General features: G+C 41.3%; 1 long non-coding RNA gene and 2 pseudogenes across 1 annotated transcript, besides 2 other annotated features; 2 read left to right on the top strand and 1 right to left on the bottom strand.

The window, feature by feature from the left end:
* Positions 28,698 to 28,850: a silencer, noted in NCBI's record as "fragment chr19:34521753-34521905 (GRCh37/hg19 assembly coordinates)". NCBI's record gives its function as "represses an EF-1alpha promoter that drives an FKBP-Casp9 reporter gene in an ReSE screen in HepG2 liver carcinoma cells {active_cell/tissue: HepG2}" and the evidence as "EXISTENCE:reporter gene assay evidence [ECO:0000049][PMID:32094911]".
* Positions 36,248 to 37,133, top strand: RPS4XP20 (ribosomal protein S4X pseudogene 20; annotated as a pseudogene).
* On the bottom strand, positions 37,736 to 38,039 carry RPS4XP23 (ribosomal protein S4X pseudogene 23; annotated as a pseudogene).
* LOC105372371 (uncharacterized) lies at positions 54,277 to 59,460 on the top strand. The gene is made up of 3 exons (XR_935921.3): positions 54,277 to 54,359; positions 55,991 to 56,103; positions 59,300 to 59,460. It is a non-coding gene; the product is annotated as an uncharacterized LOC105372371 (long non-coding RNA).
* Positions 55,689 to 56,190: an enhancer, noted in NCBI's record as "H3K4me1 hESC enhancer chr19:34494413-34494914 (GRCh37/hg19 assembly coordinates)". NCBI's record gives its function as "activates a minimal SCP1, AML or CMV promoter by ChIP-STARR-seq in primed H9 embryonic stem cells {active_cell/tissue: H9 hESC(primed)}" and the evidence as "EXISTENCE:reporter gene assay evidence [ECO:0000049][PMID:30033119]".
* Positions 59,461 to 72,089: the final 12,629 nt, after the last annotated feature.

The raw sequence follows: 72,089 nt of genomic DNA, 5'->3' as shown, positions 1-72,089 counted from the left end.
GAGTTCGAGACCAGCCTGGCCAACATGGTGAAACCCCATCTCTACTAAAAATACAAAAATTAGCCGGGCGTGGTGGTGGGCGCCTGTAGTCCTAGCTATTCAGGAGGCTGAGGCAGGAGAATCACTTGAACCTGGGAGGCGGAGGTTGCAGTGAGCCAAGATTGTGCCATTGCACTCCAGCCTGGGTGATAGAGCAGGACTCTGTCCCGACCACCCCCGCAAAAAAAAAAAAAAAAAAAAAAGGAAAAGAAAAGAAATAGGAAAGAAATTTTTTCTCTCCAACTCATTTGAGGATAAGTTGCCGGATGCTTTGTCACCCCAAATACTTTAGTGTGTATTTCCTACGAAAACAATCACCAACATAACCTCATTATTATTAGAAAAACTTAGGAAGATTACAGGGATCCATTACTAACATGTGTCTTAGTCAGATTAGGCTGCCGTAATGAAATACCATTGACTGGATGGCTTAAACAGCAGATATTTATTTCTCACCGTTCTGAAGGCAGAAAGTACAAGATCAAAGTGCCAAGTGATCCAGTTCCTGGTGAGGGCTGTCTTCCTGGCTTGCAGATAGTTGTCTTGCTGTATCCTCACACGGCTCTGGTGGGAAGGGTTGGGTGTGAAGAGGGCACAAAAACTCCTGCTGTCTTCTATACTCTTCTATAAGGGTACTGGTCCCATCATAAGGACCCCATCCTGATGACCTCATCTAAACCTAATCACCTCCCAAGACTCCAACTCCTAATAATACCATTACATTAGGGGTTGGGGCTTCAATATATGCATTTTGGGAGCACATCAGCATTCAGTCCATAGCAACATTTAATCCTCAGCCTCAACTCAAGGTTCACCTATTGTTTTCATAATGTCTGTTATAGCAAAAGGATTCAGCCAGGATCATGCATTGCTAAGAGACATTAGTGGTCATGTCCCTTTAGCTCTTCCAGTTTGGAAGATACCTCCCCCAGACTGACTCCTCCTCCTCCAGACCGGAGGAGCCAAAGGGACAGGATGATTCCTTCACTTTGATGACTTCGACACTTTTGAAGATTAGGGACCAGTTAATTTGTAGAATGTCCTTCAAGTTGGGTTCATCTGATGACATCTTATGATTAGACTCAGGTTGTGCATTTTGGGGAGGGATATTGCAAAGGTGGATGTTGCATTCTCCATGTATCTGTCACACAATTTTAATTTGTCCTGTTCGCTGTGATCACTTAATAAAGTGGCATTTGCCAGACTTTTCTGCTGTAAAGTTACTCTTTGCCTCTTAATTAGCATCCCCTATCTATCCATCCATCCACCCATCCATCCATCCGTGCATCCTTCCATCATCCATCCAACCATGTGGAGGTACTTTAAACAGTGTAAAGGGCTGGGCGCGGTGGCTCACACCCAGCACTTTGGGAGGGCAAGGCGGGTGGATCACCTGAGGTCAGACTTCGAGACCAGACCAACATGGAGAAACCCCATCTCTATTAAAAATACAAAATTAGTTGGGCATGGTGGCGCATGCCTGTAATCCCAGCTACATGGGAGGCTGAGGCAGGAGAATCACTTGAACCTGGGAGGCAGAGGTTGCGGTGAGCTGAGATCATGGCACTGTGCTCCAGCCTGGGTGACAGAGTGAGAATTCGTCTCAAAAACAAACACACAAACAAACAAACATACAAAAACTTTGTAAATACCCTGTTGCTGATCAAACTCAATTTATTCATTCATGTATTTATATCGGACTTAAGGATTTTATTTTATTGGATCAATTATACTCCATTATTATTATTTATTTATTTTGATATTCGAACTGTCTCAGATTTAGGCCAGTGGGATCCTCTTTGAGCTCATTCTTGTGTCATTTTGACATGTTCCCATCATTCATTGAGAATTTCCTTACTTTCTGAACAACAAGATATTCTAGGCATATCTTGCACCTGTCCTAGGCCTGGACTGAATCATTTTCCTGGACTCAGTCAAGGAGCCCTGATTTCTTCTCATGTGAAATGATACTTAGAAACTAAGATCTAAGGATTCTAGGTGTGCTCATCAATACTGTCAGGTAGTTGTTCCCAGGCACACTCTGTAAACAGGCTAAGGGATATATATGTATGTCATATACCACACATTTACACATTTGCGTTTTTTATCATCTATCCATCCTTCCATCCATCCATCCTTCCATCCATCATCCATTTATCCATATACCTACCCATCCATCCATCCATCCTTTCATCCATCATCCATCCATCTACCCATCCATCCACCCATCCATCCTTCTATCCATCCATCCATCCTTCTATCCATCCATCCATCATTCATCCATCCATCCATCTACCCACCCATCCACTCATCCATCCATCATCCATCCATCCATCAATTCATCCATCCATCATTCCATCTCCCATCTATCCATCCATCTACCCATCCATCCATCCATGCAACCTTTCATCATCCGTCCATCCACCCATCCTTTCATTCATCATCCATCCATCTATTCATCTACCCATTTACCCATGCATCCATGCATCCATCCATCCATTTTTTCATTCATCATCCACCCATTCATCCACCACCCATCCATCCATCCATCCATCCATCTATCACCCATCCATCTACCCTTTCTTCTTTCCTTTCTTCCTTCCTTCTTCTTATCCATCCACCCATCCATTTATCCATCCATCACTCGATTGATTGATTCATTGATTCCATTGATTGCTTGATCCATCCATCCATCCATTATCTCCCCTCCATCTATCCATCTATCAATCTAGTCAATCCAATTCAATCTAATCCAATCCAATCTACTCTACTCTTTTTTCTCTCTATGAGTCACACTATACCTCCAATTCCAGTTCAATACCACAGAGTTCACTGTAGTTTTCTCCTTTTCCATGTTTGTATCCCTTTTCTCTGACAGTGAGAAACCCAGTCCCTATTATCTTTAATGTATTTACTTACTTGCACAACCTCCCTGTATGTAACAAATCTCCCATCTTTACTGCCACCTTCATGCCTTGCATAGATGCCCCTCTCACTCTGCGTGGAATATCACTCTCGGTGCCAGGATGCACCCTTCGTGGCTGCCCTTCTCACCCCAGTTGGGCGTCTACTCCCTGGGCCAGGTTGTCTGCTGCACACTCTCAGCCTACTTGGCCTCTGATGCCCTACTCTTCCCTTCACACACACTGATGCCTCCTTCTTTTGTGTGGGTTTTCACATCCCAACCAGACTGTCTTTCTATTTCTATTCAAGCTCTGACTTCCTGGGTCAGGCTGCCCTGGGTGTGGACACTTTTTTCACTCCTTTTTGCTCGCACCCATGCCAGGTTGCCACCTTTTGTAGATGCCTTTCTCTTCCTGCTAAGCCTCTGCTAGGCTGCCCTCCTCTGCAAACGTCTTCCTCACCCTACTTGAGCTATCCCACCTCATTTTTGGCCCTCACCGCTGCTCCTGCCCTCCCCCTGTGCAGGCAACTACCTTGCTCTCCCATACCTGATGGCTGAGTTAGGACTGAATTCTCTCAGGAAGGCATGGGGAAAGAGGAAGAAGGAAGAGCTTATCTGGTGTCTTGTGTGCTCATAGAGTTAGTCCATGAATTTATATGAGAGTTATTCAGGATAAGATCTTCAGTGGACATTTTCTTTCCTTGAGGATCTTAAATAGGCTACTCCCGTGTCTTCTGGCTTTGAGGGTTGCTGTTGAAAAGTTTGATGCCAAGCGGATTTCCTTCTTCTTAAAAAGTCACTTTGTCTTTTTGCCCGAATGTCCAAAGGATTTTTTCTTTAAAGTTCCATCATTTTACTAAAATATGTCTCAAAGTTGGCCATGCTGAACTGATTTTCCCAGGAATGTAGTGTGCCCTGTAAGTATGAAGATTCAAGTCTTTTTTTTCTTATTTTTAATTTCAGGGGAGATTTTTGAATTACGGTTTTTTTTTTAAAGTATTTTCAGGCCAGGAGTGGTGGCTTACGCCTGTAATCCCAGCAATTTGGGAAGCTACGGTGGACAGATTACTTGAGCCCAGGAATTCGAGACCAGACTGGGTAACATGGTGAAATCCCATTTCTATGAAAAACACAAAAATTAGCTGGGCCTGATGGCATGTGCCTATGGTCCCAGCTACCTGGGAGGCTGAGATGAGATGATTGTTTGAGCCCAGGAGTTTGAGGCTACAATGAGCCTTGATTGCACTGCACTCCAGTTTGAGCAACAGAGCAAAATCCTGTCTCAAAAAAACAAAAAGATTTTTTCTGTTCCTTTTCTTGCCTTTTTTTTCTTTTTAAAACCGCACTTGATTATATTTCAATACATAATTTCTGTACAACCAAAAAATTAACCACCACGGTAAAATAAACAGGAAAAAACAAGGTATCTCATTTGCAATGTTTGACAAAATGTTAACATCATTAAACATGAATGAACTCTTAGAAATCAGTAACAAAGAGACTAATATTACAAGGAAAGTGAAAATAAAAGGAACAGAGGAAAATGAAATAACGCAAATGACTAATAAATCTACACCAGGATGATGTAGCTTAACATTAATAGAAGAAAAATAAATTTCTTTGTAATATTACATTATCAGTGATTACAAATACTGATATCTGATGTTTGTACAGTTTTAGGAAATGGAGAATTCTCACTCGAGTTATGTTATAGGAAATTTTTTTTTTTTTTTGAGACAGAGTCTCCCTCTGTCACCCAGGCTGGAGTGCAGTGGTGTGATATCGGCTCACTGCAACCTCCGCCTCCAGGGTTCCATTGATTTTCCTGCCTCAGCCTCCCGAGTAGCTGGGACCACAGGCACCTGCCACTATGCCTGGATAATTTTTGTATTTTTAGTAGAGACGGGGGTTTCATCATGTTGGCCAGGCTGGTCTTGAACTCCTGACCTCAGGTGATCTGCCCGCCTCACCTCAGGTGATCTGCCCGCCTCAGACTCCCAAAGTGCTGGGATTGCAGGCATGAGCCACTGCGCCCAGCCTCAAAATGCAGATTTTGCATTTACTTTGCCCTAGCAGGTTCAATCCACAGAAATTATTCCAACACAGTAGTTGGATGAATTGACATTTATATGTAGGCAGGTTCACTACATAGAAAGTCTGTAGATAATATATCATCCTCCCTGAAACTATTTATGTATCAATGACCTTATAAAAAAATAGACTTGGGGGGTAGAATTAGAAAGAAAAAAAGACAAGTAATTAAAAAATATTGCATGTTACAAAATTCTATGTCCTTTGAATTCTTGAAAAAGATCATCTTTTAATGAATCAATTTTAAATTTACCCTGTGATAAGTGAAAATTATAAATATATGTACTTCCTACTTATGAAGAACTGAGATGAACCCCTTTTAATGCCACCATCCTGGCCTCTCTGTTCAATCACGTCTCACTCATTCCAGCTCCTAAAATTTAGTCCAAGGGTAACCATGAAAACAATCATCGTGCCTAGTTAAAATTCACTTCGATGACTTTTTTTTTTTGAGGCGGAGTCTCACTCTGTTACCCAGGCTGGAGTGCACAGTCTCAGCTCACTGCAGCCTCTGCCTCCTGGGTCCAAGCAATTCTCCTGCCTCAGCCTCCTGAGTAGCTGGGACTGTAGGTATGCGCCACTACGCCCTGCTAAATTTTGTATTTTTAGTAGAGATGGGGTTTCACATGTTGGCCAGGCTGGTCTCAAACTCCTGACCTCAGGTGATCCACCCTCCTTGGCCTCCCAAAGTGCTGGAATTACAGGTGTGAGCCACCACTCCTGGCCTCGATGACATTCTCAAGGGCAGTTTCCAAAAATGAGCTATGTCAGTCTAGTTTTTCTGATCTGCAAGGAGTGTTCCCTGCAACATACGCAAGTGAGGAGTCTCTGTAGATTATGAAGACCATGACTTACTTTTTTTTCATTTTTGAGACAGAGTCTGACTCTGTCACCCAGACTGGAGTGCACTGGCACAATCTCGGCTCACTGCAAGCTCCACCCCCTGGATTCAGGCGATTCTTGTGCCTCAGCCTCCTGAGTAGCTGGGATTACAGGTGTGAGCCACTGCCCCTGGTCCATGTCTTGGTTTTGATAAAGCTGGTGGTAGAAACAATAGCAGAGGCTTCCTTTCGGTCATCACAATCGCACTGCTGAGGGAGTGATTACTGGAATGAGGATACCGCAGCAGGTCATCACTGATGGTAGGCACCATCTTGGGATTAAAAACACAGATGACAAACCTTTGCCTTCTTGAAATGATCATCTCCTACAATTTGCAGTTAAGACATAGACTAAGGCACTCCATAGGAAAGGGATGATTTCAGCTGTACTCAGGTTAGTTGCAGATATGTCTTTCTCTCATGCTGATTACCTCAAATTCCATCTTCTGCCTTCTTTCCTTTGGTAACCCTATACTCTGTTTCATTGTAAGACTCTACTGCACTAGTGTCCAAATCATATACTCTGTGTGAGATCATTCAAAAACCATTCAGGGCCGGTGCGGTGGCTCACACCTATAATCCCAGCACTTTGGGAGGCCGAGGTGGGTGGATCACCTGAGGTCAGGAGTTGGAGAGCAGCCTGGCCAGCATGGCAAAACCCTGTCTCTACCAAAAATATAAAAATTAGCCAGGCATGGTGGCACACACCTGTAATCCCAGGTACTCGGGAGGCTGAGGCAGGAGAATCACTTGAACCCAGGAGGCGGAGGTTGCAGTGAGCTGAGATCATGCCATTGCACTCCAGCCTGGGTGACAGAGCAAGACTCTGTCTCCAACAAACAAAAACCAAAAACCAAAAACCAAAAAACCATTCAGAATGGCTGTTGGGAATAAAAAGTTGGAAACAACAAACCAATGTGCCAGGATGTTGATTGGCAAAGATGAAGGCTCTAATTTTTTCTGTACATACATTGGCTGTCTTTTGTTTACATTTTTTTATTTTTCTCTTGAGACAGGATCTTTCTCTGGGACCCAGGCTGGAATGCAGTGGTGTGAACACGGCTCACTGCAGCCTTGAATTCCCTGGCTCAAGTGATTCTCCTGCCTCAGCCTCCCCGAGTAGCTGAGACCGCAGGCATGAGCCACCACACCTGGCTAATTTTGTTTAAGTTTTGTAGAGACGGGGTATTGCTACGTGTCTCAGGCTGTTCTGGAACTCCTGGGCTCAAGCAATCCTCCTGCCTCGGCCTCCCGAAGTGCTGGGACTATGGGTGGGAGCCCCTATGCCTGGCCTCTTATTTTTTACTTTTATCATTTTTATTTTAATGCTTTCTATCCTTTTCTTCATTTCTGTTTTATTTTCTTCCTTTTTTTCTTGTTTCTGCCAATTGTTTCTGAGCTCTGTAAACTGTTCTCACATCTGCCTATTGTCTGGCCATCTCATTTCTGAGTTTTCTAGTTTGTGTTTATGCCTTTCTTTCATAGCTTCTCCTATTTTCTTAATTTTCTGTAATTCATTTTGAAATATTAGCTTAATGTTTTCATATACCCCGTAGTTTTATTTTTTTCTGGTGAATATTATCCTCTAAATATATGTTATTTGGATTATTTTTCTTTCTTTATTCTATTTTTGAGTGAGGATTGACCATAATCTTTTTCTGTTGTTGAAGTTGTATTTTTAGAAGGAAATTTCTATATTGAGGATGGGCCAGAGTGTCTTTCTCTCATTTCCCATTTTATCAGAAAGTCTTAGAAAATATGTGCAGTCATCTCTTCAGTGCTTTCTGCTATTTGCTTTCTCTGGTCCCCTCTCTGACTAGCATCTAAATTTTTTTTTTTATGCCCAGGTGCCCAGCCCTGATCAAGTTGGGGTCTCCTTGCAACGATTTCTCCTCAGTGTGAGCTCTCCAACTCCAGAAGGGGAGGGAGGCCACTGGGTGCTTCTGAGAGTCTTTTTTTTTTGAGACAGGGTCTCACTCTGTTGCCCAGGCTGGAGTGCAGTGGTGCCGTCAAGCTTGCTGAAACCTCGAACTCCTGGGCTCAAGTGATCCTCCTGCCTCAGCCTTCTGAGTAGCTGGGACTACAGGCCAGAATAAGCTGATTTTTTGAAATTTTTTTGCAGATAGGTGTTTCACTATGTTGCCCAGGCTGGTCTCGAACACCTGGCCTCAAGCAATCCTCCTACCGCAGCTTCCCAAAGTGCTGGGATTACAGGTGTGGGCCACTGCACCTGCTTCCTGAGCATCTTGATGGTCAACTGCCTTTTTGCAGCAAAGCCCTGCCCAGTTTTGCCTGCTGTGCCTAGATCTGCGTCTGGGTGGGAGCCCCTCCTGTGGGGCTGACCACCTGTTGGCAGTCTTAGCTCCCCAGCACTTAAGACCCTCATTTCCCTCTGCCCCTGGCCTGATGTCATTCCCTGTGGGTCTGACTGCTGTCTGTGGTTTGTGTGTGTGTGTGTGTGTGTGTGTGTGATTATAGTTTTATATATGTGTGTTTTTTAAAACTTCTAAGTTCAGGGGTACATGTGCAGGTGTGTTATATAGGTAAACTTGTGTCATGGGGGTTTGTTGTACAGATTATTTTGTGACCCAGATACTAGCACCCAACAGTTATTTTTTCTGGTCCTCTCCCTCCTTCCACCCTCCACCCTCAAGCAGGCCCCCCAGTGTGTGTTGTTCCCCTCTATCTGTCCATGTGTTCTCATTCCACTTATTAGTGAGAACATACATTATTTGATTTTCTGTTCCTGCATTAGTTTGCCAAGGCTAATGGCCTCCAGTTCCAGCCATTTTCCCACAAAGGACCTGATCTCATTTTTGTTGTTGTTTTTTGAGTCAGGATCTCACTCTGTCACCAAGGCTGGAGTGCAGTGGTGCGATATTGGCTCACTGCAACTTCCGCCTCCTGGTTTCAAGCCAGTCTCCTGCCTCAGCCTCCCAAGTAGCTGGGACTACAGGCATGTGCCACCACGTTCAGCTAATTTTTGTATTTTCAGTAAAGATGGGGTTTTGCCATGTTGGGCAGGCTAGTCTCAAATTCCTGACCTGAAGTAATCTGCCCACCTTGGACTCCCAAAATGCTGGGATTACAGGCATGAGCCACCACACCTGGCCCTCGTTCTTTTTGATGGCTGCATAGTATTCCATGGTGTATATGTACCACATTTTCTTTATCCAGTCTGTTGTTGATGGTCACCTACATTGATTCCATGCCTGTGCTATTGTAACTAGTGCTTCAGTGAATGTACACATGCATGTGTCTTTAAGGTAGAATGATTTATATTCATTTGGGTGTATACCCAGCAATGGGATTGCTGGGTTGAATGGTAGTTCTGTTTTTACGTCTTTGAGGAATTGTCCCACTGCTTTCTACAATGGTTGAACTAATTTACACTCCCACCAACAGCGTATAAGTGTTCCCTTTTCGCTACAACCTCACCAGCACCTGTTATTTTTTGACCTTTTGGTAACAGCCATTCTGACTGGTGTGAGATGGTATCTCATTGTGATTTTGATTTGCATTTCTCTAGTGATCAGTGATGTTGAGCTTCTTTTCATATGCTGGTTGACTGCATGCATTTGGTTGATGGCATTCTCTGTGGGTTTTATCTTTTGCTATCCTAATTGATCTCCCTGTTTTATGAGGGGATTGGAGGAGATTACAAAACTGTGCCGTCATCACTTTCATTTTACTTGTTTCTTATTTTTGCCTATTCCCCAGCCTAGACTCTTTCCATCTTTGTGTACTTTTTGGTTAGGGCTTCAAAGAGCCCTTTCAAGACCCATGTTCTATAGGAACGAGACTCCTCTTATTCGAAAGGAATAGATTCTTGGCTCTTGTTCATGCCTTAGGTGTGCGCAGAGCAGAAAGTCACATCAGTGAGCAGTGAGTTCTCAGCTTTCTTATGAGGAAAATGGTAAGCAAATAGGACTTTCAGAATCTGATAAGGCACATTAATTTTCATGTGTGTTTTGTTTCGGGGTGATCATGTTGCAGTGTTTTACTACTAAAAATCCTGATTTGGTGCTGCATATTCATATTTAAAACAAGCAACCTGCTTCTTTCTTCATGTTTCCACCCTTTTCCCTCTTACACATTTATAACTTTATTTTATTTTAGTTTTGTTTTATTAATTAACAGTGATACTTTTAGTAGCATCATGATCTAGAATCACCTGGTACACAGATTTTGTTCTGGGCTTGAGTTCAGAAGTAGCTCCTTCCTCTCTTCCCCTTCCCTTCCCTTTCTTTCCCCTTTCCGTTCCCCTCCCTTCTTCCCCTCCCTTCCCTTCTCCTCCCTCCGTCTCCTTCCTTCCATCCTCTTTCTTTCTTTCTTTTTTCTTTCTTTCTTTTCTTTTCTTGCTTTGTTGCTTTATTTCTTTCTTTCCCTCCTTCCCCCCTTCCCTCCCTCCCTCCCTCCCTTCCTTCTTTCCTTCCTTCCTGGAGTCACCCAGGCTGGAGTGCAGTGGCATGATCTCAGCTCACTGCAACCTCTGCCTCCTGGATTCAAGCTATTCTCCTCCCTCAGCCTCCCAAATAGCTGAGATTACAGGCGCACGCCACCATGCCTGGCTAATTTTTGTATTTTTAGTGGAGACGGGTTTCACCATGTTGGCCAGGCTGGTCTTGAACTTCTGACCTCAAATGATCCACCCACCTTGGCCTCCCAAAGTGCTGGGATTATAGGGGTGAGCCACCACGTCTGGCCCAGAAATAGCTTTAGAGTGAATGTGGGTCATAGTTTTGTATTTTGTGGGGTGCTGTAGTCAGAGTCTGCTTCAAATATCTCAGTTTACTTGACAAGTGCCACTTATTTGGCTGTGGCAGTAAAGGGTGTAGTTCTCAAATATCTTTAAGAAATCATCAGTATCTTATAAAGTATGATAACATATAATCCTTGTATTATTTACCTAAATTATTTCTTTTTGTAAAAGCATAAGTTTAATCCCCAAAATACTTTATCATGTTTACTGTACTTTGCATAACTCACTTAATTTTGACGTGTCCCAATTATGTGGGTGGAAAAAGCGAATCAGAAATAGAAGAAATGAGGCTTAATGGAGTACAAGAAGCACGAGGGAAAAAACAGCCTTTAGTCCAATGCATCTGATCAAGTAGAATTTACGCCAGGAGTACGAAGTTAGTTTACCATTCGAAAACCAATCAGTGTACTTCATCATATAGACACACTAAAGGAGCAAAACCATTTGATCATCTCAATAGATAGCAAAGGCATTTGATCCCTATCTAAACCAGTTCAAGATGCAAATTCTGGCCAGGCATGGTGGCTCATGCCTGTAATTCCAGCACTTTGGGAAGCTGAGGCAGGAGAATCACTTGAGCCTGGGAGTTCGAGACCAGCCTGGTGACATAGCAAGAGGACTATTTGCCCTGGGATCTGAGTCAAGTCAAATAAAGATAGCCTATGACTGGAGTCTTTTAAGGAGCCAGAGATAGGTCAAATAATGAAAATTCTCTGAGAAGGGGACTTTGAAGGAGCTCCAATTCCATTTGCCCCCTCCAGTGACTGCCAGTGTGCTGGTTTTCACCATGATAGCAATCTGCTGGTTTTCAAGGTTACCATGGAGTGAGGGCAGGGGGATGAGAATAGGGCAAATTAAATCACCACAAAACTCACTGTTCTCTCTGAGATTCAGCCATTTTTCTAAAATAAATGCTCAGCAAGTCTCCACAGTCCTGAAAAAGTAGATTCTAAAAAATTTCACCCATGGGCCGGGCGCGGTGGCTCATGCCTGTGATCACAGCACTTTGGGAGGCCGAGGCGGGCGGATCACAAGGTCAGGAGATCGAGACCACGGTGAAACCCCGTGTCTACTAAAAATCCAAAAAAAAAAAAAAAGCCGGGCGTGGTGGCGGGCGCCTGTAGTCCCAGCTACTCGTGAGGCAGAGGCAGGAGAATGGCGTGAACCCGGGAGGCGGAGCTTGCAGTGAGCCGAGATCGCGCCACTGCATTCCAGCCTGGGTGACAGACCGAGACTCCGTCTAAAAAAAAAATTTCACCCATGTTCTCACTGCTTCTATAGAGGAGAGGCTCTTTGGATGTTCTCACTCTGCCGTTTTCACTGATAACACCTTCTACCAATTCAGTGTGGAGGACAGAGAAACCTTATTCCCAGATAGGACCCCTTGCCCTCATTTATGTTGTAGTTGCCGTGTGCATTGTATCTACATACAATTTTAAAACCCCACCAGATTATGTTATAATTTTTGCTTCTAGCCACCACACATATTTTTTTGAAACTTAAAGGGAGAAAAATAACCTACTATATTTATCCAGATATTTTCCATTTATGTTGCTCTTCCTCATTCCTCAAGCTCCAAGTTACACACTGGTTTGATTTCCCTTCTGCCAGAATTTATTTCAGCATTTCTTTGGAGCAGGTTTGCTGGTGACAAATTCTCTTCATTTTCCTTCATCTGAGAATTTTTTTTTTTTTTTTTTGAGACGGAGTCTCGCTCTTTTGCCCAGGCCTGAGTGCAGTGGCGCTATCTCGGCTCACTGCAAGCTCCGCCTCCCGGGTTCACACCATTCTCCTGCCTCAGCCTTACGAGTAGCTGGGACTACAGGCGCCCGCCACCGCGCCCGGCTAATTTTTTGTATTTTTAGTAGAGACGGGGTTTCACCGTGTTAGCCAGGATGGTCTCGATCTCCTGACCTCGTGATCCACCCGCCTCGGCCTCCCAAAGTGCTGGGATTACAGGCTTTGAGTCACCGCGCCCGGCCGAGAATGTTTTTATTGTACCTTCATTAGTGAAGGGCATTTTATTTGGATATGAAATTCTATGTTAACAGTTCTTTTCTTTCAGCACTTTTTTTTTTTGAGACAGAGTCTCACTCTGTTGCCCAGGCTGGAGTGCAATGGCACGATCTCAGCTCACTGCAACCTCTACCTCCTGAGTTCAAGCAATTCTTGTGCCTCAGCCTCCTGAGTAGCTGGGATTACAGGCATGCACCACCATGCCCGGCTAATTTATGTATTTTTAGTAGAGATGGGGTTTTGCCATGTTGCCCAGGCCAGTCTCAAACTACTGGCCTCAAGTGATCCGCCCACCTCGGCCTCCCAAAGTGCTGGGATTACAGGCGTGAGCCACTATCCCTGGCCTTTTTCAGCAGTTTAGAAATGTTTTTCCACTGCCCTCTGGCCTCTATGGTACCTGATGGGAAATTCACAATCATTCAATTCATTGTTCCCTTACTCTACTACTCAGGTTCTCCAGAGAAACAGAATCAATAGGATGCGTGTGTGTGTGTATGTGTATATATATGTGTGTGTGTACATGTGTGTGTATGTATATGTATATATTTGTATATGTGTGTGTGTGTGTGTGTATATATATATATATATATATATATATATATATATATATATATAGAAAGAGAGAGAGAGAGAGAGAGAAATTTATTTTAAGGAATTAGCTCACATGATTACAGAGGCTGACAAGTCCAAAAATTGCAGGGTGGGCCAGTAGCATGGAGACCCAGAGAAGAGTTAGTGCTGTAGTTCAGATCCAAAGATCATCAGGACAGTGACCCTAGAGCAAGCTTGTCCAATCCACAGCCCATGGGGCATGTGACCCAGGATGGCTTCGAATGAGGCCCAACACAAATTCATAAACTTTCTTAAAACATTATGAGTTTTTTTGTGATATTTATTTTTGTCTCATCAGTTGTCATTAGCATCCGTGTATTTTATATGTGGCCCAAGACAATTGTTCTTTCAATGTGTCCCAGGGAAACCAAAAGATTGGACACCCCTGCCCTAGAGGGAGCTAACACTGCAATTCAAGTCAAGGCATCTGCTGCAGAATTCCTTCTTGCTTGGGGGAGGTCAGTATTTTTGTTCTATTTAGGCCTTCTACTGATTGGATGAGGCCCACTCACATTATGGAGGGCAATCTGCTTTGCTCAAAGTCCACTGATTTAAATGTTAATCTCACACAAAACACCTTCATAGAAACAACCAGAACAAAGTTTGACTAAACATCTGGACACTGTGAGGCATCCTCAGCCAGTAGAAGACACCTGCAGTTTCTTGAAACTTAACGATTCTCTAACATAGTCCTCATGGCTAGCAAGGGAGAGAGTTCCAAGGGTGAGTCTGCTAGCAAGATGGAATCTTATTTAACGTAACATGGTACCATAGCATAATGTAACATGCTACTGGGAATGATGTCACATCACCTTTGTCCTGTTCTATTGGTTAAGGCGAGTTATGGATCCTGCCCATACTCAAGGGAAGGGGATTCTAAAAGTGCATTAATACTAGAATTTGAGGATTATAAAGGATGATCTTACAGTCTGTCCACCACAGTCTAATCCCCAGTGATTCACGTCTCTTCCTGTGGAGACAAACATTACTCCATCTTGGATGCTAATCCACCATGTTGATGTCTGATTGGCCCCAGTCCCATGAATGTCTCCTGATTTCTACCTTATTTACTGTCCCTGTTCCTTCCTTCTTCTCTCTCTCTCTTCCTTCCTTCTTTCCTTCCCTTCCTTTCCTTTTTCTTTCTTCCTTCCTTCCTCCCTCCTTCCCTCTCTCCCTCTCTTCCTCTTTCTTTCTTTCTTTCTTTCTTTCTTTCTTTCTTTCTTTTTCTTTCTTTCTCTCTTTTTCTTTTCTTTCTCCTTCTTTCTTTCTTTTTCTTTCTTCTGTCTTTTTCTTTCCTGACAGAGTTTCACTCCATCACTCAGGCTGGAGTGCAGTGGCATGATTTTGGCTCACTGCAACCTCCACCTCCCAGGTTCATATGATTCTTTTGGCTCAGCCTCCTGAGTAGCTGGGATTATAGATGCCCGCCACCATGCCTAGCTAATTTTTGTATTTTTTCTTTCCTCTTCTTCTTCTTCTTCTTCTTCCTCTTCCTCTTCCTCTTCCTCCTCCTCCTCCTCCTCCTCCTCCTCCTCTCCTTCTCCTTCTCCTTCTCCTTCTCCTTCTCCTTCTCCTTCTTCTTCTTCTTCTTCTTCTTCTTCTTCTTCTTCTTCTTCTTCTTGGTAGAGATGGGGTTTCATCATTTTGCCCAGGCTGGTCTCGAACTTCTGACCTCAAGTGATCCACTCACCTTGGCCTCCCAAAGTACTGGGATTACAGTCATGAGCCACTGCACCCAGCCTTTCCTTCCTTCATTTTCTAATAACATGGTCCTCACTTCCTTCTGAGCTATCACCGGTACCATTCTCCAAGTCCAGATTTCTATTAATGGCTTGTTTAAAGCAATTTATACTTTTTCTATGATGCTCATCACAATTCTTCCAGCCTCCACCCATTACCTTATTCCAAAGCCACTTCTACAGCAGCACCCTACTTCTAGGTACCAGAATCTTTATTAGTTATCTATTTCTGCTGTGCTATAAAGGATTCAGCAGGTTTAGGTAGTCTGATTCTTCCACATTCCAAAGAAAGGTTTGGTCCTTTCCTGGCTACTGGGAGACAACCTCTAATCTCCTGGAATCTCCTGTCTGTTAACAATGTCTTTGTTTATCTGAGGCCTTGGGCCATGTAAGATAGTTCATGTTAACAATGTGATTGATGGCGGGGGCCTTGTACTACCCAGTATGATCTCAATCTCTGGAGGTGCTGGAGACTCGAGTCAGCCATGCAGGCAGTCAGCCATGCCTAGGTAACCAACCTTCAATAAAAGCCCTGGACAGAAAGGCTTCAGTGAGTTTCCCTGTTTGGTAATACTCTGTGGGAGCTGTCATTCATCATTGCTGGGAGAATTAAGTGCTGTCTACATGACTCCATGGTGAGAGAACAACTGGAAACTGATGCCTGGTCTCTCCTGATTCTTCCCTATGCATCTTTTTTCATTGATGATTTTAATCTGTATCTGCTCACTGTGATAAACTGTAACTGTGAGTGTAATGGCTCTGCTGAATTCTGCGAGTCCTTCTAGTGATCATTGAAGCTGAGAGTGGTGTTGGGAAATCCTTGAACACAGCTGCATAAAAAATTACCACAAACTTAGTGACTTAAAAGAAAACATGCATTTATTATCTCACAAGAGTCTGGGCACAGATTAACTGGGTCCTCTTCTTAGGGTCTCACAGGGCTGCCATCAAGGGATTAGCTTGACTGTGTTCTAATCTGGAGGCTCAACTGGGGAAGAAGGTGCTTTCAAGCTCACTCAGGTTGGTGATAGAACTCATTTCCTTGTGGTTGTGGGACTTAGAGTCCTGGCTTCTTGGTGGCTTTCAGCTCTTAGAGGTTGTCTTTAGCTTCTTGATAGATTGGCCTCCTATCCTGGCTGCTTATTTCTTCAGAACTATCTTGAGAGAGAGTGTTAGAGTGAGTTTGATAGCAAGATGGAGTCTTAATAGTATGTAATCTTGGGAGTGACATCCTATTGATTTTGCTGTATACAGTTGGTTAGAAGCAAGTCACAGCTTTGCTCACACTCAAGCAAACTATGTCCTCCTTCAAGGGGAGGAGTTTATTCAAGGATGTGAATACTCATCGTAGAGTGTGTTTACCACACAACTTCCCTATAAAGGGAAAGAGAGAAATGGGGGCAGTAATGAGAAGGGAAAGAAAGGCCAAAACTTTTTTTTTTTTTTTTTCTTTTTTTGGAGACAGGGAGTGGAGTGGAGTGGAGTGATGTGGTGCAATCACCACTCATTGCAGCCTCAAACTCCTGGGCTCAAGGGGTCCTCCCCCTTTAGCCTCCCGAGTAGCTGGGACTACAGGTGCATGCCACCATGTCCAGCTAATTTTTAATTTTTTTTTTTTTTTTGGTAGAGACAGCAGTCTCATTATGTTGCTCAGATAAGTCTTCAAGTCTTGGCCTCAGGTGATCCTCCTACCTTGGCCTCCCAAACTGCTGGGATTACAGGCATGAGCCACTGCACCTAGCCAAAACTTATTTTTTTTTTAACATGGGAAAAATTTGTGCTGATAGGAATGATTCACTAGAGAGGAAATCATGGATAAAATCCTGTTTTATGGGTCAGCCATTACAGTCTTTTAAATATTAAATGCAATTAAAACTCTTATTTTGTCTCTCATATATCACAAAATACATAATTTATGGGCCCCACTTTCCCCAAATATAAAATGTAGATGTTGACCAGGAGCGGTGACTCATACCTGTAATCCCAGCACTTTGGGAGGCCGAGGTGGGAGGATTGCTTGAGGCCAGGAGTTCCAGACCAGCATAGGCAACAAAGTGAGAACCTGTCTCTACAAAAAATAAAAAAAAATTCAGCTGAGCATGGTGGTGCATGCCATAGTCCTAGCTACTGAGGAGGCTGAGGTGGGAGGACCACTTGAGTCCCGGGAATTCAAGTCTGCAGTGAGTTATCATTGTGTCACTGCACTCCCGGCTGAGTGACCGAGAGAGACCCTATCTCAAAATATAAAATAAAATAAAAATCATGCTCACTGAAAGGGTTTCAGATAGACTTGGTATTTTTGGCTTCACTACTATTTTATTTGTAATTCTGGGATAGGCTCTGGGCCTCAGAACACCCTACAGTGGATATTGTTATGAAGACACACATGAAGATGTCCTGTCGATGGTGTGGCAATGAGTTTGTCTGAGATGGTGACACTGACGCACATTTTTCTGTCTCCCGGAATACATGTTTCTCAATCCTTAGCTTTTGAGTGGTTTTGCCTACAGAAAGGCCCCGGCGCAGTGCCCCCTGCTGGTGAGTGGCAGCCAGGCGCGTGCGTCATGTCAGTGATGGACACAGTGGGTCCCTTTGCTGACACGGACCTTGGGGGTGATGCTGAGCCTGCCAGGTTATTTCAGATCAGGTCATTAAAGCAACAGAAGGTCGACTCGATGTAAAACGAGCAGCTCCCAGTATTCTCTACATTTTTTAGACATGTGATGATTTGCTATAGCTCATTTTGGCTGATAAAATATGAACACTTCACAAAATATTTGTATTTCAGCCTCTGTCTTCATTCATTTAACAAGCCATTTTGCCCTAATTCCCAGGAGCTGTATTCTTCTTCCATTGGGAAACCTAACTTGAGCCTCGGCAGAGAAGATTTTAAACATGAAATAGGTTAGCAGTGTTAATTTAAAAAAAAATCAGAAAAGCATTTAAAACAAAAAAGCCCCTTTCTCTTTCACTTCAGTGAAATGAATTAGCATTCATTTGTGCAGGTTTCTCAATGGTGATGAGCATCTTAAAGAAAATTAATTAAAACTAAGAACAAGATTAGTGTTTAGATTATTATTTTAACCTTGGCCTCTGGTGAAGGTAGTAGTTTTGTAATGAATAATTATCCCCTTAATTTTGTTCCCGTCTAACTGCTTTGTATATATCTGGGGTGGGTATGTCATGACAGTGACATTTTTGGTAGCCTTTAATTCAGGAATGCAGTCCACACACTTCAGGATTTTAGTGTCTTAGGTTCACGGGCAGGTGGCTTCTCTACTTTGGCATTTCCACGAGGCAGGAAGGAAACCAGGAGAATGTGTATCCTCAAACCCAAGTGAACCAGGCATACCCAGAAGGAGGAAGAGCTCTGTTGAGTGAGCTGTGAGAATCAACCATTGTGGAGGTCATGGTTAACTTGTTGGGAGCAGTTTCTGTGGAAGGATGGGACAAAAGTCTGATTAGAATGGGTTTACAAGAGAATGGGCTTTTCCAGGTGCCCATCAGTGGTGGGCTGGATAAAGAAAATGAGGTGGCTCACGCCTGTAATCCCAGCACTTTGGGAGGCCGAGTCGGGTGGATCACGAGGTCAGGAGATCGAGACCATCCTGGCTAACACGGTGAAACCCTGTCTCTACTAAAAATACAAAAAAAAAAAAAAAAAAAAAATTAGCCGGGCTTAGTGATGGGCGCCTGTAGCCCCAGCTACTTGGGAGGCTGAGGCGGGAGAATGGTGTGAACCCGGGAGGCGGAGCTTGCAGTGAGCTGGGATCATGCCACCGCACTCCAGCCTGCACGACAGAGGGAGACTCCGTCTCAAAACAAAAAACAAAAAACAAACAAACAAAAAGAAAATGTGGTACATATACACCATGGAATACCATGCAGCATAAAAAAAATGATGATATCATGCCCTTTGCAGCAACATGGAGGCAGCTGGAGGACATTATCCTAAGCCAACTGACAAAGAAAGAGAAAACCAAATACTGCCTGTTCTCACTTATAAGTGGGAGCTAAGCATTTGGTACACATGGACATAAAGATGGGAAAAATAGACAATGCAAACTAATAGAGAGGGGAGAGAGGTGGTGAGGCAAGGGCTGAGAAACTACCTATTGGGTACCCTACTTACTACATGGATGACGGGACCATTCATACCTCAAACTGTAGCATCATGGAAGACTTGTAACAAACCTGCACGTGCACCCCTTGATTCTAAAATAAAAGCCTTGCTTATTTCTTTCTCTTTCCCACTTCTTCCGTTTCTTTCTCTTCCTGAACAAATCCTTTTAAAAGTCATTAGGTGGGACCAAGCAAGGTGGACATCCATACAGAGCAGCAGGGAAGCCCTACCATCCTGAAGCAGGTGAGGAGGGTATCCACATGGGAGGGGTGGGGATGGCCTAGCCTGGGCTGTCAGAGATAGCCAGGGTGAGGTTTGGTGGCTGATGCAGAGCATTGGAACCTGAGTCGGATAAGAAGGCCTCCCTGCTGAAGGCCGGCCCAGCTTGGAGCATCGGAGCATTGGAGTGTGGAAAGCATTTGTGTAGGATGACAGCCCAGTGTGGGGTGTCTGATCATGAGTGGGGTAAAGAAGTGCTCCGCATAAGAGGGCAGCCCTATGTGAGGCATCAGACATCTCCCAGGTGAGAGCATCCATGCAGCGGGTATCAGAATTCAAGCAAGAGGTCAGGCTCTGTGGCTCACGCCTGTAATCCCAGCACTTTGGGAGGCTGAGGCGGGTGGATCACTTGAGGTCAGGAGTTCGTGACCAGCCTGGCCAACATGGTGAAACCCTGTCTGTACTAAAAATACAAAAATTAGCTGGGAGTGGTGGCGGGCACCTGGAGTCCTAGCTACTCGGGAGGCTGAAGTGGGAGAATCACTTGAGCCTGGGAGGCAGAGGTTGCAGTGAGCCAAGATTGTGCCACTGCATTCCAGCCTGGGTGACAGAGTGAGAATCTACCTCAAAAAAAAAAAAAAATTCAAGCAAGGTGAGGCAGGCATCCACCTAGGAGCGCTGCCTGGCATGGGGTGTTGGAGTTCTACCATGGTGGGTGGCCTGGTATGCGGGGTGGGGGTGTTAGATCCTGGACAGAGTGAATATGGGGGTGGAAGTGCTACCTGGCATGGTGTGTCAAAATATGAGTGGCAGAAGGATGGCTGGGGGCTGGGCATGGGCATGGTGGCTTCCACCTGTAATCCCCACATTTTGGGAGGCCAAGGGGAAAGGATTGCTTGAGGCCAGGAGTTCAAGAGCAGCCTGTGCAACATAGCTACATATTTTTTTTAAAAAATTAGCCAGGTAGTGGTGCATGCCTGTAGTCCTGGCTACTCGGGAGGCTGAGGTGGGAGGATCGCTTGAGTCCAGGAGTGCGAGGCTGCCGTGAGCTGTGATTGTGCCACTGCACTTCAACCTGGGCAACAGAGCAGACCCCTGTCTCTTCAAAAACATCTTGTTTAAAAAGAAGTATGACTGGGCTAGGAGAGTACAAGAGGAACCTGAGGAACCTAGAACATCATATTCCAGAAGGTAAGTGTGGGATCCAAGAAGGATGGAGACAAATAAAAAGACACAGAAGCCATCTTGAAATGGTTTCCATCGGCCCAAACTGGGACAATTGAAGCATCAGATTAATGAGAATAATGGACTGAAAAAGATAGAAATCCATGGATCACGTTGGTTAAATGAATAAGTGAATGAATGAATGAATTTATTCACTTATGAATTATTCATTCATTCACAAATGAATGAATGAATTATGAAAATACTCAATAATTATAAAGAGAAAAAGTCTCTTTACAGTACAGAAGTCCAGAAGACCTCCCCCCACCCCATCCCTTAATCAAGTGACCAAACTGAACATCATCAACAAACGGGCAAACCGAAATTATGTATTACTTAATAAGATGCAATGAAAACTGAAATTATGTATTACTTAATAAGATGCAATGAAATAACTGTATGCCAAGGATGCATTACCTGAATCTAAAAAGCCAAACCCAAATTGATGGACAGCCTACAGTTTAACTTGCCTGTAATCTTTTTTTTTTTTTTGAGATGGGGTCTTGCTCTGTTGTCTAGGCTGGAGTGCAGGGGTGCAATCTCAGCTCACTGCAGCCTCAACTGCCTGGGCTCCAGTGATTCTCCCATCTCAGCCTCCTGAGTAACTGGGACCGAAGGTGCATGCCACCACACCCAGCTAATTTTTTTTTTTTTTTTTTGAGACAGAGTCTTGCTCTGTCACCCAGGCTGGAGTGCAATGGCACAATCTCAGCTCACTGCAACCTCCGCCTCCCGGGTTAAAGAGATCTTCCTGCCTCAGCCTCCTGAGTAGCTGGGATTACGGGCGTGCACCAACATGCCCAGCTAATTTTTTGTATTTTTAGTAGAGACTGGGTTTCACCATGTTGGCCAGGCTGGTCCCGAACTCCTGACCTCAGGTGATCCACCCACCTCGGCCTCCCAAAGTGTTGGGATTATAGGCGTGAGCCACGGTACCCAACCTAATTTTTTGTTATTACTGGTAGAGACGAGGTCTTGCTATGTTGCCCAGGCCGATTTTGAATTCCTGGGCTCAAGGGATCCTCCCTCCTTGGCTTTGCCTGTAATCTTCATGGATGTCAAAGGAAGACTAAGGAACCAATCCAAGTTGCAGGAGGCTAAGGAGACATGACAACCTGGTACAACAGGTAATTCTGAAGTTATTTGTTACAAGGGATATTATTGGACAAAGCTTGAATGAGGTCTAAGGATTTAATGGGAATAATATATCAGTGTTAATTTTCTGTCTTTGATATTTGTCCTGTGGTTTTATATGAGAATAAGCTTTTTTTTAGGAACCGTACAGTAAAGTATTCAAGTGTGATGAAACATTATACTGACTCTTTTTTTTCCTTCTTTCTTTCTTTTTTTTTTTTTTTAAAGACAGAGTCTTGCTCTGTCACTCAGGCTGGAGTGCAGTGGTGCAATCATGGCTCACTGTAGCCTTGACCTCCTGGGCTCAAGCAATCCTCCCTCCTCAGCCTTCCGAGTAGCTGGGACTACAGGTGCGTGCCACCATGCCTGGCTCATTTTTGTGTTTTTTTGTGGAGATAGGGTTTCACCATGTTGCCCAGCCTGGTCTTGAACTCCTGGGCTCAAGTTATCCACCTGCCTTGGCCTCCCAAAGTGCTGGGATTACAGGCATACCCCACCGCACCTGGCCATAATCAGATGTGTGTGTGTGTGTGTGTGTGTGTGTGTGTGTGTGTGAAGATCACTGTGACTGCTTTGTGGGGACTGCATTTCGTAGAAGCAGAGAGACCAAGTAAAGAGGCTGTTTCATGAATCCAGGTGAGAGAGAAGAGGAGCTTATGTCAGGGTATTAACAATGGCACCGAAGAGAAGTCCATGGACTTGACCTATATTTGTTGACAATAGAATTGATAGAACGTGTTGATGGATTAAACATTTGGTCCTGGGGGAGGCTGGAGGTAAAATCAAGACAATACGAGAAAAATCAAGGTTATGCTCAGGTGTGGTTAAAGTAGTAGCAGGGAATGCAGGAGACTGTGCTATCATGGAATGAGAGTGAGAAGTCAGCCAAGACGAAGAGAAGAGCTACTGCTGGATTTAGCAACATGGTGCCCATAGGTGATCTTAGCGGAACAATGTGGATGGGTTGTGGGAACAGAATCCTTCTGACCATGTATTGAGTAGTGAATGAAGGCTGAGAGGTGAAGACATGGAGACCTGGTGATGAGAATCTTTGGAGAAGCGTATCAGTGAAGGAAGAGAGAGTGAGGACTCTTGCTAGAGAAGGACAGGAGGGCTAGAGTTCACTAAGGCAAGAAGGTATTCTGACGGGAAAAACCACAGACCTCTTGGTCAAGGACCCCGTGTGGGCAGCCTCAGTAGGAACATTGTGGCTAGATGATGAGTAAGGATAGATTTGTACCATGGCTCCATGGAGCCCCCAGTTGAAGACATGGTTTGAGGGCAAAGGTGGACCCTGCCTCTGAATTAAACTATTTCTGACACCCAAAGGAATGGGGGATCCTAATAGACATTAAGGTCTCAAAGAAAAGAGGAAATGGTACGTCTTGCTACCTGAGTGTAGGCACTGAAATTTGGATCTGTTACACTACTGTGGTATTCCCAATGGTATTCTTCTGTGATTTCTGCTGCCCGGACTCCTCCCTCACCCTCATCCCCTCCTACTTCCTGTCATTCAAGACTCAGCTCACTGGCCCAACCTCTGGGGCAAGAACACCCCTCTATCTTCTGATGGCTCCTGGGTGACCACCTCTGCCCTACTGAAGGTTGGGTTGTAATACTGCTCACCCATCTCTCCTTCTCTCTACGCCTCTTAACAAATGTGATACCTGGAAACAGAGCACCTGATAACAAATGTGATACCTGGAAACAGAGCACCTGAGAGGCAGTTGATCCTAGCAGTTAGGAGGGAGCCCAGGTTCTGGAGCTGTCTTTGAGCACCACCATTTACTAGCTGTGTGTTTGAAACTGCCTTTGCAAAAATGATAACAGTGAGAAAATTATGACAGTGAAAGAGATCTGATCTAACCAACCCCTATCTTGCCTTCAGCCTCCAAACTGCCCTTAGGCAATTCCTGGGCTTGGGTCAAGCGAACTTTGGGAGAAATTTAGTTTATAGTTTAATAGCAATAGCCCTTCCCCAAAACTAAACTACCTCTGTAAAGCCCACCAGGTTAGGAGGATGAGAGGAATCCGAGATCAGCTGAGGTGTAGGCATAAACGATGACCAGCCATTATTCCAGAGGTCACAAGATAGCAACTTTCCCAATTACTCCTGCAGATAACATCCCTGTTGTAGAACCTAAGACTGGCTTTTTGAGATTTTTGCCCTTCTGACCTGGACCAGCCAACCAGTCCTGTGGCCCCACCCAGAAGCAGACTCAGTACACATTTTCCACACCCCTCTAATTACATCCCCAGCCAATCAGCAGTGCCCTTTCCCTTGCCTGCCAAAGTTGAAAAACCCTACCCTCTGAATTTTCAGGTAGGCTGGTTTGAGTAATAATAAAACTCGGGACTCCCATTCAGCCAGCGCTGCATGAATTAAATTGTTTCTCTATAGCAATTCCCCTGTTTGATAAATCAGCTCTATCTGGGCAGCAGGCAAGATGAACCCGCTGGGTGGTTACACATCCTTAGCATACTGCCTAACATCTCTGTGCTTTCTTCTTCAACTGTAAAGTGGGGATATTAAAAGTACCTACCTCATAATACTGTTGCGAGTGTCAGGGGCATTTGAACCAGAGCAACTCCATCTTGAATAGCGGCTGAGTAAAATGAGGCTGAGACCTACCAGGGTGCATTCCCAGACAGTTAAGGCATTCTAAGTCACAGGATGAGATAGGAGGTTGGCACAAAATACAGGTCTTAAAGACCTTGCTGATAAAACAGGTTACAGTAAAGAAGCCAGCCAAAACCAAGATGGTGATGAGAGTGACGTCTGGTCGTCTTCACTGCTGCACTACCTCCAGCGCCATGTCAGTTTAGAAATGCCATGGCAACGTCAGGAAGTTACCCTATATGGTCTAAAAAGGGAAGGCATGAATAATCCACCCTTTATTTAGCATATAATCAAGAAATAACCATAAAAATGGGCAACCAGAAGCCCTCGGGGCTGCTCTGTCTCTAGAGTAGCTATTCTTTATTCCTTTACTTTCTTAATAAACTTGCTTTCACTTTACTCTATGGACTCGCCCTGAATTCTTTCTTAGGCAAGATCTGAGAACCCTCTCTTGAGGTCTGGATTGGGACCCCTTTCTGGTAATATGAGGATTAAATGAGATAACCCCTGTAAAGTGGTAACTGTGCCAGGCAGACTGTAAGCACTCAATAAATATTGCTATCATTAGGACATAGAAGATCCTGACACATTGCTGTTGAAAGAATAAATAAACAAATGAAAGAATAAAGCAGGTTGTAAAAATACCCAGAACATGTGTCAGCCTGGCTTTCAGTGTCTCTTCTGCCAGGCCTACCTGGTGCATTGCACAAATTCTCAGAGCCAGTGTTCTGCCCCTGTACATGGAGGGATATTATGAGGACAGAGGAGGCGTGGTTTCTTGGGGGTGCCTGGTACCTGGCAGAGCCATCTAGGCAGTTTCATAAATGTGTACATGCCTGGGCCCTGTCCTTGGTGTGTCGGTCCCCAAGATCTGGGCATGGCCCCAACACACATATTTCTATAAAGCCTTGGGTGGCATGTTTTCCTGGTTAGAGCTGGCTGTTTGACCATGTAGCTAAGGCTCTTTCTACCTCTGAAGCCCTTCAATTCTGTGATTGCCTGTCTTAATTCACTCCTGGTTTCTGAATATAATGGTGAAACATCTGAAACTACTCTTTGCAATCAAAGCTTTAGGAAGGAGTAACTAGATGGCATTGTATTTAATCATGAAGAAATTATATTTTCTTACGAAACGATTTTCTTAAATCATGTATCTGGGTTCCATATGTGTACATTACAGTGAAGGGATGTTTTAAAACTTTTGATTTACATGGATGAGGATTCCACCCTGCCCCAAGGCTCATAGAACAGTTTGGTGAGTTTCTTCCCAGTGGGGTGGTAACTGTCATTGAGAGACACAGTCCCATGGGTGGTGGCGGTCTGGCTGGGAGGATGTGCTTGGCTCAGGGGAAAGTGCCTGTGTGACTGAACACCTCTTAGCCAACTCCATCAGGCTGCCCTGAGGCAGGAGGCTGGGGTACCTTGTTCACACATCAAAGGGAGCACATATTTTTGTGGGTGAAAATGAATATAGTATTATTGGTTGTGTGTGTGTGTGTGTGTATGTGTGTGAGACAGGGTCTTGCTCTGTTGCCCAGGCTGGAGTACAATGGCACAATCACAGCTCACTGCAGCCTCAACCTCTCCGAGCTCAAGTGATCCTCTTAGCCCCCTAAGTACCTAGGACTACAGGAGCATGCTATCATGTCCGGCTAATTTTTTGGTATTTTGTGGAGATAATGTTTCACCCTGTTGCTCAAGCTCAAACTCCTGGTTGCAAGCAATCTGCCCATTTTGGCTTCCCAAAGTGCTTGGGATTATAGGCGTGAGCCTCGTGCCCAGCCTGAATACAGCACTATTGTTTTTTACAGTCATAAAAGTAGCTCAGGGGTAAAGATGGTAGATTCAACATGTGTTTACTTTTGGTCCTTCCTGAAACCCAACCAAAGCAAGAGTAAAAGGATCTTTTAAAAAGAAAAATCCATTAGAACAAAAAGGACAAGAAAGAAGAAAAATAGTGACAACATTTTGGAAGCTAGAAAGCACTTGAGTGAGAGGTAGCTGACTTGGCAGACACAAGAAAGCTGTATTCCAAGCTGCTGGGAGAAAAGCCATAAAGCATCCCAATTTATTTGACAAAATCCCCAAAAGACTTAGGAATAGGCAGACTGAAGTTGAAGGTGGGTCTAAAAATAGGAAAATTATGTGAAAGGCTGTCTAAGGGCCAGTTAGAGCCCCAGACCCTCAGCCTGCCTCTGCACTCCTGGAGGCCTGCCCCCGTTCTGTATCAGCAGAGGGCAGCAATTTTGTTATCAGGGAGATGACCACTGAGAGCCTTGTTCACCCAGGACTTGGTTCATGATCTCTCTGCACATCTAGCCTTGCAACCACCTTGGAGGACTTTGGGACCCACATGTACAATCTGTCTAGCACCTTGACCTTGAAGTTCCATTGACCTTGTCCCTTATTTACATTAGCCAATGGACCTGTCCCATACCTACTTCAGCCAATGCATCTTAGCTCGGTCATCACTGGCACCTGCTGACTTATTCGGACGTTGCATCCTGCATGCATCCTCACGCCCTTCTGGTGAAGTTGCCCCTCCCAGTATCATTCCTTGATTGCATCCTCCAGGCCATTGACTGCCCTGCTTTCTCCTCATCTTTCAGTCCCCTCCTTTCCTTCCCATACCCTCACCCTCAAATTCCTTGGAACTAGAAGGGGCTAATGTTTGACTTTCTACTTTGTATTCTGAATTGTATCTTCCTAACTTGCAGCCTCGTGGCCAAGCCTTCGTGATGGAGCAGATGTAAGGGAGAGGGAGTGAGAGAGGAAGAGAAAGAGAGTAGGGACTGAGGCCAGGTGCTGTGGCTTGCACCTGTAATCCTAGCACTTTGGGAGGCCAAGACAGGTGGATCACTTGAGGTCGGGAGTTCGAGAGCAGCCTAGCCATCATGGCAAAACCCTGTCTCTACTATAATTACAAAAATTAGCCGGGTGCATTCCACTGCATTCCAGCATTCCAGCCTGGGTGACAGAGAGAGAATCTGTCCCCACTCCCAAAAAAAAAAAAAAAAAAAAAAGGAGGGACTCATTGCTTATCAGAATGCGCCATCCTGGCCAGCGGTGGCATGCCTATAGTCTCAGCTACGTGGAAGGATTGCTTGAGCAGCATTCAGCCTGGTCAACATAGCAAGACCCCATAAGAATACCCTATCCTCTCCTCCTTTGTTCCTGTTGCTCTCTCTGACTCTCTTTCACCCATACCCCAGCCCTGCCTCCTGTATCCTCTCCAGCCTCTCCTTTATGTCTGTGACTTCCTCACTTTTTTTTTTTTTTTTGAGACAGAGTCTCGGTCTGTCGCCCAGGTTGGAGTGCAGTGGTGCGATCTCGGCTCTCTGCAAGCTCGGCCTCCCGGGTTCAGACCATTCTCCTGCCTCAGCCTCCCGCGTGGCTGGGACTACAGGCACCAGCCACCACCCCTGGCTAATTTTTTGTATTTTTTAGTAGAGACGGAGTTTCACTGTGTTAGCCAGGATGGTCTGGATCTCCTGACCTCGTGATCCGCCCGCCTCGGCCTCCCAAAGTGCTGGGATTACAGGCGTGAGCCACCACGCCCGGCGACTTCCCCACTTTTTGATGCACTTCATCATTCAATTTCCTAGTGAAATTGAGACCCTCTTTTCCTATTGCATTCCAGGTCACACACACTTATCTTTCATGTTTCTGGAAGCAATACTTATTATTTGGATGTTCTCTTACATCTTCTATTGTGTTCTGTGGTATTCTATTTCCTATTTATTCCATTTAATTTTTTTTTTTTTGAGACAGAGTCTCACTCTGTCGCTCTGTCGCCCAGGCTGGACTGCAGTGGCAGTGATCTCGGCTCACTGCAAGCTCCGCCTCCCAGGTTCTTGCCATTCTCCTGCCTCAGCCTCCCGAGTAGCTGGGACTACAGGCGCCCGCCACCACGCCCGGCTAATTTTTTGTATCTTTGGTAGAGACGGGGTTTCACCGTGTTAGCCAGGATGGTCGCGATCTTCTGACCTCGTGATCCACCCACCTCGGCCTCCCAAAGTGCTGGGATTACAGGCGTGAGCCACCGCACCCGGCTATATGTACTTTTAATTATATGCAAATTGAGGGGTGGATTATGCAGAAATTCCTAGAAATAGGGTGGTAACTTCTGAGTCAGTGGGCTGTTGCCATGGACAGGGGCAGTAACTCCCGAGTGTTGCCCTGACAATGATAAACCGACATGGTGCGCTGGTGGGTGTGTCTTACGGAAAGGTGCTTCTGCACACAGCCCTGTTTTAGCTAGTCTTCCATTTGGTTAGATGTCTGAGCCCCGTCTCCTGAGTCCAGTCCTGCCTCCTATGTCACTCCCAGGCCTGGCGTTTGTTCTCCCGGTGATCTTTGGCAGCCTCTCCTCCCTCAAGGCAGCCAGGCCCCACCCTTCACCTTCTCTCTGGGTGATCTCCCGCACCCGCTCCTATGCGTTCGGCTGCCTATCCACATCTCCGAGCCTGATCGCTCTCTCCGACGGCCCCTGGAAGGGTCTGATTCCCGGCCCTGCTTTGTGGCCACGTAGGAACATACTCCCAGCTTTCTGGCTGAACACCCATGGGGTCCATCGCCTTCCTCGCACACTCACCAGCCCCGGGTGTTTTTGTTCCTGTTACTCCCCAGGATCTGTGCCCCCAGAATGTTTTCCTCTGTCAGGAGAAAGTCAGGAAACAGTCTTCCCTCTCCACTCCCCACCCCCATTTTATGATCTTTGCTCTTTTGGCAACATTGAGCTGTTCTTGAACATGTTTCCTGTTCTTTTCTTATGTGTCTGATGCCATTTCCCAAATCTCATTCTAATTCTCCCTGGAGGGCGGCCTTCATTACTGCTGTTGATGAGCGCTGGAAGGGGGTGTTGATGTGTGCGGTCCCCTCATTTCTGTGCCACACTCTTAAAGTGAGCACCGTTAGTGGGTGATCACACAGCTGCTCAAGGCCACAGGCTGTTTCTTAACCGCGTTACTCTTCTCAGGGGATTTCTGTGTTTATTCCTTGCTTGTTCTCTACAGTTTTCTTTCTGATCTGAGACGTCCAACACATTAAGGTTCTTAGAAGCCTAGATAGTATTAGGTCTTACATGAAGTAATCATATTCTTTCAAGTATACAAAGTCTATTTAAATACTGTAAACACAAGATATCAGAAAGCTGAGAAAGGATTCTATTTGTTTACATTCATTAAATTAATCAATTTTCCCTTGCTCAAAAACAGACTCTTACGTTCTGTTAATTTTTATGAATCTCAAAATGGAAAAAGCCCCTAGAGATAATCTAGCAGGATTCCTTCATTGAAGCAGGGGAGTCCCAGGGTGGCTAAGTGTCTTGTGTTTGGACACACGACTCATTCCCAGCAGAGTTATGACTAAGGCTGTGTCTTTCTTTTTCTTTCTTTCTTTCTTTCCTTTTTTTTTTTTTTTTTTTGAGGTGGAGTCTCTATCTGTTGCCCAGGCTGGAGTGCAGTAGTGTGATCTCAGCTCACTACAGTCTCTACAGTTCAAGCAATTCTCCTGCCTCAGCCTCCTGAGTAGCTGGGATTGCAGGCTCACGCCACCACGCCCAGCTAATTTTTGTATTTTAAGAAGAGATGGGATTTCACCATGTTGGCCAGGTTAGTCTCAAACTCCTGACCCAGGTGATCTGCCTGTCTCGGCCTCCCCAAATGCTGGGATTACAGGTATGAGTCACTGAGCCCGGCCAAGGCCTGTGTCTTTCAATGCTGGGCTTTTCCTACCATGCCTCTGATCTGTGTGTCCACCATGTCTTTCCCCCATTCCTATAAATATCTAAGCATACATGGACATCCACATTCTCCTTTAATTATCATTTTGGGAGATGGGGAATCATCTTGCTCAGTGATACTTTTGGTAAAATGATCTTGGAATTAATGCATTTTAACTTGGTGATCTTTATCCTTGTAAAACCAATTCTTTAACTGAATTTTTGTTTCAAGTTATTTCACATTAATGGATTGTGTATATTTTCTTTTATTTAACATATTCTTAACAAATACAATACAGATGATCTTTGAACATTTTTGTGTTTATTGCTATGAATGAAGGAGAGAATTTGCTTATTAAAATCCCAACTCCTTTGGGAGTCTCAGTCCCTATCTATAGAATCTGTCCAGATTAGAGTGTGCTCCAGAATCTTTTGAAACATGGAAAGCAGTTACATTTGAATCTGTAGTATCAGGTTTTTTTTACAGTTTACCTTCTTTGATACCTTTTTTTGAGAATGCAATTAGCTTGGGTATCTTGAATTTCATGTAAACTTAGGATAAATGGGTGTGAGTATTTTACACCCATAGTGCCAACTGGTTGGCTTTGGCAGCTTTTCTTTCGGAAGGTTGATATTCTAGACCAGGAGCCAGCAAGCCTTTTCTGTAAGGCTAGGTAGACTTTGGGGGCCATATGGTCTCTCACTCAGCTCTCCTGTAGTAATGGGAAAGCAGTGTCAATAAAAAACTTTATTAAATTGATTTTAATGATCTAATTGGCTTTTACTATCAATTCACGAATTGGGCAGCATCCCATTTAAAAATAGAAAGGTGCTGCATTAGGTGTGGCAGGACAATTTATTTTTGTAAAGTAGCTTGAGCAGGAACAAGGGAACAGCTTAATACAAAAAATAAGACAGGGGCCAGGCATAGTGGCTCACACCTGTAATCCCAGCACTTTGGGAGGCCGAGCTGGGTGGATCACTTGAGGTCAGTAGTTTGAGACCAATCTGGCTAACATGGTGAAACCCTGTCTCTACTAAAAACAAAAAAATTAGCTGGATGTGATGGCGTGAGCCTCTAGTCCCAGTTACTCGGGAGGCTGAAGCAGGAGAATCGCTTGAACCCAGGAGGCGGAGGTTGCAGTGAGTGGAGATCGCACCATTGCACTCCAGCCTGGGTGACAGAGCGAGATTCTGTTTCAAAAAAAAAAAAAGACAGGGTTACTTTTTTTTTTTTTTTTTTTTGAGGCGGAATCTCGCTCTGTCACCCAGGCTGGAGTGCAGTGGTGCGATCTCAGCTCACTGCAAGCTCTGCCTCCCGGGTTCATGCCATTCTCCTGCCTCAGCCTCCTGAGTAGCTGGGAATACAGGCGCCCGCCACCACGCCCAGCTAATATTTTGTATTTTTAATAGAGACGAGGTTTCACTGTGTTAGCCAGGATGGTCTCAATCTCCTGACCTCGTTCTGCCTGTCTTGGCCTCCCAAAGTGCTGGGATTATAGGCGTGAGCCACCGCACCCGGCCAAGACAGTGTTACTTTAAGTTTACTTTCCTTGTAAGGATTAAAGCAGAGTTAAAGGGCAGAGTTAACTGCCCTTTCTGATTGGTTGCTGCAAATCTCCCGTTCTTCAGGGAAAACTGGTCTGTTTGGGAATTATCCTGCTTCCTTAAAGTTTCAGTTTGATGATGTGGCACTTAGCACAAGTGACTCCATTTTGGTTTGGTCTGGTTGGGGCCTCTGTTGGGGTTCAGTCCAAAACAATGCCTCTCTTAGGTCTTATTTAATGGCAGTCACAGAAGACTGAAAATGAATAGACATGGTAGTTAAAGAAAAAACTATATTCAAGAAAAAAGCAACATGAAGGCCACACTTTGCTGATTGATGGCGTACACTGTTGCGTATTTTTCCTAGCACTAGTGGCAGTCTCTGCCAGCATTTTTTTTTTCCCACCAAGCCTAGAATCAGAATAGCAATTGCAGTTGCATTCCCACTTCTGTGCCTCTTCTGAAGTTGGTCTCCCTGCTGGAAATGCCGTCTCCTCTCTTTCCCATCTGTGCAAATGTTATCTAGAAAGCCCTCCCATTCAGTTCAGTGCTTTCTCCCTTCCTGAACTCTGCTGGCATGCTCATTTGTGGGCTGGTATTATCTGTGTGTTCATGTGTTTATGGTTTCTTCCCAAGCTCCCAGAGCACCTGGTGCAGAGCACCATGCTTTGCATTCGGTGAGAGCTCAGGAGTGGCCGTGAGCACCCAATACCAGCCCAGCACCTCCACGGACCTGGAAGGTACCACGCTTTGCATGAGGCAATGGGACACATCCTTGGCCAAATTAGCAAGAACAGTAGTTATTTTTGTTTAATGGCTGTAATTTCTCAGATAGGAGTCAGGGTCTGTTGTGGAAAGGGGAATGTTAGAAACCATGGGAAGTTTAGGGAGGAAAGAAGACAGCATTAAAGAGAAGCACAAAGTGTTATGGCAGACATGTCATTCAGCCTTAAGAGCAAGAATGGCCAAGAAACATTTTAAGTGCTGGAAATAAAGACACCACTTTAGCTGTGGGACCTGAGTAAGCTGCTTAATGTTGTTTAACTTACCCAATTTCCTCATCTGGACAATGGAGATAGTAATTGTACCTACCTCATAGGGTTGATAGGGGCATTAAATGAGTTAAACACATCAAGGACATAGAGCTCTGTCCAGTACCCAGTAAGTACTTGACATTTAGAGCCTGGCATGAGCCTCCTGACCCCAAGCCCAGTGATGACTTGGAGCAATGATCAACCAAGCCGAAGACCCCAGACTGTCAATTGAAGGATGAAATTAACACCTTAAATGTGCAGTTACCAAAAGATAACTGTATTAGTCCTTTTTCACGCTGCTGTTAAAGGCATACCTGAGACTGGATAATTTATAAAGGAAATTTATAAAGTCTATAGGACTTTATGTGTTCTTTGTTGCATGTGTAATGAATGAAAATCTAGTGTCAGACTCTGTACATACCTTCACTTCTTGCAGAAAGTGATTAATCACTGTATTAGTCAGGGTTCTCTAGAGGGACAGAACTAATAGGATAGATGTGTATATAATGGGGAGTTTATTAAAGAGTATTGACTCACATGATCACAAAATGAGGTCCCACAATAGGCCATCTGCCAACTGAGGAGTAAGGAAGCCAGTCCAAGTCCCAAAACCTCGAAAGTAGGGAAGCCGACAGTGCAGCCTTCAATCTGTGGTCGATGGTCCAAGAGACTAGAAGCTGAAGGACTTGGAGTCTGATGCTTGAGGGCAGGAAGCATCCAGCATGGGAGAAAGATGGAGGCCAGAAGACTCAGCCAGTTTAGTCTTTCCATGTTCTTCCACCTGCTTTTTATTCTGGCCATGCTGGCAGCTGATTAGATTGTGCCCACCCAGATAGGGGGTGTGTCTGCCTTTCCCAGTCCACTGACAAAAATGTTCATCTCCTTTGGCAACACCCTCATAGACACACCCAGGAACAATACTTTGCATCTTTCAATCCAATCAAGTTGACTCTCAATATTGACCGTCACAATCACATTGTAATGAAAGGTAGAACATCTGATTAAAATATTTGCTTTCTCTATTATAAGAACTTCACTGGGTCCTATATTGGGCACTGCCTGTGTACTCAACTCTTCTTTTAGACATTGCTGCAGCAGTGACCAGTACTGCACAGGTGAAACCTGTCAGTACCTCCCTGCAGCCTCCTGATTCCTGCCTTGGAACCTCTGATGCTGGGACATGGGATTCCCATGTGTCCCCATTCAGCACTCACACATGTGCAACCTGGAAATGTAGGGGAGGTAATACCCCTAGGGAAACCCTTAACTCATGGAGGCTGATGGGTAAACGCCACCCCTTTCTTCCCTGTGGTGGTGGTGATGTGGTTCCACATATCATCAAGCTCCTTGGGTGGTCCCATAGGATTGAGCCACATGCATCTGAGCTGGTGGCCAACCTGCCTGCACATCTGCCAGCTGTGATCATAGATGAACACCTGCCACAGGCCGTGCATTCATGTGAACCTGGATCAAGATGGGTCCCTTCTGAATTTCTCTTATATCCCTAGTGCCAAGAATTCTTTCTTTCTTATCCAGTGGAAATGTCCCTTGTGTCACAGGTTGAGTCTTCTCTGTCGCAAGAAGTAGTCTTCTCTAGGGTAAGTCCTCCCAGCTTGGATTATAAATATTTATAGAGGAACTTTGGGTTTGGAGATGGGAGGGGCCTTTCTTTTTCAAGAAAACTCAGCCTTCAGGGCATTGGTCTTGTCGTGGCCTCCCAAAAAGCCAGTTTTGAGATGGAAAGCTGAATAGGGATCCATCTGTTCTTGGCTGTGACTGATTCCTTGCCTGGTACTCTGAATCACAGCTTTACCTATTTGGTGGAATATGACTACAAGGGAATAAAAATTGTATCTTTCTAATATTAAAAATATTATCCTCATTACACAGGCAATGGAGTTAAGGCATAAAGGAAAGATAAATGTGAGCCTCTCACAGGGACACTGAAGCAAATCTAGAAATTAAATGCATGAAAAAACACACATTGAGTTTTTTATAAGATTGTCAGAACAGTTTTTAGATACCTATTATAATACCTGGGGATTTTAGGTTCACTCCAACTTCTTGTGTTGACACCATAAATGCATAAATTTATGGTACCATAAATTTTGTCATTGGGTGAACATCATAGAGCATACTTACACTAACCTAGGTGGTACAGCCTACTACATACCTAGGCTATATGGTTTAGTCTATTCTCCTAGGCTACAAATCTGTACAGGCTGTTACTGCACTGAATACTGTAAGCAATTGTAACACAATGCTAAGTGTCCATCCTGTTATCTGGTGTTCTTATTAGCGTTTGCATGATCATATTAAATTAAAAATAAAAATAAGGAATTCTGGGAAGATGGTGGCAGAGCTTTCTACCTTTTACAAATTTGTAAACAAAATAGAGCACTAGTGGCCAACCAAAAACACATGGATGACATTTACAACAAAACTAATTACAAGGTATTCCCAGAAACCTCAAAACAAAAATGGCAAAGACAAACCAACAACAGCCACAAGACCTTTAGAGTATCAGTGTCTATGTGGAAGAATGCAGAGGGAACTAATGGGGTATTTGACAGACTAGAGAATAGGAGCATCCTCAAAGAGCAAACAGGTGTTAACTGGAAAGTGCAGCAGACCAATCTGGGAACAGTCACTGAAATCGGGAGGGGTTTTGTCCTCTCTTATCATGGACGAGCACAGGCTGCCTGGGGTAAGGTCTCAAGGGCCTGGAGGAGACTCCCATGGATGCTCTGAAATTGTACCTTTCAGGATAGGCTCCCACACTGAGAAGCAACTGCTGGGAATAGAAATTGAATTGAGCAGAGCAGGGCCAATAAAGATGAAGGAAGGAGAAGGTCCAGATGAAAAAGCTGGAGGGGCACAGAGCCAGCACATCTCAAAAAGCAAACCTCCAAATTTTGGAGGAGACAGCATAAGTGAAGCGGGGGTTCTGTGAAATAAGAAAAGCTACCTGGAGGCACTCCTTCTTCTAAAATTTCAGGAAAATTAATTTTACATAAAAATGAGCAAGCAATTGAGGTCAAATCCTATACCAAGTTATTATTTTTAAAAAGAGATTAAAGAGCAGAATAACACTTTTTCAGACAGAGAAAATATGTAGAAAGACAAGCTCACAAACCAAATCAACACTGTAATCTTCTCATTCAAAAGAAGGTAAAAGACACTGAGAAAATTATATAAGACATGCAAGAACAACATAAGTCAGAATTAGACCAGCAGGAAAGGTTATGGAACTGAGAAAAACCCCTAAAAATAGAAGAAAAAAAATTCAGAAATAAAGACTAAACTAGGAGGAATATACATGCAAATAGAACAACAGATAATGTCTTTAAAATAGTTGAAAGGAGAAAAATGTGAAAAATAAAGGAGGAAAGAGATGAAATTCTGGAAGAAGTTGCAAATGTTTTGCAGATAGGCAAAGAAGATCCAACACCTACGTAATAAGAGTCCCTGAAGAAGAAAACCAAGGCAAGGATAGAAAACAAACACTGAAAACTATACTTTCAGAAAAGTTTCCTGAAGTGAAAAATATTTGGAATTGCATGTTGAAAGAGCTCACCATGCTCTTTCCGTGCCTAATACAGTCGTGGCTCGTGGTCTTAGGAAGCATCTGAAGCGGGTAGCAGCTCCACAGCATTGGATGCTGGATGAATTGACTAGTGTGTTTGCTCCTTGTCCAACCACCAGTCCCCACAAGCTGAGAGAGTGTCTCTCCTAATATTTTCCTAAGGAACAGACTTAAGTATGCCCTCATAGGAGACAAAGTAAAGATTTGCATGCAGCCGTTCATTAAGATGGATGGCAAGGTCCAAATTGATATAACCTACCCTGCTGGATTCACGGATGTCATCAGCATTCACAAGACGGGAGAGAATTTCTGTCTCATCTGTGGCATCAATGGTCGCTTTGCTGTACATTGTATTACACTGGAGGAGGCCAAGTACAAGTTGTGCAAAGTAAGAAAAATCTTTGTGGGCACAAAAGGAATCCCTCACCTGGTTCCACGATGCTCACACCATCCACTACCTTGACTCCTTCGTCAAGGTGAATGACACTGTTTAGACTGGCAAGATCACTGATTTCATCAAGTTTGACACTGGTAACCTGTGTATGGTGATTGGAGATACTAACCTGGGAAGAATTGGTGTGATCACCAACAGAAAGAAGCACCGTGGATCTTTTGATGTGGTTCATGTGAAAGATGCCAATGGCAACAGATTTGCCCCTTGGCTTTCCAACATTTTTGTTACTGGCAAGTGCAACAAACCATGGATTTCTCTTCCCCGAGGAAAGGGTATCCGCCTCACCATTGCTGAAGGGAGAGACAAGAGACTGGTGGTGGGTGAAATGGTGGGTGAAACAGTGGGTAAAACAGAGCAATGGTGAAGTGGTCTCTGGGTAACATGCTAGATCTTTGCATGTAATTAAAAATAACATGGAATGATTAATGAAAAAAAAAAGAAAGAGCTCACCATGTACTTGAGAATATCGATCCTGGAATGGATAACTCAAAATGATCAACACTTAGACATATTCTAGTCAAATAATTGAACTAGAAAGAAAAAAAAATCATTTGCTTATTGCAGCAAGATGAGCAAGTGACTTAGAAGAGAAAGTCAATTAAATTATTTTCAGATTTTTTTCACAGCAATATTTTATGCCAGAAAAAAATGGAGAAATATGTTTAAGATACTCAAGGAAATAAAATGAGAGGCAAAGATGTCATATCCAGGAAAACTGATTTTTAAGTATAAAGATTACTATTATCAATCTGCAGGAACTCAGAAAATAGTGCTTCCATGAACCTTTCTTGAGGAATCTACAAGAAAAAAAATCTTCAGACAACCCAAAAGACTAGATAGACAACAGAATAAGTTACTTATAGACCTTGGACTAAATGAGAGGAAAAAAGAAAGAGTATGGCTTGTAATGGCTGTATGTTGGCTATATGTTCTGACACTGTAAATTTAGCACAGCTTTAAAAAAATAGGGGGAGACAGGAGCAGTCATATGCAAAAACATTTTTAACTGTTTTCAGTTAAAGCCTTTTAAAAAATTAATCATGCCATGTTATTTTTAATTATGTACAAAGATCTAACATGTCACCCAGAGACCATTTCACCCACTGCTCTGGCCACAGTCTCGTCTCTCCCTTTAGCAATGGGTTGAATGGCGGACACCCTTTCCTCGGGGAAGAGAAATCCATGGTTTGCTGCCCTTGCCAATAACAAAAAGGTTGGAAAGCTGGGTGGCAAAGCTGTTGCTGTTGGCATCTTTCACGTGAACCACGTCAAAACATCCAGGGTGCCTCTTTCTGTCGGTGATAACACCAGTTCTTCCCAGGTTAGCACCCCCTTAAGGTTGGAGGTGGCTGTATTAATACCATTAAACTGTTGCATCCCAGAAAATTATGAGATATTCCAACTATATTATCTTTTGTGTTTTAAAGAACTGGGGTTCCCAGTATGGCAGAAAAGAAACATAGATGTAATTCAGAAGAGATGTTAAAAAACTTTGATTTAAATGAGAAGTTATCAATATAACTCGAGGTATTTTATTTAAAAAATATTATGTGTATGTATGTGTATGTATATTTCTTGTTCTGACTAATGAAAAGACCTAGCAATGCGCATCTCTCGTGCCCAGATTTTAGTTTTAAAATACCATTTCCCACTAAAAGAAATCAGAGCTCTTGGATAAATGGCTGATTCCAGATCTGGGGTAGAAAATGTCCAAAATGGGGCCGGTCAGGGTGGCTCACACCTGTGATCCCAGCACTTTGGGAGGCTGGGGCAGGAGGATCCCTTGAGCCCAGGAGTTTGAGACCAGCCTGGGCAACACAGAGAGACCCCATCTCTACAGAAAAAACAAAAAAAAGAAGATTAGCCAGGAGTGATGGCATGTGCCTTGTAGTCCCAGCTACTCAGGACTATATAGTCCCAGCTACTATAAGACATGCAAGAACAACATAAGTCAGAATTAGACCAGCAGGAAAGCTTATGGAACTGAGAAAAACCCCTAAAAACAGAAGAAAAAAAAATCAGAAATAAAGACTAAATTAGGAGGAATATACATGCAAATAGAACAACAGATAATGTCTTTAAAATAGTTGAAAGGAGAAAAATGTGGAAAATAAAGGAGGAAAGAGATGAAATTCTAGAAGAAGTTACAAATGTTTTGCAGATAGGCAAAGAAGATCTGAGGCTGAGGTGGGAGGATGTCTTGAGCCCAGTGGGTCGAGGCTGCAGTGAGCTATGATAACACCACTGCACTCCAGCCTGGATGACAAAGTGAGATCCTGTCTAAAAAAAAAGCAAAAACAAAAACAAAAAATGAAAGAAAGAAAGAAAGAAGAAAGAAAGAAAAGAAAGAAAGAAAGAAAGAAAGAAAGAAAGAAAGAAAGCAGATGCACAAAATAAAACAGGAACATTTTATTATAGTAAATAGTGAGGAAGTTAGCAGAGAATTTAAGATCATGTCAAAAGGACTCAGGAGTTAATTTGAAAAAGATCTCTATTGCCAAATTTGGGACCATGTGAGCTAAAATAAGAGAAATATTTATAATATATCAAAACATCAAAATATGTTTAAATTCACAGATTATTATGATTTTAAAATAAAACCGGATTACTCTCCTTCGGAGGACAACAGGAATCCAATACATGATCTTTTTTTTGAGGCGGGGTCTCACTCTGTCACCCAGGCTGAAGTGCAGTGGTGCGATCTCAGCTCATTGCAGCCTTCGCCTCATGGGCTCAAGGGATTCTCCCACCTCAGCCTCCCGAGTAGCCGGGACTATGTGCGTGTACCACCACACCTGGCTAACTTTAGTATTTTTTGTAGAGACGGGGTTTCACCATGTTGCTTAGGCTGGTCCTCTACTCCTGGGCTCAAGTGATCTGCCCACCTTGGCCTCCCAAAGTTCTGGGATTACAGGTGTGAGCCTCCATGATCTTAAAATTAGTAAATAAAGGGAAAGATTCAAGCATTCATCCTGTCTTTCCTAGGTGATCTGGTCCAATAGCAACCAGAGGTAGAAGAGGGAGTGTATTTAATTATAAAAATATTCTAACTAATGAATAAAAAAGAAATGGCAGAATTAGAATATCACATTTTAATGGATTTAGGCATTGTGCATTAACAGCTGCTCACGTCACAAAAAGAAAAATCGTCGGATTTTATTTGTTTCCTAATGAAAGAACTCACCACCACCTATGGTATTTCTAAAGGGACTGAACCTGAGTCTGATCCAACCTCTAGAACCAGCTGCCAATTTGCAAGAAATACAGAGGAATATGTTGAATTATACCAACAGTATCAATCAGCAAAGCCATACTGTGAAAAACTACGAGTCAAAGGCCCCAGGGTTTTCAACAGATAAATTACAGTAAAAACAAAGGGATGGAGGGATTCTGCAAAATGAGGAGACACCTAAAATACACATCAACATTTTAAAAAATGGCAAGACTATAGTGTCTAGGGTGCATACCTAAGGATAAAATCACCCCCTTCTCCCTCAAAAAAGCGAGGAAGTGATCATTACAAAAAGCCAGGATGGTCATTTCTTTCATTCCTTTAGTGGAGTGGGAGGGGTTGACATTGGGATAAGGAACATGGAGGGATTTTGGGGTGGGCTGGTTTAACTCTTTCTTTCTCTCTCTCTCTCTCTCTTTCTTTCTTTCTTTCTTTTTTTCTTCTTTCTATCTTTTTTTTTTTTTTTTTTTTTTAACAGAGTCTCACTCCATTGCCCAGGCTGGAGTGCAGTGGTGCAATCTTGGCTCACTGCAGCCTCGACTTCCTGGGCTCAAGTGATTCTCCCACCTCAGCCTCCTGGGTAGCTGGGACTACAGCCACTGGGTAATGTTTGTATTTTTTTTGTAGAGACGTGGTTTCACCATATTGCCCAGGCTGGTGTCAAATTCCTGGGCTCAAGCGATCCTCCCCGCTCGGCCTCCCAAAGTGCTGGGATTATAGATGGGAGCCACCATGCCTGTCTTATTTGTTTCTTGACTTTGGTGGTGGTGACTTTTAAATAATTTTTTTTAAATAAAAAAGGTGAAAAAAGAGAAAACAGTAATGATTAAATGACTAAAATACACCCATAATTTAAATCTATATACTGATTTTGTTCTATTAAGCTTCCATCTTGGGGGTTTTCTGAGGTCTAGCCAGACCCATGGCCCCATATCAGCCATACTTAGCACTACTTACTCAGTCTTCCATGGGCTCATCTCTTTACCTCCTTCTGTCATCTAAGGACAGCCTGGTGACACAGCCGACATTCCACCTTTATCAGGTTTCCAGGGGAACAGGATTAAAAAGTTAACCCTAGGTCAAATTTGTTCATAAAGAAAGTGAAAGAGTTTTTATCTCTTTGTGTGTTTTTTAAATCCATTACCTATACCTTCTAAGGATGAGAAGAATAGCACTTATTTGCAAAACACCTTTTGAGATACTTCATGTAGAGAATAAGGTAAGTAAATAAGGTATCAAGTTCTCCTTCAGCACTGATATTTGGTATTTGAGGTAGAAGTGTATTAACTTCCTTATTTATATGAAGATGATATGAAACAGAGATATTTAGTGGTATTCTGTAGGTCACACAAAGGGGTGGGTGCTCCCAGTGAAATTTTCTTTCTTTCTTTTCCTTTTTTTTTTTTTTGAGATGAGGTCTTGCTCTGTTGCCCAGGCTGGAGTGCAGTGCCACAATCTCAGCTCACTGCAGCCTTGAACTCCCTGGATTAAGCCATCTTCCCACCTCAGCCTCTTGAGTAGCTGGGACCACAGGCATGAGCCACCATACCTGGCTAAATTTTTTGTATTTTTTATAGAGACTAGGTCTCACCATGTTGCCCAGGCTGGTCTTGAACTCCTGGATTCAAGCCAATCTGCCTGCCTTGGCCTCACAAAGTGCTGGGATTACAGGCATGAGCCACCGTGCCCGGCCCAGTGAAATTTCTTGCCAGTGCAATTCCACTGTTTGCTTTGTTTTCAATGCCGTCTTTAGAAATGTGCTTTATTTTAAATTTTCCCTTCTGCTGCCTTTCTCCCTTGGCTTTTTGGCAAGGACCAGAGAAGGAGGACATTGTTTCTGAATTATAGTAATTAACAGTATATTCTGAATGGTGTGTTCTCTCATTTAAGTCCCCCCCCAAAACCAGAAGAGATTTTGACAGAACTAGGACATGGGAAGCAAAAAAGTCAATTAAAGCTGCTTTTTTACAAGAGCCACATAAACATTATAAAAGTGCCACATACTTGAGCCATTTTAGCAGTTTTCCATCTGGTTTTGTTGTCTCAAAAAGCAGGAAGTTTTTTCTGACATTGCTGTGAATTGTTCTAAGCGACTTTTAGATCGTCACAAGGAGTCGGGTGGCCCTAAATCTCAACGCTTCACTCTGGCGCTGAAGTTCAGAGCGGCATGAACTCATTCATTTGGTTGTTTTTGCCTCCTTTTGGCTTGAAAGGGAAAAGAATGTGGACTCTTTCTCGGCAGAGCGGAATAGACTGTGGATTGTCCTTCAAATACATCTTCCACGGGCACTGATCTCTTCTTGGGCAGAAACAGGCTGAACATCCAGACATTCAGGAGATTATAAATTGAATCTTTCATCTTCTGCTAATACGGCTTTTGGCAATAAAGCCATTATCATGAAGTGCCATAAAAGGCATCTTTTTTTTTTTTTCATCTGTTGCCTACTCAGCATGGGGTTTATTGCTATAAAAAAGTCTGATTGCTAAATGCTAAACCAGGCAGGTCACCCTGCAGTACGTGGAAAGATGGGTCTCTGATATGCCACCTGCTGTCATACAGGACAAATGGCATATTTTTTGGAGGCAAGGCTTAAAAATGGCTACAGAGACTTGCTACTGTTATTTTTGACTGCTAATTGGACACTAGTTAGTTGGCTGTAATGATTATCAGTAGGTGCATCTTCTAGGAACTGCGGGTACTTACTGATTACCTCTTTGTAGTCTGTTGCTGTGAAAAAGTTTAGTGCTGGATAAAATGGAAATTCATTTCTTAAGACATTTACACTCAAACTGGAGAAATAATATTGAACAATAAGAAACAATTTGAGAACCATCAAATAGTCTATGGCCATACCACCCTGAATGCGCCTGATCTTGTCTGAGAACCATCAAATGCTAAAGCCAATCCATTAAAATAAGGATTGATGGCTAGGCATGGTGGCTCACACCTGTAATCCCAGCACTTTTGGTGGCCAAGGAGGGAGGATCACTTGAGCCCAGGAGTTCAAGACCAGCTTGGCCAAAATGGCAAAACCCTGTCTCTTAAAAAAAAAAAAAAATAACTGGGCATGGTGGCATGCACCTGTAGTCCTAGCTACTCAGGAAACTGACATGGGAGGATCGCTTGAGCCCAGGAGGCAGAGGTTGCAGTCAGCTGAGATCATGCCACTGCACTCCAGCCTGGGCAACACAGTGAGATCCTGTTTTTGTGTTTTTTTGTTTTTTAAAAAGTCTTGTCATTACATGGGGGAACTTTGCAAATGTTCTATAGGTAAAGGTTTGTTATTATTATTGGGGTCATAGAGGCAGGATTTTAAAATGAATTGAGGGCGGGCTGGAATCTTGCTAATGTTGAAAAGAAGGAAGCCTTCATGAATGGGATTTGCACAGATGGAAGGATTTGGAGGGCAGTGTGGTGTACATTAGGTAAGTTCTCGGGTCAAGATTTGGATTCTTGTATCTGCAAAGTCATTCTTCATTTGCTTTCCAGTTTCTAAAAATGTGTTGTTATTTTTTTCTCTTCTTGAGGTTTATGGTGATATTTCTTTATTTTTTTGAGAAAATAACTTTACTATAATTTTAGTGAGGTTTAGGAAGAAAGTGAAGGTAAATACATAGGTACATACATACATACATAGGTAGATACATAAAACTATCTTTTTAAGAGGATTTTTTTTTTTTTGAGAGAGCGTCTTGCTCTATCGCCCAGGCTGGAATGCAGTGGTGCGATCTCGGCTCATTGCATCCTCTGTCTCCTGGGCTCAGGCAATCCTCCCACCTCAACCTCCTGAGTAGCTAGGACAACAGGAGTGCAACACCATACCTGGCTAATTTTTGTATTTTTTGTAGAGACAGGGTTTTGCCATGTTGCCCAGGCTGGTCTCGAACTCCTGGTCTCAAGCGATCCTCCTGCCTTGGACTCCCAAAATGCTAGGATTGCAGGTGTGAACTACCATGCCTGGCAAGAGGAGATGTTATTTTTTAAGAGAATTAACTTCATTTGTTTCTTCCAGCTTGTTGAGGTATAATTGATAAATAAAAATTGTATATATTTACAGTATACAACATGATATTTTGCTATATATAAATAAGTATATATACACACATTGAGAAATGATTAACACAATTAGCTAATTAACATATTCATTCTTCACTTAGTTATCATGCAATTTTTTTTGTGGTGAAAACATTGAAGATCTATGCTCTTAATGATTTTCAAGTATACAATCCATTACTGTTAACTATAGTCACCATTTTTGCATTAACTCTCCAGGGGTTATTCGTCCTGTCTAGCTGAAACTTTGTACTCTTTGACTGACATGTCCTCATCCCCCTGCCCCACCCCACCCCGGGAACCACCATTCTATCCTCTGCTTTTATGAGTTCCACATGTATAAGTGGGATCATGTAGTGTTTGCCTTTCTGTGCCTGGCTTATTTCACTTGGCATAATGTCCTCCAGGTTATCCACAATGTTGCAAATGGCATGATTTTTTTCCTTTTAAAGGCTGAATAGAATTTCATTGTATGTATACACACACACACACACACACACACACCCGCATTTTCTTTATCCATTTATCTTTTGAGGGACACTTAGATTGATTCCATATCTCGGCTTTTGTGAATAATGCTGCAGTAAACATGGCAGTGTGTGATATCTCTTTGACATACGGATTTCATTTCCTTTGGATATATACCCAGTAGTAGGATAGCTGGATCATACAACAACTCTTATTTTAAGTTTTTGAGGACTGTCCATCCTGTTTTCCGTCATGTCTGTACTAATTTACATTCCTACCAACAGTGTGCAAGAGTTTCCTTTCTCCACGTCCTCACCAACACTCATTATCTTTTGTCTTTTGATAGCAGCCATTCTAGCAGATGTTAAGGTGATATCTCGTTGTGCTTTTAATTTGCACTTCCCTGACGATTAGTTGTGTTGAGCATTTTTCATACACTTGTTGGCCATTGTATGTCTTCTTCTGAGAAATATCTATTCAGATCCTTTGCCCATTTTTTAATCAGGTTATTTGTTTTATTGCTTTTGAGTTATTTGAGTTCCTTATATAGCGTGGATATCAACTCCTTATCAGATGTGTGGTTTGCAAATATTTTCTCCTCATTTGTAGGATGTTGCTTCACTCTTTGACTATTTCCTCTTCTGTGCAGAAGTGTTTAGTTTGATGTCATCTTGTTTGTCTATTTTTTGCTTTTGTTGCCTTTGTTTTGGGGATCATATCCAGGAAATCATTGCCCACACCAACGTCAAGGATATTTCTCCCTATGTTTCTTCTAGTAGTGTTACAGTTTCAGGTCTATGTTTAAATCTTTAGTCCATTTTGAGTTGATTTTTGTAATTGTGTGAGATGAGGGTTCAGTTTTATTCTTCTGCATGTAGATATTCAGTTTTCTAGCACCATTTGTTGAAGAGACTGCCCTTTCTCCATTATGTGTTCTTGGTATCTTTGTCAAAAATCCATTGACCATAAATGTGTAAGTTTACTTCTGGGCTCTCTATTCTGTTCCTCTGTGTCTGTGTGTCTGTTTTTATGCCACTACCATGCTGTTTTAATTACTGTAGCTTTGTAGTATATTTTGAAGTCAGGTAGTGTTCTTGCTCTAGCTCTGTTCTTTTTACCTCAAGATTGCTTTGTCTATTTGGGGTCTTTTGCAGTTCTATATGAATTTTAATATTTTTTTCTCTTTGAAAATTGCCAGTGGAATTTTGATAGGAATTGCACTGAATCTGTAGACAGCTTTGGTATTATGGACATTGTAACAATATTAATTGTTCCAATTATTGAACATAGGATATCTTTTCACTTGCTTGTTTCCTCTTCAATTTCTTTAATCAATGTTTTATCATTTTCAGTGTACAGATGTTTCACCTCCCTGGTTAAACTTATTCTTAAGAATCTTATGTTTTTTGGCCGGGCACAGTGGCTCACGCTTGTAATCCTAGCACTTTGGGAGACTGCGGCAGTGGATCACCTGAGGTCAGGAGTTTGACACCAGCCTGGCCAACATGGTGAAACCCCGTCTCTACTAAAAATATAAAAATTAGCTGGGCATGGTGGCTCATGCCTGTAATCCCAGCTACTCAGGAGGCTGAGGCAGGAGAATTGCTTGAACTCGGGAGGCAGAGGTTTTGGTGAGCCGAGATTGTGCCACTGTACTCCAGCCTGGACGACAGAGCAAGACTCCATCTCAAAAAAAAAAAAAAAAAAAAAGAATCTTATGTTTTTATTGCTATTATAAATGGGATCATTTCTTGATTTCTTTTTGGATAGTTTGATGTTAGTGTATATAAATACTACTGATTGTTCTGTGTTTATTTTGTATCCCACAACCTCACTGAATTCATTTATTAGCCCTAAACATGTTTTGGTGGAGTCTTTAGAATTTTCTGTATGCAACCTCTTCAAACAGAGCCAGTTTTTCTTCTTCCTTTCTTATTTGAATGCCTTTATTAAATTGAATTGGCATCATTGTCTTATTCCAGATCTTAGAAGAAAACCTTTTAGCTTTTCGCCATCGAGTATGTTGTTAGCTGTGGGCTTGGCACATATGGCTTTTATCATGTTGAGGTATATTCCTTCTTCACCTAATCTGTTAAGAGTTTTTAATTATGAAGTGATGTTGAATTTTGCCAGATGCTTTTTCTGCATCTTTTGAGATAATCATGTGATTTCATCCTTTATTCTGTTAATGTGTATATTACATTTATTGATTTGCATATATTCTTCTACTTGACCAAGTCTGCTGTTGAAACTCTATATGAAATTTTTCAGTTCAGTCATGTGTTCTTTAGGCCCAGAATTTCTTACTGGTTCTTTTCTATGGCTTCTATTCTATTTGTTAAGCTTCTAAGTCTGTTTTTCTGATTTCGTTTAGTTATCTATCTGTATTATCTGCAGCTTACTGAGTTTCTTTAAGTGATTATTTTGAATTGTTTATCAGGCAGTTCATAGATCTCCATTTTTAAAGGATTGGTTACTGGTGCTTTATGTTGTTCCTTTGGTGGTGTTATGTTTCCCTGATTACTCATGCTCCTTGTGGCCTTGTGTTGGTGTCTGTGCATTTGAAGAAGTAGGCACCTCTTTCAGTCTTTATAGATTGGCACATCCAGAGAATGGAATATTATTCAGCACTAAAAAGAAATGAGCTACCAAGCCATGAATAGACCTGGAGGAAGCTTAAATGCATATTACTAAGTAAAATAAGCCAATCTGAAAAGGCTACATACTACATGATTCCAACTACATGACATTTTGAAAAGGGCAAAACTATGGAGACAGTAAACAAGTCAGTGGTTTCCAGGGGTTAGTAAGGACAGAAAGATGAATAGGCAGAGCACAGAGGATTTTTAGGGCAATGGAACTATTTAGTATAATACTACAATTGTGGATGTATGTCATTACACATTTGCCCAAATTTATAGAATGTACAAGATCAACAATGAACCCTAATGTAAACTATGGACTCCAGGCAACAATACTGTTTCAATGTGGGTTCGTCAGTTATAGCAAATGTACCACACTGGTAGGAGATGTTGACAATAGAGGAGGCTGTGTGTGTGTGGGGGTAGAGGGTATATAGGAAATCTCTGTACCTTCCTCTCAATTTTGCTATGAATGTAGAACTGTTCTAGAAAATAAAGTTTATTAAACATTATGTAATTTTGCTTGAATGTAATGTTCAAAATATAACAAAATGAAATGGTAGAAATTGTTGAACTTCAGGTAAATGTTTCTTGATTACAAGAGATAGTAGTTTAATTAGATTCCTCTAATCTAAGAAAAAGATGGTGGCCCAATTTCCTTTTTCCAAACACCAAATTGTATTTTCCTGTGTGGGAAAAGGATTTTGTCTCACTTAGATTCACTCAGCAGTTCTACACTCAAAATCTAGAGGAAGTGAAAAGAAGGATTGGTTATTTCCATTTCTGACAATATGATAGACTAGATATCCCAAAACCTTTTTGTCACAAAGTGGCTATCTAAGGTTGCCTGGTAATTTCCCACCACCTGGAGTCTTGAGTTTTACCTGCGGGGTGCAAGGGCCTTGGCCTGTGAAAGTTGAAAGGTTTGAACAGTGTTGATCTAGAGACACATCTGTGCAGTTAAAAGAGATGATCCAGTAAGGAAATGTGGTTTTTTCAGCTTGGACCCTGGGCAGAATTAGAAAAAGAAACTTCCCCTGATAATTTAGAATTCAGACCAGCCTTCATAAGGTGTGACATTCTAATTTATGGCACTGGCACAGTACATAACCCTCAAGCCAAGAAATTAATGTAAAGTGGTCCTGGATTGGGAATATCTTCAGGTACCTAAAAGAAGCAAATGCAGATCTTCTCTGGAGGAATGCACTCCCAAGCCAGGCCTCATGAAATCCCCACAGAAAAGTCCTGATGAACATAAGCTGATATTGAAAAATCAAGAAAAACACAAGCAAACATGCCATTGCAAATGAAAATTAGCAGAAACAACAAAGAGTAGAAATTAGTTCCCTAAAGACTTCAGATACTATAAATTTTAAGACATAGAATATAAAATAAATGTGCTTTCATGTTGAAAGAAATAAAAAAAGAAAACAGAATTGTAAACTAAGAAAAAAAATCAGGTAGTTTTGAAAAATATTCAAATAGAACTTCTAAAAATGAAAAAAAAAACACATTGAAATAAGAACCTTATGGTTAAACAGCGGATTAGACATAGCTGAAGAGAGAACTAGCAAACAGGAAAGCAGAGCTCAGCTATCCAGAATCCAGTATAGAGAAACAAGGAGATAGGAAATATGAAGCACAGGCTAAAAGACATAAAGGATAGGGTAAGAATGCCTAATATACATTTCATTGGAATTCTAGAAAAAGAGAATAAATAGAATGAAAAAGAAGCAGTATCCAAAAGAAAAATGGCAGAGCTATATACTAGAATTTTCTAGAACTCATGAAAAAAAATGAAACTTCACATTCAGGAATCATAATGAATCCCAAGTAGGATAGAGAACAGGACAAAACAAAATAAAACTCCACTTGAGATCCTTCATGATGAAATAACAGATAATTCAATATGAAGAGATCTGTAAAACCTTAAAAATATCCAGGGAGTAAAGGCAGATTGCATAAAAACAACAGAATTTAGACGGACAGCTGACTTCTCAATAGCAATAATGGAAGCCAATGGTGCTATTAAGAAGTCCAATACCATTTGGCTTTTTCTGTCTATGTGACCTGTTTTTCTTAGAATTTTCTTTTAATCCTTGGAGTTCTGAAATTTTATAGAGATGAACCTTGGAGTAAGTATTGTTTCATTAATTGTGCTGGTTTCTCAGGGAGACATTTTGGCTTGGCAACTCATCATTGTCTTTAGTTTTGGAATTTGTTCTTGCATTGTTTTTTTGATAGTTTCCAACCCTAGTTGATCTAATTCTTTTAAAATTTCTCTCCTATTTTCTTTCTTTTAATTTCTTTCCTCCCTTCCTTCATTTTTCTGTAAGTATATCAAACTTCTTTGATTTGAACTTCCAGATTTTGGGACAGATTGAATTTTTTATTTTAATCATTATATTTTAAATTTCCAATAGTTCGGTTTTTGCTTCATGTATTTTGAAGCTCTATTGTTAGTTCCATACATATTTTGGATCGCTATATTTTCTTGGTAAATTGATCCTTTAATCATTAAGTAATGTCTTTCTGGGCAGGTGTTGCAGTGAGCCAAGATTGGACCACTGCACTCCAGCCTAGGTGACACAGAGAAATTGTTTCAAAAAAAAAAAAAAAAAAGTAATGCCTTTCTGTTTTTTGGACCAACTTTTTGGCCTAATATCTACTTTGTCTAATTTTGATATAGTTACTTGAGCTTTCTTTTGTAGTATTACCATGGTATATTGTTTTCCATCCTTTTACTTTTACCTATGCTATTATATTTAAAGTAAGTTTCTTGTAAACAGCATATAGTTAGACCACTCTTATCTATTCTGCGATATCTGTCTTTTAATTGGTGTATCTAAACTGTTTACATTTAATCAATTATAAATATATGTTAACTGGCCCACCATTTAATTTTTTTTCGGTTCATTCCCTCTGTTTTTATTTCCTCTGTTTACCTATTCCTGCTTTCTTTTGGGCTTTTGAAACATTTGTAAATTTTTTATTTGAACATTTTATTAAATTATAGTTTCACATGAAGATGTAACAAATAATTCAAAGACATCTCTTGTACAGTTTTCTCAGTTTTCCTCAGTGATAACAGTTTGGAAAACTATAATATAACATCACAGCCAGGAATTCAACATTGGTACAATCCACTAATCTTATTCAGATTTTCCCAGTTTTACTTGTGTTTATTTGTGTGCATTCAGTTCTATACAATTTAATCACCTGTATATGTTTGTGTTCCCATCACCCTCTCAAGATTCTGAACAGTTCCAATACTACAAAGAACCTGAGAAGCTCTTGTGTTTTCTTTTTAAAACCATACCAACCTTCTTCTGGCTTCCCCATTCTGAACTGCTGGCAACCATTAATCTTTCATTCCTTTCCTAAAATTTTCTCATTTCAAAAATGTTGGCCAGGTATGGTAGCTTACACCTGTAATCTCAGCATTTTAGGAGGCCAAGGCAAGAGCATCCCTTGAGGCCAGGAGTTCAAGACCAGCCTGGGCAACATAGAGAGACCATGTCTCTACTAGGCATGATGGTGTGCACCTCTAGTCTCAACTACTTGGGAGGCTGAGGCTGGAGGATCACTTGAGCCCAGGAGTACAAGGTTGCAGTGAGCTATGATCATGCCACTGCACTTTAGCCTGGGTGACAGAGTGAAACCCTGTCTCTAAAATAAGTAAAGAAATAAATAAATGAAAAACGAAACAAACAAAAATGTTATATAAGTGAAATAATATATTTTGTAATCTTTTGGGATAGGCTTTTTGCACTCAGCATAATTTCTCAAGATTCATTTAAGTTGTGTGTATCAGTAGTTTGTTTCTTTTTATTGCTGGGTAATATTTTATGGTATATATGGACCACAGATTGCTTACCCCTTGAACTGGTTTAAACGTGTCCCCCAAAGTTCACATGTTGGAAACTCGATCTCCAATGTGGTGTTGTTGGGAGGTGAGGCCTAATGAAAGATGTTTCAGTCATGGGGACACCACCCTCATGAATGCATTAATGCTTTTATCGAGGGAGTGGGTTTCTCATAAAAGTACAAGTTTTGCTCCCTCTTCCTCTCTTTCTCTCTCTCTCTTTGCCCTTCGGCCATGAGATGATGCAGCAAAAAGGCCTTCACCAGATCGCCAGATGCTGGCCCCTTGATCTTGGACTTCTCAGTCTCCAGAATTGTGAGAAACATTTCTGTTTGTTATAAATTACCTGATCTCAAGTCTTCCGTAATAGTAGTACAAAATGGACTAAGATATCCATTCACCTATTTAAGAACATCTAGGCTGATTCCAGTTTTTGGCTATTAAAAATAAAATTGCTACAAATATTGGTGTAATATCTAAAGGTTTTAAATATTCCATTTTAATGTATCTATTTTGTTTTTGATATCTATTTCTTAGTATGGTTTCATTGCTCCAGGGATAACAATAAACATGCTTAACTTTTCTGTCTATTTAGAATCAATATTTTACTATGCCAGAAGCAATGTAGAAGAAAACTAACCACCACATAGGTCCTACTATTACTTTCCTTGCCCCCGCCCTTTACGTTATAGTTATTTTTAAATATCAAACCTCTACCTACCTAGTTGGATTCAGGCTGCATGTTCTAACCAGATGTAAAGGTTGTAGGTCAATGTGAATTGGATTTTCAAAGTCTTTGCAGTGCTATCAGATCTGTCCCAGATGTGCTCCACCAATGGTCAGTCTGGGATCTGGGCTATGCTTTATTCTGTTGTTCAGTTCACGACGTCTATGGTGAGTGGTTTGGGATTAGATCCATGCATGTGCAGCTCGGAAGCTTGCCCAGGAGTTCATAAATGACTTTATGGGGTGGTCTTCTCCAACTCGTATTTCTTCACCATCTCTCAGGTACTTTTATGTTCTCTGGGTGCTCCATTTTCAGTTCTCAGGTCAGAAAGCGGAGGCTTTATTTATCATGCTCTGCCATGCACTTCCCATGGCCAAGAGTTGGGAGAGGAGAGAGAAAGAGAGACAGAGGGGAAGACAGAAGGAGAGAAGGAAGGAAGAGCAAGTAGACACAAGATTTGTCCCTTCCTGTTGGGGGACATCCCCTGATTAGAGAGGAAATTTCCTCTCCCTCAGAATTTTAGGCACCTGTGGGTAGCTCTGGGCTGAGGTGTGAGGGAATGAATGACAAAAATTTGATGATGGGGTGTGGGTAATATTTCTACTTAACTCGGAGTGTTGGCAGATGCCTTTCCTGCTCCTCAAGCCAGAATGAGCGGGTGTGTCCTGAAGCTCTCTGTCTGCTCCATGTCCATTCCAGGCTCCAGCTGTGTCTCATCCAGGCTGGGGGATACTGGAGGGGAAAAAAAAAAGGTTTGGTGATACTTCAAATTATGTTATTTTTCTTTAATTTATCATGTTCCCTTTGGAATCCTCAAAGAACTAATCCATGCATGCTGTGTATGTTTTATAGCTCCGTTCAGTGGGAGAGATAGGCTAGAGTGTTCTTTCTCCATCTCAGCAGTAGAACTGGAACTCCTTCATCCACTTTTTTTTCTTTCTCTCTCTCTCTCTTTTTTTTTTTTTTTTAAAGATAGGATCTTCCTCTGTCACCCAGGCTAGAGTACAGTGGTGTGATCATAGTTCATTGCAGTCTCCAACTCCTGGGCTCAAGCCTGGGAGGCTCACCCTAATTGTAGTTCAGCCTAATTGTAGATTTTCCTTCTGCATCTACTTCTACCATGTTTCCATCCTCCAGCCTCAGCCTCCTGAGTAGCTGGGACTACAGGCACATGCCACCCCACCCAACTAATTTCTAAAGAGATGGGGTCTTGTTAGTTGCCCAGGCTGGTCTTAAACGCTGGGACTCAAGAGGTCCTTGGCCTCGAAAGCACTGGGATTACAGGCATGAACCACCACATCCGGCCCACACTTGACACATCTATCTACATGTGTATGTATTTCTTTTCAGTTCTCTTCATCTTCATGAAATTACACGTTTGTTTAGAGTTCCTTACAATTTTAGCATGGTTTTAAGAGGGAGAGAGAGAGGGGAGGTGACCACATGGTCACTCCTCCAGTTTTCCTTCACGAAGTCTAATAAAATTGTGTCTTAAGATAATTTTGACTATTTTTCTTGGTTATTATGATGGTTGAGTTTTTAGTATCACTTCAAGCTTTAAGGCTTTTTGTTTGTTTTTTTTAATAAACAAGGGTATCTATTTTTAAAAGTGGAAGAAGTTTAGAGGAATAATTTGAAATCTGGTATTTTGTTTTTCCAGCCTGATTAGAAATAGAGCATTTTTCCAATTTTAGAATGAATGAATATTTACATAATATGTAAGTGATAGAAATGTAAGATAATATATAATGAATATATGTAATATATTATACATATATATATCTTTAGACATATATAGAGAGAATCTGAATATCTTCTTTACCAGTTTACATAAACCCCAAGTATTCATGCTTTAATAATAATAAACTGGTAAAAAAGACATCCAGATTGTTTTCCTCCCTTTATGTTAACCAAATCAAAAGTATTTTAATTTGTTTCTACTATGATAGTGGAAACGCTTTACCTCTGTATATTGTTCTATATTGCCTCAATGTTACTTCTTTAATTATATGATAATTGTAGGTTTTCCTTCTTATGTATCAATATCTACCATGTTTCCCTTTAATAATAATAATAATTATTATTATTATTATTTTGAGACAGAGTCTTGCTCTGTCACACAGACTGAAGTGTAGTGGCACGGTCTCGGCTCACTACAACCTCTGCCTCCCGGGTTCAAGCGATTTTGGTGCCTCAACCTCCTGAGTAGCTGGGACTGCAGGCGCCTGCCACCACATCTGGATAATTTTTGTATTTTTAGTAGAGACAGGGTTTTACCATATTGGCCAGGCTGGTCTCAAACTCCTGACCTGAAGTAATGTGCCTGCCTCAGCCTCCCAAAATGCTGGGAATACAGACGTGAGCTGCTACACCCAGTCTTTAATTATAATTATTTTTATTTCACTTGCTTTGAGGTTTTCGCTGCCTCTCATGATTAGTTATCTAATATCATTTTGCAAAGCATCTAGAAGGATGGAATCTTTGCTGTATTAAAATATCTCGTGTAGTTTTTTGACTTGCCATCAGCTGAAAATAGTTGGGTTTTAAATATTTTCATCTTTCCTTGTTCCTTTTGTTTTAAGATTGTCATAAGCATAGACCTTTAGCTTGATGCCTTCATGAGATAAAGGGGAAACTGGAGCTTGGAACTTGATTTCATCCACAGGTACACTGCTTTAAACGTTCACTTTTTATTAACAAAGCTAATGTGAAAGCAAAGTGTTTTCTGTTGCCAATTTAACTTCTTTAATTAAAAATAAAAGTTATAAGGTAGTAGTGCCATGGGTGAAGTTCTAATATCATCAGAATGGGGAAAATGTGTTTGAAATTAAAACTGTTGGCATGGTGGTGACTCTACAGTATAGTATCAGAAGTTTTGACACTTTATTTAATGGAAAATGGATACCAGCGCCTTAAACTCATCTAGTATTGCCTTTTAAAAAATTATAAAACTATAAGAGGCATGACTATGAGAAAAGCACTGATGAAAGCTGAGGGCGCCCTGGGAAGATGGGAGTTTGAAAGATTAAAGCATGAGTCCTGAGTTTTAAACTCTAAAAGAATGTTTGTTCTTGTTCTTAAACGAGGTCAGGCAAAGTAGCATTCCTCTTACTTTCACCAACTGCACACAGGTGGCAAGTGTCTGAAACTAACAATCACGCTAGAATGTGCTGAGCCCTATTATAACAAAATTCCAGAGAGAACCCCTGACTCTCTTTGTGCCAGTGGGATGGCTTTAGGAGTTAATTCTTTTTCTGCCTAAAAAGCAAAGTACTCAGGAAAAGTGGGTTTTTTTGGAGAGTCTTAAGAATCCCCCCGATTTCCAATTATATCAGAAATGATCTTTTCAAATGTAGTTCCCCATTCATGAAGATCTCTACCTATACTTACTGGAATTAGTGTATCTGTCATACTTGTGCAGTCTCGATAGTAGAATTTCTAACATTTTGCACAATTATGTTCTTTTCCCCCAGAAGAAGTCAAATGCCATACCAGACATATCATTTTACAAAATATTAATAGATTTTTTTCCAATATCAATATTATACACAGAGGTATTTCAGGCATACAAAAACATGACATCTACAAAGACTTTAACATAAAAATGTCCTTGGCTCGGGACTCACGGTAAAAGTGTAATAGCAAAACTAAATTAATTTCACGGTAATTTATCATCCCTAAAATTTAAAGTGGGAGGAGGTGAAGGGTCTTTCCATCGTGTGCCTTCTCCATGTCTTCCAACAAAATGAAAGGCTAAGATTTAGTAAAAGTAAACTAAAATGTGGCCTATCTGTGTAAACTTGGCATTCATTTGCTTTTTTCCCCCTAAGCCCACAGGTCGGTCCTTCTTGACATATTTGGCCAAGCTTACAGACGTTGAGCTCCAACAGCACTGACACTTTCAGAAGATTGGGTTTTTAGATTAAGCAACTGTGGCTGACAGTGAGGACCTTTCCAAAGCACCAGCCACCAGCTGGCATGGCTGCCCAGGGCAAGCGGGACCTTCCATAACCCGCTGGCCTGCAGTGCCCAGAAAGCTGGAGGCGCCCCATTCCCTCCCAAATCAGTCCCCTTTGCTCAGTCTGCCATGTGACAAGGAAGGGGCTGTGGGGCCCCATCTGTCCCAGCCATCACAGAACAGAGTAGGACTGCAGAGAAACAGGAAACAGATTGCAACCCTTGCATGGGTTTCTGACTTCGTATCAGCCCGTCCAAGATTCCCCTCATATTGCATTATATTATTTCATAGACTGACGTGCCAGGAAATTTTTCCTCTTTCTTTACCCCACCTTCCAGGAACGGCTGGAAAATCATCTTCAATCATTTCACCTGGAAGTCTCCCAAGAGGACATGAGTATCCTGTTAAGACATCCTTTTATGTTTTCAGTAGCTTTGCAGTTTTGTCTTTGGTATGTTTTTGCAGTATTGTGCTTTTCCTTCATTTTTTCCCCTGTGATTCATTAGTCTTTCTCCTGTTGTAGAGGGTTATAATTATATCCAAATTAATAGTCAAGAAAGCATTCACATTTAGGATAGCAGTTTTTCTACAGGAAATTAGGTTAGCTGCTTTCTTTCCCAGCAAAACCTCATTTTGTTGGGTTTTTAATTTTTTTCCCCGATTTCTGAAATAGCTTTATTGTTTTCATCTGTTTATATATTGAAATACATACTGTTTGGAACATCTTATGAAAATTCTGAAACATGGAAAGAGGTTAAGAAAGACTACCCATAACTTCACTTCACGGAGACAATTTCTTTTCTCATTTGAGCTAAATCATTCCGGTCCTCTTTAGGTAGCCAGAAATACAACTATCTATATGTGTGTAGATAGTTACACTCTCTTTTTAGAATACTCGGAGCTATACCCTCTTCTTAGAATAAATACTCAGAACTCCCTCAACCAATACCATCCTAACTTAGCCCAACTTTAACTTAAGGACCACAAACCACAAGTGGGCCTGTAGCACGGCTCAGCAACACAAATCCATCTCTCCAGTTGGCTCACTCTGCCACTCTCCAAAACTGGTGTTTCATGCCTTCTCCTTCAATCATCAACACCCTTTCCCTTCCTCATGTTTCAGTAGATGACCTTGTCTGTTTCACTGAGAAACAAGAAGCAGTAAAATGAGAACTGTCTCATCATCCAGCCATGAAATCAAAAACACCAGCCTCCCCGCCTCTGTTCCCACCCTGGCTCTCCTGGGGCTGTAAGCAGCCCCTACTCACACACTGCGCCCCATCTCTCCTCCCGCTCAGTGGCTCATCTCTTCATTCTCCCACTCATTGCTTTTTCTCTCAACTCCTTGCTTCCCAGCAGCATAAAAGCATGTTATACTCTCTCTCTTATTAAAAGCACTTCTTGGCAGGGGCAGTGGTTCACACCTATAATCCCAGCACTTTGAGAGGACGAGGTGGGCGGATCACTTAAGATCAGGAGTTTGAGATCAGCCTGGCCAACATGGAGAAACCTTGTCTCTATTAAAAATACAAACATTAGTGGGGAGTGGTGGTGCATGCCTGTAATTCCAGCTACTCGGGAGGCCAAGGCAGGAGAATTGCTTGAACCTGGGAGGTAGAGGTGGCAGTGAGCTGAGATCATGCCACTGCACTCCAGCCTGGATGACAGGGTGAGACTCCATCTCAAAAAAAAAAAAGCACTTCTTGTATCATGTCTGCCCCGTCTATAACCACGTTTCCCTGCTCCCCTTTATGGCAAAATTTCTCAAGAGTTAGATAGACTTACCATTTCTACTCTGTATTGACTCTGTTTTCTCATTTTCTAGATTCTTCATGCTCAAGCATTTGCGGGCCTTGATCCTGGAGAGACTGCCCCTTCCAGCACTAGAGATAATTCCTAGAGATAGCCAAGGACTCCCCTGCAAGCATGCCTTTAACATACAAACCAACCAATCCAGAGCCCAACCCACAACCATCTCCTTTATCAAATTCTCACACACCAAGCCAATATTCCCCATGTACTAAGTCACCCCAGGGCCAGGTACAGGACAACCAGAGATCTTTCCTATAGCCCAGAAACAGCTGGAATTATTCAGACCATCCAATCCTAGGCATACTCAGTGTCTCTACCTTGACTCGCTCAGGACTGGAGACAGACACTGGTCCCGGGGATGGGAGCCACCCCCAGTCCAGTAGTAGGAAGCTTATTCTTCTGTACACAGTGAAGCTGTCTCCTCTTCCATCACAACTCCCTGCTGGGGTCAGTGTCCTCTTCCAGGTCCCTCTGATGATGGTGTCTGCCATTGTTCTCTCTTTAAGCAGAGTGTTTCAGCTTTAGTATGGTCATTCTTCATTTGTTCTGTTTACAATATATTGCTAATCAATATAGATTAGAAACAGGCAAAATTTTTCTTTTGGAATTTCAAGTCAAAATTTATTTATTTATTTTGAGATGGAGTCTTGCTCTGTCACCCAGGCTGGAGTGCAGTGGTGTGATCTCTGCCTCCCGGATTCAAGTGATTCTTCTGCCTCAGCCTCCTGAGTAGCTGGGACTATAGGCATGCACCATCATGCCTGGCTAATTTTTATATTTTTAGTAGAGATGGGGGTTTCACCATGTTGCCCAGGCTGGTCTCGAACTCCAGACCTCAAGTGATCCAGCTGCCTTGGCCTCCCAAAGTGCTGGGATTATAGGCTGAGCCACCACACCCAGCATTCACATAGTTCTTTAGGCCTTTCCTATATCAGCACATGCTAAACAGCATGGAAGGAGGATGTCCGGCCTTGTGTTGCTGGCTTATATCTGAGACAGATGTTGTGCAAATAACTGTTAGCAATTCAGGTTTGATTTCATTGTCGAAGTGATTTGGGGTCTAAAAGTTTGGCACCATGGGATATGTGAGAAGTGTGTGTTAGGCACATTTCTTTTTTCTTTTTTCTTTTTTTTTTTTTGGAGACGGAGTCTCGCTCTGTCGCCCAGGCTGGAGTGTAGTGGTACGATCATGGCTCACTGCAACCTCCGCCTCCCGGGTTCAAGCCATTCTCCTGCCTCAGCCCCCCGAGTAGCTCAGATTACAGGCATGTGCCACCATGCCTGGCTAATTTTTTTTGTATTTTTAGTAGAGATGGGGTTTCACCATGTTGGCCAGGCTGGTCTCGAACTCCTGGGCTCAAGTGATCCGCCCACCTCGGCCTCCCAAAGTGCTGGGACTACAGGAGTGAGTACCACATTTCTATCTCTGCTTTGTGGTGGCTGCTCCATCAGATTAGTTAGGCTTCTTGGAAATAAAAGATTTGGGTGCATGGAATTATATAGAGAGGCTAATGAGGGTAGAAGGACAATGTACAGCATTTTAAAGACTTAAAAAGGAAGAGAAACTGTATTTTAAACTTGAGTTAGCAATATTATAAGCAAATTGGTTTTTTTTTTTAAAGAAACCTACAGTAGATTTTATTTAAAACTGAATATTTAACGGTTTATTGGGTAAGCCCAAAGGCTTGAAATTACACGTCTATGAATTTAGGCCTTGCGTTTTTGACACCTTGGATCCTATTCTCCTTCCTTTGCTATTTTTTAACTTACTGCAACAGATGAGGGGCTCTTAAACCATCTGTTAACCTTTCTTTCTCCTTTTCTTAACCGTGTAGAGTTGCTCAAGGCAAGAAGACCCGGTGCCAGCAAGACTGAAACAAAAAAGCAAAAGAGGTGAGCATGGAAGAGATCATTGGGTTTGACATTTCAACGCTTGGGCCTATTAATTTTTTATGCCCTGCTACTTGTATATCGTTAATAAAAATCTGACGAAAAACTTTTTAGGATGTATTTGTTGCTTTGGCTTTGATCTTAATGTTTGCAAACTAATACATTAATACATGTGAAGCCTTAAGGAGTTTTTCTAAGAGAATATTTCCATACATTATATTTTCATTTCCATTTTAGGTAGCTGAGCCTCTGTGGGGTTGCAGATGGTAGTGGCATTCGATTTTGGTGGGAAATGTATCTCTTTGCCTGCCGTTAAATGTTACTTCTCAGACAAAACGAAACCTTGTCATCAGTCTTTTACCTAAATTCACTTCTGCAAGAGCCCCACACCTCTAAGGTGGTGTTGTCATTTCAAATTCTTCATTCTAAAAAGATACGTGAAACTCCATTCAGTTATTTGCGATAGTAAAACCAGTCCCAGATCATCTAATAGCAGGGATTGCTGTCTAATTATTAAAATTTCACTTGGATTAGGCTACAGAGATCAGCTCAACTGAACATCATTATTTTTTTTTTTACCCCTTTTTAGGTGTCTGTTCCCTAGTAGCAACATCTGTGACTGAGTTGTGACAAACTCAAAAGTTAAGCCAACACACACGTGTCATCTTTTTATTTATATGTTACCTCTCTGCTCCCAAATATAAGACACAGTGATGGCATGAAAAAATGTTCACAAAAACCCTCTAAGCAACAAATGAGATTTGAGGATCTAATGAATACTTGCATTATATTCGAAAATTTACTTTATAAAATAAGTAGACATGAAACTTGAATGATTACTTATTATTTTATGCCTAGTGTTCCACTATTGGAACACCAAGCCTGTGGGAGTTATTTATATCCTACTGCTCAAGGTCAGCGCCAAGGTCTGATTTTTCACTTATGCAAAAATTCAAAAAATTGCAACCTCCAGCATAAATGGGTTAAAAATGATCACTAACCCAATTTTAAACAGTTCGTGGGTGAATAGACTATTACAATGACCCTCTCAGTTGCACATTACTTTAAAGTGACTGCGAAACTCATTGAATATTTACGATTTATGTTGAGTATAATACTACCTTCAATAGTTTTTGAATTTTTATCCTTGTAAGTAATGTTTGAAATGTCTGTCATTTTCTAATTTATGAGTAATTAATTATTCTGGTAAATGTTAAGTACCTTTTTTTACAGGAGAGTGTATGGAAAGAAAAAGTATACTACACAGAAAAGAAAAATTAATTCAGATTAACCATTAAAATAAACACTGATCAGCATGATGATTATTATGAAAATTTCTTTTACTATTGTTCCCCAAAAGATGGATGAAATTCTTATCAATATGGTTATTTTTTTAGATCCACTAGAGGGAGTAATGCTGTACAGATGTGTATTTTTTAATGAAAAAAATTTGTTTGTTACTGAGTTTGTAAATAAAATTTTGGTAACAGTATTATCAAAATTCACCAGCCATGGAGTTGAGTGTGGCTTTTTATTTATGACTTTTACTAGATGACAGAGGGGAGCTCTATACTTCCACGCATTTGTCCTATTTCTTTCTCTCTCTTCTAATGTAGTTCCTTAATTTTCTAATTCTGCGTATTGTCCTGAGGCAATATTGATATGCAAATAAGCTTTAGCATTCAAAAACTGAAGCTTTTGAGATTCTGACTTTCATTTCCTAGAGATTCTGTGTTTGGTACAGTAGCTCCACGACAGGGAATAAATGATTACAACTTCGTTTCCATCACAGCTTTTAAAAGCAAGCCTTCTTCTGACTCAGAACCTGCTCCCGGACCTCCCCGTGGTCTCCCTGGACTGGTGCTGTGACTCTGGGGGAACGCCAGGGAAGGAAGAGAGGAAAACCTTGTTATTGATGCTAAATGATACCCTCTCAAACAAGAGAGTTCTTCTCATCTTCTGTTTTCTATGAAGCAAGGATAATAAGAAGCTTCAAATTGGAACATGTTTTATTTTTCAAAACTTAAAGAGCTTAAAGTAATTTATACACACGCTTTTAAAAATTTTAAGAAGTACTGAAAGGCTTGCAGTGAAAAGCTCGTCTTCTGCTCCTCAGAGCGATCACTTTGTAAAATGAAATTTTTATTGAGGTAAAATTTACATATGGTGAAATACGTACACAGACTTTAAGTCTTCAAGCCAAGTGGTTTTGATAAAAATTGGTGCAGTGGTGTAACTACCGCCACGTTCAAGACACACATCATTTCTATCACCCCTGAAAATACCTTCACGCCCCTTGGCCATGCTATACAGGAAAGCAAAAGTAATTCACCATAATGACCATGAAAATGACCACTGAGTAGAAGAATTGTTATGGAAATATCTTTTACTATTGTTTTTAAAAGATGAAATAGTTATAAATATGGTTATATTTTGGATCCACTAGAGGGAGTAATAAAGTCCAATTGATCAATTTTTTATTTTATCTCGTGTTTTTGATATCATTCTTCAAGAAACCTAAGATCACTGATTTACTCATGCTTTCTTCTAAGAGTTTCACAGTTTTAGCTCTTACATTATAGTCCATGATCCATTTCAAGTTTAATTTTGTGTATGGTGTGAGGGAAGGGTCCACACATACTTTTACATGTGGCTGTACAATTGTCCCAGCAACATTCGTTGAAAAGATTATTCTTTCCCCCATTGGATTGTTTGGGTACCCTTGTTGAAAAGCAATTGATAATGACTGTAAAGGGTTATTTCTGGACTCTGAATTCTCTTCCATTGATCTAAATGTCTCTCCTTATGTCAGCACCACACTGTCTTGAGTATAGGAGTTTTGTATTAAGCTTTGAAATCAGGGTGAATAAGTCCTCCAACTTTGTTTTTCATTTCCAGATTGTTTTTGCTATTCTGTGGATTTTGCATTTCTATATGAACTTTAGATCAGTTTGTCAATTTCTACAAAAATATCCAACTGAGGTTTTAATAAGGATTGCATTGAGTCTTAGATCAATTTGTGGAGAATTGTCATCCTAATAATACCAAGTCTTCCAGCCTTTGAAAATGTAATGTCTCTCTCCATTTATTTAGATCTTCTTAATTTCTTTCAACAAAGTTTTGTAGTTTTCAGAGTGTAAGCTTTGCACTTCTTTTGTTAAATTTGTCCCTAAATATTTTATTCTTTTTGATTCCATATTGTGAATGGAACTGCTTTCTTAATTTCATTTTAGATTGCCATTGTTAACGTATAGACATACAATTGATTTCTCTATGTTGATTTATCCTGCCGCCTTGCTGAATTCATTTATTAGTCATTTTTTAAAAATAGATTTTTTAAAGGATTTTCTGTATATGAGATTATGTTGTCTGAAAATAAAGATAGTTCTATTTCAGACTTTCGAGTCTGGGTGTCTTGTGTTTCTTTTGCTTGCCTAACTTCCCTGGCCAGAACCTCCAGTACAACATTGAAGAGAAGTTATAAAAGTAGGCATCTTTGTCTTGTTGGCAATCTTTTGCTTAGCCGAGGTTTAAAATTTTGATGAAGTTCAACTTCCAATTTTTTTTCTCTTACAGTTAGTGTTTTTTGTGTTCTAAGAAATCTTTGCCTACTTCAAGATTATGAAAAATTTTTATATGTTATGTGATTTATCTTATAAGTTTAGGTCTATGATACATTTCAAATTAATTTTTGCATATGTGTGAGGAACTAAGTGAGGTTCTCTTTAAAAATCCATAACCGGCTGGGTGCAGTGGCTCATGCCTGTAATCCCAGCACTTTGGGAGGCTGAGGTTGGTGGATCACCTGAGATCAGGTGTTGGAGACCAGCCTGGCCAACATGGTGAAACCCCATCTCTACTGAAAAATACAAAAGTTAGCCAGGCGTGGCGGGCGCCTGTAGTCCCAGCTACTCCGGAAGCTGAGGCAGGGAGAATTGCTTGAACCCGGGAGGTGGAGGTTGCAGTGAGCCGAAATTGAGCCACTGTACTCTAGCCTGAGCCACAGAGCAAGAGTCTGTCTTAAAAAAAAAAAAAATCCATAACCATATTTATATATAAAAAGACATGTAGATATAGAAATCCAGTTGTTTCTTATCATTTATTGAAAAGATTATTCTTTACTTCATTGAATAACATTTGCATCTTTATTGAAAAATGAACTTATACTTACCAGGGCTACAAATATATAAAAGTTATGCTGGCCTCATAAAGTGAGTTTGAAAGCATTCTTTCCTTCTCCATTTTCTGAAAAGGTTTCTATAAAATTGGTATTATTTTTTCCTTTAAAGTTATTGATAAAATTTACCAGTGAAATAACATGGGCCTGGAGTTGTTTTGTGGGAAGATTTTTGATTATGAGCTCAATTTCCTTTATAGATAGAAGTCAATTCAGATTTTCCATTTCTTCTTAAATGTCCTTTGGTAAATTGTGTTTTTCAAGAAATTTAACCACTACTTAATTGTCCTTTTACTTAATTGGGCTGGAGCCATCTTCCCATCTCAGCCTCCGAAGTAGCTGGGACTACAGGCATGGGCCACCATGACAAGCTAATTTAACTTTTTTTTTTTTTTTAATAAGAAATGATGTCTCACTATATTGCCCAGGCTGGTCTTAAACTCCTGGGCTCAAGCAATCCTCCTACCTCAGCCTCCGGAAGTGCTGGGATTACAGGCATGTGCCACCATACCTGACCTTTCTCTTTCATTTCTGATGTTGGTAATTTGTGTCTTCTCTCTTTTTTTCTTGATTAGTCCTACTTATTTTTATCAATTTATTAATCACTTCAGGGAACTACATTTTGGATTTGTTATTTTTTTCTTTTTGTCTGTTTTGTATTTGTTTTTCTTTAACTGGCTTCTTAAAATATTAACTTTAAATGTTGATTTTAATTCGTTCTTTCCTAACATAGACATTTACATTGTAAATTGCTCTCTAAGCACAGCTTTAACTATGTTTTCTAACTTTGTGTGTTGTTTGAATTATCACTCACTTTTAAATACTTTATAATTTCCATTGTGTTTATTCTTTGAGCTGTAGTTTGTTTGGAAGTACCCTGTTTAAACATTTGGAGATTTCCTAGATATCTTACAATTATTGACGTAATTGTAAGACGTAATTGTATATTGTGTGGTAAGACCATCCTCTCTTTTGACATTCATTGAGACTTATTTTAAGGCCCAGCATATGGTCCTATCTTGGTGAATGTTGCACATGAATTTGAAAACAGTGTACATTCTGAATTTGGTAAGAATGGTGGTCAGTAAATGTTAATTAGATAAAATTATTTGATAGTGTTCTTTAGATTTTCAGTTTATGTGTTCTATCAGTTACTGAGAGAAGGGTGTTAATATAGCCAACTGTGATTGTGAGAGGCTGTTGACTTGACCCTTTACTTCTTTTCTCAAGATTTTTTTTAGTTTTCAATTTTTGTGGGTTTATGGTAGGTGTGTATATTTATGGGGTACATGAGATGTTTTGATACAGGCAAGCACTACGTAATAATCATATCACGGAGAATGAGTGATATGGTTTGGCTGTGTCCCCACCCAAATCTCATCTTGAATTGTAGCTCCCATAATTCCCATGTGTTGTGGGAGGCACCCGGTGGGAGATAATTGAATCATGGGGGCGGTTTCCTCATGGGGAGGGGTAGTGAATAAGTCTCACGAGATCTGATGGTTTCATAAGGGGAAACCCCTTTTGCTTGGCTCTCATTCTCTCTTGCCTGCAGCCATGTAAGATGTGCCTTTCACCTTCCACCATGACTGTGAGGCCTCCCCAGCCACATGGAACTCTTAGTCCATCAAATCTCTTTTTCTTTACAAATTACCCAGTCTTGGGTATGTCTTTATCAGCTGTGTAAAAATGGACTCATACAATGAGGTATCCATCTTCTCAGCATTTATTTTTTGTGTTACAAACAATCCAGTTACACTCTTTTGGTTATTTTAAAATGTACAAACAAGTTATTATTGACTATAGTCATCCTGTTGTGCTAACAAATCATAGGTCTTATTCCTTCTTTCTATTTCTTTTTTTATACCTACTAACCATCCCCACTTCCTTCCCACTCTGCCCCACTACGTTCCCAGCCTCTGGTAACCAACCTTTTACATTGTGTCCATGAGTTCAATTGTTTTGATTTTTAGCTCCCACAAATAAATGAAAATATGTGATGTTTGTCTTTATGTTACTGGTGGAAGGTATCTGAATCACACAGCACCAAAATATGTTACCGGTGGTGAATCCATATCCGTGAGGTTCTGCAGCAACCTCAGTTCTTGCCTCCTCAGAAGAAAGAATTTGAGGAGCATAAGGCAGAAGGAGAGACCAAGGCAAATTTTGGAGCAGGAGTGAAAGTTTATTAAAAGCTTTCAAACAGGAATGAAAGGAAGAGAAGTACTTGGCTACTTGGAAGAAGGCCAGTGGGCAACTTGAAAGGCAAGTGTGCAGCTCAACCTTTTGACTTTATACATTGGCATTCCTCTAGAGTCTTATGTTACTTCTCCCCACTCGCCCAACTCCTGAGATCTTATCGGGAAGCTGCTGATCATCTTTCAGGTGTTTTTTTTTTTTAATCTATTAGGAGACTGCCTGTCCCTGGCACTGTCTGTGACCAATTATTACTTTAGAGAGACCAGTTAACAACCACCTGACCATCACCCGATAGTTGCTTGACACTGCTGGTGTGTGTGTGTTTTGTGGGGAGGCCCCTCCTTCCCTGCTAATACCAGACTAGCTACCCAATATAACATTTCTGTGCCTGGCTTATTTCACTTAACATAATGATCTCTAGTATCATTCATGTCGTTGCAAATGACAGGATCTCACTCTTTTTTATGACTGAATAGTACTCCATCGTATATATCCACATTTTCTTTATCTATTCTTCTGTTGATGAACACTTAAAATATTCCAAATCTTGGCTATTGTGAACAGTGCTGCAACAACCATGGGAGTGCAAATATCTCTTCGATACATTGATTTCCCCTTTACTTCTGATAGGTTTTACTTCATCTGTTTTGAAGTTCTGTTATTAGGTACACACACGATTAGTACAATTATACTATCTTAATGAATTACTCTTTTATCATTATGAAATATGCCACTTTGTCTCTAGTAATGCTTATTGTCTTGAAGTCTACTTTTTTGATGTTAAAATAGGCATGGCAGCCTTTTAATGTTTACTGTGTACATGGAATGTATTTTTCCACACTTTTAACCACACTTTATTTTTATATTTAAAGTTCATCTTATATAGGTAGCTTTAATTGGATACTGCTTTTGTATACAATCTGACATTCTTTGCCTTTTAATTGAAATAAATATATCATTTACATTTAATGCAATTACTGGGGTAGTTGAGTGTAAGTCTAGCATCTTGTTATTTGTTTTGTTTTCTTCCTCTGTCTTTGATCATTTTAGTCTTCCTTCTTTTAGATTAATTGAATGTTTTCTGAATTGAATTTTATTTCCTTTACTGTTTTTTTAGCTACAGTTTTTAAAGCTGTTTTTATTTTTTAATAGTTACTCTAAAACTAGCAACGTGCATTCTTGTCAAAGCCTATTTAGATTTATATTGTATCATTTCTCACTGAAAATTTCACAGCTACCACCTCTCATTTCATACCTTACCGTTCCCACTTTAGAGTTCATATCTCACACTTCACAAATACAGTAACATTACAATAGATTCATTTTATTTATCTAGTCTCTTATGCCATCTTTTATGCTCTTGTCATGTCCTTTATTTCCACGTACTATGTAAGCCCCACCTTATAGTGCTATTATTTGGCTTTAAATAATCATTTTTAAAAGCAAGTTATGGGAGGAAAAAAGCCTGGGTATGTTTACCTAGTTGTTTACCATTTTTAGCGCTCTTTATTCCTGTAGATTCAAGTTCCCATCTGGTATCATTTTCCTTTAGCCTGAAGAACTTCCTTTAGCATTTCTTGTAGTACAAGTCTAGTGGTGACAAATTCTTTTAGCTTGTGTTTATCTGAAAATATCTTTACTCAATCTCATTTTGGGGATGGAATAAAGATATTTTCAGATGACTTTATTCCATCTCTGTTGCACTGAATATAGAACTCAGTGTTGACATTTTTCTTCAACACTTTGGAGATGTCATTCCATTGTCAATTGGACTTCATTATTTCTTATGAGGCACCAGTGATTATTCTTATCTTTGTACCCTGTGTGTAATGTGTCTTTTTTCCCTCTCTGGCTGCTTTCAACATTTTCTTTTTATATTTAGCTTGGGTGGTTTGGTTATGATGTGACTAAGTGTGATTTTCTTTGTATCTGCTCTTTTTGGTACATACTGAGCTTCTTGAATGTATAAGCTTTGCTTGTGTGTTTGTTTTTTGTTTTACCAAATTTGAGAGATTTGGGGCATTATTTTTTCAAATTTTCTTTGCTCCTTGCCCTTTCCTTCTTGGACTTGAATTGCACATGTTGTCAGACCACTTGATATTCTCTCAGAATTCATTGAGACTTTAGTGTTTTTTCTTCTTTCAACTTTTTATTTCTGTTTTTCATACTGGGTAATTTCTGTTGATCCATCTTAAACTATACTTACTCTCACTTCTGCAGTATCTAATTTATTGTTAAAATTATCCAGTACATTTTTTATTTCAGATACTTTACTTTTCAGTTCTAAAATTTCTGTAGTTTGCATTTCTCTGCTGAAATTTCCTTTAATTCTTTGAATATTTAACATCTTCGCTTTAACATCTTTGTCTACCAATTTTAACAAGATTATCTACTTTTATTGAGTAAGGTTTTTCTGACTATTGACCACATTTTCCTGTTTTTGTATGTCTTTTTTTTTTAATTGTATACTGGATATTTTGCATGACACACTGTAGAAACTCTAGATTCTTTTATACGTCTCTGAAGTTTGTTTCTTTTTGTTCTATCAAGCAGTCTAATTAGTGGCCTGTCACCATGAACTTGAGGATTCTTCATTTCAGACTTCGTTAGGTAAGTGTGTTTCAGTTTTCCTCTTAGTCTCAGGGTAACCCCTCAGTCTTGGGGCATATTCTACCTTCTAAATCACAGCCCTTCTGTGGTTTTGATGGAAAGCCTGAGTGTTTGCTAAGTCCCTCTAACTTGGTAGGATTCCAAATCCAAACTGTCTCTCCTGTAGTGGGTGACAGTTGAAATCTCTGCTCAAGCTTTTCAGTCTCCCAGCTGTTGCCTTTCAGAAGGCTTCCTAGAGTTTCCCTGAATGTGCACAGTTCAGCTAAGGATTTGAGAGGAGTTTATATGCAAATTTAAGGACTCTTTATTTGGATTCTTTTTTTTTCCCCTGGGTTTTCTCCCCCTCAATTTTCAGCCTCTCTTGCTGTTCAGGCTTTCTGTTTCATTTTTAGCTTCTCTACCTCTTGCAGACTAGAGAGTGCCTTCAGGGAAAATTTAAGGACATTGATCTTACCTATTGCAGTTGCCATTTGTATGTGTGCTTTGGGTCACTTTCTAATGCCTTCAGATAGTTTCTTTACATTTTGTCCAGAGTCTATAATTATTATCTATAGAAGTATTAGTTTGATAAAATGTAGTCTTTCATTATTGAAACCACCATATCACAGCCACTGTGTTTAACTATTTCTAGTATAAGGTTGTTAAGTTCATTGCCATACTCTAAATACTACTCTTATGCTTATACTTCTGGATGTCTCAACTTAAAAACTATAGTAGCTTTTTGCTATGTTGAATTGAAATTTGGATGAAATTTAACTCAATCTATGTCTTTCACCTTCTCTGGCTCACTCATACCAATATGATTACATTATTATGTTTGAATATTTTAATTGCTACCTTTATAAGGTTATTAATAAGGTTAAGTAACCTTATTAAACCTTTACTTTTTATTTTATCAATAGTATCTTGATTGTCCACATAATAAATTGAGAATATTAGCACTCCTAACCTTCTTCTTCCTTCTGCATTTTTTTGCCTTCCCAGCCCCCAACTTCTGTGAGCTGTGCCTTTATTTTATTTTATTTTATCTTATTTTTTTGAGACAGAATCTCACTCTGTTGCCCAGGCTTGAGTGCAGTGGCATGATCTTGGCTCACTGCAACCTCTGCTTCCTGAGTTCAAGTGATTCTTGTGCCTCAGCCTCCCGAGTAGCTGGAACTATGGGTGTGCACCTCCATGCCTGGCTAATTTTTGTACTTTTAGTAGAGACGGGGTTTCACCATGTTGCCCAGGCTGGTCTTGAACTCCTGCCCTCAGGTGATCCGCCCACCTTGGACTCCAAAGTGCTGGGATTACATGTGTGAGCCACCTTGCCTGGCCTATGCTTTTACCTTTACATTGCCAAGTGTAATGACGTTTACTTTCTGTCACACAAACCCAAATATTCCTTAAGTGACTTGCCTACAACTTTATTCAACATTTATTAATTCAACAAATATTTATTCAGTTCCTACCCTGAGCAAGTCCCTGCCCCTGGTGGTGGAGAAACCACAATAAACATAAGAGTAGAAAATCTCTGTCCTCATGGAACCTACTTTCTAATGTGGGAGATAAAAAACAAGATGAAGAAGCAAAATATGTAGTATGCTGGCTGTGCTTAGAAAAACATTAAGCTATAAGGTGTATAGGGAATATGTGTGTGTGTCACAATTTAGATAGAATAGTCAGAAAAGCTCTCTCTAAAAGGTGATATTTGAGGAAAACCCTGAAGGAGGTAAGGGAATAAGCCATGAGAATATCTGGGGAGAGTCCCAGGCAGCAAGTAAATGCCCTGGCCTCACTCTTTTCTCTCTCTAATCATCTGCCGGGGCTCCCCATTGGCTGAATCCAACCAGAAGGCACACAGCAAGGAAGCTGGTTAATATGTCTGTCTATACGGTCAGCCTCCTGGAACAAGGATAATGGTGGGAAGGGATGAAGAGAAGATGGGAGGAGCAGCAAATGGAAGATATGTGGCATACCCTTCCTCCTGACATCCCAGGGAAATGATGGTAAAAGAATAGAAAAGATTCACTCTCACACTTCGATAACAGGAGAGGGATCACAGGTGGGCCACTGAAGTACATGTATGTTATAAACAGTATTGTTTGCTCCAGAGCCAAGAAGAATCGATGACTACATTCTTCCCAGCTATCTTAATATTCCCACTTCTGTGCTACTCACAGAAGAATGTCCAAAAGAATTTGTTCTTACACCTGATTAATTGCTCACATTCATGACATATTTTCTACATTATGTTTAGATGACACCTTTCTTGTATAATTTCCCCCATCCCCTTTGCTGGTCACCCTTCTTTGCTCTTGATGAGGGAAGAAACGTGTTTTTTTCATTGTATCACTAATAACTTCCAGGTTTTTTTCCTATTACCAATAAATTCCATATAATTTATTGTATTCTAACTCCACTGACTTCTGCTCAAATCTGTCCTGATTTCATAATATTTTGTTATGACTTTATTACGCATCTGTTAGGTTTTCCTAGAGACTCTAGCTGTCTTTTTTTTTTTCTTGCCTTGCATTCTATGCATTTTTCACATTCTCGACCGTTACAAAGCCTAGTCATAGGCTCCCATGGAATTCACTCACTTTTTCCCTTGGACATCTCCCATCTGAAGCCTGTTGTTTTGATGCTCCAGGCAGGGATGGTGGCTCCTCTGGCTGCCATACAACTGACATTTGGATTCCTTCCTGCTCTCCAAGTTCCTTGTCTTCTTCCATGTCAGCTAGACCTTTCTGAGGCAAGACTAAATCCTTAAGTAACTTCCCCAGAAGAGGTATGTGGGAGAGAAACTTTCCGAGTATTGGCATGTCTGAAAACTACCTTTATTTTTACCTTGAACTTGGTGGATAATTTGGCTGGGTATAGAATTCTGGGTATAAAATAAATTCCTTCAGAAATCTGAAAGTCACACCGCATTGTCCTCTAGCATCTAGTATTGCTCACAGGAAAAGTAACCTGACTCTGATTCTTTTATTTTGCATAGCTGACTTCTTCTTTCAGAAGTCTTTTCTTGGTATTCTGAAATTTTACAATGGTGAATTCAGGTTGGGCCTTCTACATTCAGCTTGCCCCCCTTTGTTGAGAGCTCCTGTTACCTTGAAGATTGATGTTATGCCCATCTGCCAAGGGCAGAATTATTACCTGGCTGCTGGCCTTTTTAGCATTTGGAATTGAGGAGGCATACGGCAGGGTTGATTATTCAGAATACAGACCCTTTAATTATTTCCCCTATTGCCAGCCCCACTGCTCACTTTTTGGTTGTCAAGCTTGACACTTCTGAAACTAGAACTTCTCATGGGCAGTTTCCTACTCTCAGACACAGACCCCCCCGACCTGTGTTCAAGCTGTGGCTTTCTCTGCCTTCCCTCTCCAGCTAATTCACATCTGTCTATACCTTTCAACTAAATCTTTGGGGAAACTCAGTGACCCACCAGTGATCCCTCTCCTGTTCTCATAGTGTGAGAGTGAATCTTTTCTGTTCTTTTACCATCACTTCCCCTGGGTGTCAGGAGGAAGGGTATGCCAGGTGTCTTCCATTTGCCAGTCCTCCCATCTCATCTTCATCCTTTCCCACCGTTATCTTTGTTTGAAGAGGCTGACCATATAGACACATTAACCAGCTTCCTTCCCTTTGCCTTCTGGTTGGATTCAGCCAATGGGGAGTCCCAGCAGAAGGTCAGAAAGAGGAAAAAGTGAGGCCAGGGCATTTATGCCTTCAACAACCTCCCTGTGAGGTTGTCTCAGGCTGG

This window comes from Homo sapiens, chromosome 19, assembly GCF_000001405.40.
Source record: "Homo sapiens chromosome 19, GRCh38.p14 Primary Assembly".
Classification (NCBI taxonomy): Eukaryota; Metazoa; Chordata; class Mammalia; order Primates; family Hominidae; genus Homo; species Homo sapiens.
The sequence above is the reverse complement of the archived record's forward strand: the minus strand, read 5'-3'. Positions and strand labels throughout refer to the sequence as shown.